Raw genomic sequence first — 72,089 nt, forward strand, 5'->3', positions numbered from 1 at the left:
GTAATTATCTTCACAACAATAAAAATTGATTCCTAAATGTCTTTTGCAACAACATTTTTACTTTTAGAGATCAAATTTTTTAGTATCTAACATTCTTATATGTTATAGTGTATGGATGAGTTATCAATTAATTTTAATAAGGGCAATGTTATACGCACATAAATTAAAAAATGTTATATAAATAACTTGTTTAACAAATTGATGTGACAAGTAATAATACACTTTGATATTTGAATTAATGGGACTATAGAAATTAATTGATGGAGCAAATTTCAATTTATCCCTATATTTTGGGTTGGACGTGGATTATTCTCTTGATATGTGGAAATCATCGCATAACTCTCACGTAGTTTGTGAATTAAAACGCACGCTAACTTCTGTTAACAGAATATGTAAATTGACAATCATAGCCTCATCTTCTTGCTCTTTTATCTTTGAATTAAACTTGCAAATATATATCAACTATATATGTATATCTATATACGTTATGTCTCTATAAATGAGCTAAAAGAATTCGTATTCTTTTTTTTCTTTCTTTGTCAATACCAAATAGTCTGAAATCGATTCCCAAATATCAATGCCGTAGTTTTTGATGGAATTGATCTGCTCAAATGAGGCTACTTCATAGAATTTGATCTTCCGAACCCAAGCTTCTGGAGAGAGAAATTGTAGAGAGAGAATGGGGACAAAGAGGGTTTGAGAACAGAGCTATCGGTGAAGTTAGGGTTTTCGAATCAGCAGTTGCAGATGTGGTTTTGCCACAGTAAAATGAAGGATAGGAAAACCCTAATCTATATAGAGGGTAGTGATGTAAATCACAAATTAAATGCACTAAAGAACTCAATTTTTCTAGAAGTTGAGCGGAAATTCAAGAACTGGAGAAATCAAAACCAATTCCAAAATCAAGAACTTGAGAAAGTAGGTCTTGGTTGGGTTTTGATTAAAGTGAGTGGCCGTAGGTGTAGAAGCCCGATTTTATTAAGGAGGGTTTGGTTTTCTTGTAATTTTTTTTCCCCCCAATGACCTCTTTGTTGATTTAGAGCTTATCTTCTTCCATGGTTGCCATTGCTAACTTCCAACCCACCATAACTATATGTATATGTATATATTATAATTAAATTAAAATTACTTTTATAGTAATAGAGAGAGAAAATGGAGTGACAGGATGATTAGTTAATGGGAATTTGTATGGGCGAGAAATAGTGAGAGAAGGAAAAATGATAGAGATGAGAAAGAAAAAAGACAAGTTTTTATAAATTTAAAGATATATAAAAGATATTTTAGTTTTAAAATATAACTTACGCTCGTCATAAATGTGTAAACCTCACAACTTGCTAATTTAGATGAAAAAGTGAACAATGTATTTTAATTTACAAACCAGGTGAAAATTATATAATAATTTTCCAATGTTAAAAGGATAGAAAAATGCTTGGGAGCACTAATTAGTGCTCCCACTAATTAGGTGGCAGTGAGTCTCGCCATTAATGATGTGATGTTTTGGTCTTGGAGTTGTATTTTTTTTTTTTTTTTTTACTTTTTTAATGTATTAGTGCTATTAGTGGTGATATTTTTAGTGGGATGAATCATTATTGTAAAAGGATAACCTAAAACACATGGGGTGAAATAAAGTGGGCCCTAATTGATATCAAACAATTTAAACGTCACGTCACTTTGTAATATAAATCATTAAATATGTATATGTATGTGTACATCATAACTTTTTTGTTTTTTTTAATTTTATTTTTAGCGGTGATGTACAGCATGACTTAAAACAAATTTATTATCAAAATTTCTTACCATTATAGACATAAAATTAAGAAAATCTATGACTGATGTATCTAGTATATATATATATATAAAAAAAAAAAAAAGTAATCTCTTAAAAAAGAACATTTTTTCTTTTAATAATGCTAAAGACCCCACTTCATTAGTGGACTTTTGATTTAAGTCATAATAATAATCAAGAAGCCACCACAGCTGATAAAGATTACTGCACTGAAAATATTCTTTTTCTTGAGCAGCTAATATAATAACCTGCTTAAGCCTCCCTACATATATACATTCACACACAGTTCTAAATTTGAACCAAAACAACAAAAACTCCAAACCCCCCCTCCAATCTCCTCTCCTTCTCGACCCGATCGATGGAGACCAAGGCAGCTTATGACAGGAGTTTCTCCAAAAACTACATGTTGCTGTCTCAAGAACAAGCAAGTCTCATTGATCTCATTCGAGTCTTGTTCAACAGTGACTTAGCCAAGAGGAAATTCATTGAGTGCCCTGCTGGGACTGAGCAGAGCTTCAAATACAGATGGCTCATAGTTGTGTCCATCTTGGTTCTGAAGATTCTTCAAGCTGTGTCTAAGCCATTGGCATGGTTCGGGTCTGTTGTGGAGATATGGCTCAACCTTCTCTCCAGCAACCGCAATTTTGGTGTGCTGATTTTGAATTTCTTCCGAGGTTTGTTTTGTTTTTTCAGATATATATGCTCTTATTTTAGTCTACTATAATTAACATTTTATGAAATTGGGTGGTTCATTGAATCTGAGAGATCTGATGACTTGACCATAAAACTTCATTGACATTGACTTTATCATGAAGAATAAGAAGTTCATGGTTAGCTGGCTACTTGGCTTTCCATCCAATAGTTTTAAAGAGAGGAAAATTTTATTAAGAAAATATAAGCGTATTATACTTTTTCACATCCAGTTTAAAAAATCAATAAATAAATTTGAGTTAGGCTTTCTTTGGAAGGATCCAGAATTATGCAAAAGTATGTTTTGGATGTGCAAATCCTTATAATTTTAAAATATTATAAAATTTTAATATAATATATGCTATTTTTCAAATTTTTAGGAGTAATCGCCCCTAGATCCATCCTTGTTTGAAAGTTAGCTAAAAATAAAATTATTTGAAAAAAATGAATTTATAAAAAATCTAATTTGTTTGGCTTTTTAATGGCATTTTAGAGTGATAAATTGGGTTTTGTTATGAAAAATGAGTTTTGCGAAATTAATTAAAGTTTATCATGGCAAAATGGGGTTTTTAGCCAATAAAATGTCTTTTAAAATACAGTCAAACAACACCTTATTAATATCACAGTTATATTAGGTTAACTAATATCAATTTGCACCACAATTAAGGTTTATTTTGAGAGATAGGTTAAAAATTAGTTTTTTTTTTTTTTTTACTTTTTTAAAAAAGAATATGTAAAAAAAAGTAGAGTGATATGATCTAAAAAAATTAGCTTTTAATTCAATTGCCAAAATAGGCCAAGAATCATTTTGGTTGTAAATAACACTCCGTTTGTTTGGCTGGAAAACATATTTCATATTTTTTGGTGTTTAGTATAATAGAAAACCAAAATTAACAATAACATTTTCTATGATCAATGAAAAATATGTTTATTTAGGCAAAAAAATATTTTCTACTTTTAAAAAGGAAAAAACATTTTTCAAATTAAAATTTTACCAATGTTATGACTCTACTATCACCAAAACCATCACCACCCATCACAGTCAGTGTGGCCCCACCACCATTCCACCATCTCTACCTCCACTTCTATCTTTATTCCACCTCCACCACCATCACCATTAAACACACACCAAAAAAAAAAAAAATTAAAAATATTTTCTACCTAAATAAATATCGCGTAAAACTACTGACTTGCACAATTTTTTAGCATAACTAAACATCATAATCAGACAGAACGAATTTTGATTCGACAAATTGCTGGCCTTACCAATACAGTGACCCATCACCAAACACCTTGATAATTCGTAATTAACACCAATAAAATTATATTTTATCTACAGCATGCACCAGGAGTGTTATAGCCTATTTTTAAAATAAGGTTAAAAATTAATTTTTTGACTTTCTAATTCTTTTTAAGTCATATTATTTTTTTAATATTTTTTTTTTAAAAATTAAAGAAATCAAAAAATTAACACCAATTAAATTATGTCTTATCTACAGCATGCACGAGGGGTGTTATAGCCTATTTTGGCAATATGGTTAAAAATTAATTTTTTAACTTTTTAATTCTTTTTAAGTCACATTATTTCTTTATTTTTTTTACATTTTCTAAAAAAAATTAAATTTTTTTTTAACTTACATCCTAAAATAAAAGAAAGGAATATATACCTGAAGAGCCATGATTCCGACCCCCAGTACAGAGGCACCCCCAGCACCCCCACCTCCACGTGGAGGGCTGGCAATGGAGGAAAAGAAGAAAAATAAAAAATAAAAAAAAAAATAAAAAACAAATTTTGACCAATAGGAGAAGACCCCAACACCCCCATTGGGGTCCAACTCATTTTCGTATACTTGAAAACAATTTGTGAAAGTGGGCCACTTTACTATTTTATTTCTAATTGTCATAGCACGTGATGTGCACTTGACGTACTATCAACCTCCACCACAGATCAAATATATGGATCAAAAAATGAGTGAAACCTCCACTAGGGTGACCCTCACTACTCTAAGTGAATATCGATTGGTCTAAATTTTTCTTTTTTTTTTTAATCTTCCTCTCGTTGACCCCGCGTATATGTGGGGGGGGGTGGTGGGGGTCTATATCAATTTTGTATATGGATTACTTTAGAGAATCAAACACGCATGGTGTTAATATTAACATAAACCATCTCAAAAACCTAGAATTATGGATATAATCTGTGCAAGTGCTTCTGAGGTGTGTGTGGAGAAGTTATTTAGTGCTTCTGAAATATTGTTTCAATAGTCACTTGTGTCAAAATATTTGTTCTGTAAAAGATAACAACATAAGATTTATTGTTTTATTTAATAAAAATCAACTTTAGACACCATTTATTATATTATTTCTTAAACAAAATATTATAATTTTGTGTGTACAGAGAGTCCAATCAAAATTTCAAGTTAGTGGTTAGTTAGACAAGATGGGAATAATTGATGGCGGGACCCAAGTTTTTTTTTTGGTTTTGAGGTTTTCTTATTTTTTTTTAAGGGTGTCTTGTCTAGATAATTTATCTTTACAGTTCAAAGTGATCCATTAAATTATTAGAGAAAAGTTAGGGATCATGAAATTTTTTTTTATGAAAATGATCATAAAAGATTTATGATCCTTAGATTATCTTAATTAATGTGTGGTGCTTTATTCTAAATGTAATTGAAGAACCACAAAATTTTCATAATTATTTTCATAATTTTTTTTATGATACCTAATATTGCTGAAATTATTATTATTCCTTTCGAGAAAACAACATCATCAAGTTAAGATAGGGACAGGCAGAGCACCATTGCTTGTTTTTGTCCAGGGAAGTGGGGAATATCTACAACATGTGTTTCACGTAAAATTCCATTTTAAGTTTAATGACATACCTTTAAAATCAACTTCTACCTTCTTCGACATAATTTATTGAATGCCATCACTTACTATTCATTAATAGTAATTAAAATAGATACATGGAACATAAAATAAAAGGTAAATTATGCTGCTTTTTTTTTAATAAAAAAAAAAAACTCACAAACTTAGCATAATTATATTAAGTTATCTTAAGATCTTAATTTATACAATATTTAGTCATATTTTTATCCGTGATTTATTAATTACATAAATAAAAAATAATATTGTTATCAATTTTACATTAAAATGTGTATTTTATCTTATTTATTCTAATATTATTCTATCATCTGCATTATTTCTCATATTTTTATTCTCATTAAATGAAAAACCAATATAATTATGTGTAAATTATAAAACTTATATTTTTAAAAATTTTAAAAGCGACAATGCTACGTAGCTCAAATTTTGTGGCTCAAATTTTGTGGCTCAAAAGTGGCTCAAATGGCCAAAACGACGTTGTTTTGAGTACAGAACAACATAAAAATGGCCAAAACGACGTCGTTTTGGTCATTTGAGCCACTTTTGAGCCACAAAATTTAAGTTACGAGACATTTTCCTTTTAAAAGCGATCAAGATAATTTACTTAAAATGAAACAGAATTTTCGATGATTCGATCCAAAGTTGATCTTTCACTTTCATAAAAAAAAAGTTACTTTCATCATGATTTTCCTTTCTCCTTTTTACGTAAAAATGAAAAAAAATAACCAAAAAAAAAAAAAAAAACTCATTTGAATAACAGTTAATTGTAAAAATGCCACTGTTATATTATTCTGCTGCCAGATTATGTACTAGTTTTATGCAAGAATTTTTTTTATTTTTTACTTCATTTATAAAAATAAATATTGTGTTAGTATCAAATACTAATGGAGAGGGGGGTTAATTATTGCAGGGAGGGTGGTGAAGCCGGATAAAGATTCAGCAACGTTCTTGTCATTTATAGGGAATCTAGACACGAGGGTGGAGTTAGATAAAAGCATCAAACATGGTGATTGCAGATACTATGCTGCACTCTCTATGATGGCTTCTAAAGCATCTTATGAGAACAGAGCCTATCTCCAATCTACTGTCACAGATCACTGGAAGGTAATTAAACAATCTTTCAATTAAAGTAGATGCTCATTTTTATCTTTTTTCAAAAACAAATTTAAAATTCAAGACAGTATTTGGAGATTTTGTGAGGAGATGTTGGATATGGATGTGGGTCATGTTTGGATTTTTGGATTTGTGGAGAGGAAAAAGAAAAATGTAAGAAAAGTATATGAAATAATCTTTTCTTATAATTTTCTTTTCTATCCATATATTTTTGTACAAATTCAAATAGAGGCTTTTTGTTGAGTTTATATGATAGAAATTTCTAATATCATTTGTTTGCCCCTGCAGATGGAGTTCTTAGATTGCTTTGATTTTTGGAATGGTGAGTTTGCAAGAGTTGTTTCCATTTTTTCGTATATATTTATCGAAAAGAGAGAGAAAACCATCCATAATTTATAATCTAAGGCTAAGATTTACCCATGAATATTCACCCTATATTTACAATTCTTGGTAGATTTCAAATTTTATTTTATGTATGATGAATGATTGCGCTAGTTGAATAGTCATTAGAGAGGTATTGTTGAGTTTTAGTGAGCTTATGAATCTTTTACTTAACATATCTTACAAGATATATGGTCTCTATTATCAAATTTCATAAACCACTAACGAAACACTGAATCAATAAATTAGATAACAGTGCACAATTTCATTCGACAATCAAGGAATCAATTAAATCCTAATCCAATGTAAATTGGCAGAGTACCAAGACAAAGCAACAACACAAGCCTTCATGCTTCGGGACAAGAACGTCAATCCGGAACTCGTCGTCGTAGCCTTCCGAGGAACCGAAACCTTCGACACAGACGCATGGTGCAGCGACTTCGACATCTCATGGTACGAGCTCTCCGGCATAGGCAAAGTCCACGGCGGCTTCATGAAAGCTCTCGGCCTCCAAAAACACACGGGTTGGCCCAAAGACGTCCAACGAGCTGACAACCAACCCGACTTGGCCTACTACGCCATTCGAGACTTGCTAAGAGAGCTTTTAGGGACAAACAATCAAGCCAAGTATATATTAACCGGTCACAGCTTGGGTGGAGCGTTGGCGATACTGTTTCCAGCAGTTTTGGCATTTCATGAGGAGGAGTGGCTGTTGGAGAGGTTGGAAGGGGTGTATACTTTTGGACAGCCGAGGGTTGGAGATGAGAAATTTGGGGAGTATATGAAAGAGCAGTTGAGAAATTTTAATGTTGGGTATTATAGGTTTGTGTATTGTAATGATATGGTGCCTAGGTTGCCTTACGATGATAACACTCTTATGTTTAAACACTTTGGGACGTGTGTTTACTTCAACAGCTTCTACAAAGGCAAGGTGGTTACAGAAGAACCAAACAAGAACTACTTTTCACCACTGTCAGTGATACCCAAGATCATAAATGCTTTTTGGGAGCTGATTAGAAGCTTCAGTATTAGATACACAAAGGGACCAGAGTACAAAGAAGGGGGTGTTCTTCGTGTTCTCCGGTTAATCGGATTGGTAATTGCAGGTGTTCCAGCGCATTCACCTCAAGATTATGTCAATTGTACCCGTTTGGGATCCTCGGATGTTTATCTTCCTGCAGTTCAGGACCCCTCAAACCATCAACAGAGCATTTGATGTTGATTAAATTAATTGAACTCGTTGTCAATTTCAATTACTTGCAAGAGTGACATTATTTCTTAATTTTGTGTCAAGGGTTGGGCTTTGCAGAAGTTGAAATGTCCCAACATAATGTTTTTGCAGTAGGTTTTTGGTGTTTTGGAGAAGTGAATGCCTCAAGTTTTGAATCTTGCTACTCTGACTAGAAGCCGTTTGATTGAAGAAAGATTGTACCGGGAAGAAAATGTCAGAAAAATATTATGCAATTATACAAAAGTTAATCAATAGAAATGACTTAAAGAGATATTTTTATAACAATTCTAGAAAATATGATGAATTAGCAGTTACATCAGATAATTAGCAAGATAACATAAAAATAAAAAGTTGGTCTCTCATTTAGAGCATCTCTAATGGAGTTTGCTAAAATAGCATAGCTATTGTTATAATTTGACAATGAATAGTGTTATTTTGTCAAAAGACTTTTCTTAAGTGTGCCTTGCATATGGTATGCAAGGCACTTACACCTTTTTATTTTACTTTTACATCCTTTTATGTATTGAGTTATACAAAAATATTTGAAAACTAGCACATTGGTGACTTGCTAAGTAGGTCACTTTCTAAGTAAATGAATAAAAGAATATATTATATGACTAAAAGTATAAATTGTTACAAAATGTGTAAATAATTTCACAAAAGGTGTAAGTAATTTCAGAAAAAGGCATAAGTGATTTGTGAAAACTTACGCCTTTTGTGAAAATTTACACCTTTTGTGAGAACTTACATTTTTTTGTGAAAGTACTTACACTTTTCTGATAACTTACACCTTTTGTAAAATTACTTACCAAATGTGTAACTTTTGACAACTTACACATAATACTTACATCTTTTGTAAAACAAGTTATACATTTTCTGAAAAGTTACACCATATGTGAAAAATTTTATTTTATAAAATTTACACTGAAAACTTACACATTTTTATGAAAATACTTACAACTTTTCTAAAAAGTTACTATTTTTGTGAAATAATTTTTTTGATAAAATTTATACATTTTATTAGAACTTACACCTTTTTTCTGAAAACAGAACTTATACCTTTTGTGAAGCTACTTACATCTTTTGTGAAATAACTTACACTGTTTCTGAAAAATTACACCTTTTGTGAAATAATTTATTTCATAAAATTTACACATTTATGGTGTGTTTGGTAACGTTTACGTTTTCAGTTTATATTTACAAAAATTTTATAAACTGGTTTTTGTTTATTTTTTGTTTATTTTTGGAAAAACATAAACTACAAACGCGTTTGCTAATTGACAAAATGTTTAAAAAAATTTAAAAATATAAAAGAAAGTGAGAAATAGCAAGTAGTGGCATGTGGCGGCGGAAGACGGTGGTGGAAAGTGGTGACGGTGGGCGGTGGGTAGCTGGTGGTGGTGGGTGGTGGCAGGTGAGCGGTGGTGGTGGTGGGTGGGTGGGTAACGATGGCGGGTGGTGGGTTGTAGCGAGTGGGTGGTGGCGGCGAGTGGTGGGTGGTGACGGGTAGGTGGTGAGTGGTGGTGGTGGTGGGTGGGTGGGTGACGGTGGCGAGTGGTAGGTGGTAGCGAGTGGGTGGTGGTGGTGGGTGGTGGTGGCGGGTGGGTGGTGGTAGTGGTGGCAGGTGGGTGGTGACGGGCGGATGGCTGGTGGGTGGTGGTGGCGGTGGCGGTGGTGGCAAGGAGTGGGTGGTGGCGGATGGGTAGGTGACAGTGCCAGGTGGTGGGTGGTAATGAGTGGGTGGTGGTGGCAAGTGGGTAGCGGATGGCTGGTTGTGGTGGGTGGTGGCGGGTAGGTGGCGGATGGTGGTGGTGGCGGTGGGTGACGGTGGCGGGTGGTAGGTGGTAGGTGGTAGCGAGTGTGTGGTGGTGGTGGTGGTGGTGGGTGGTGGCAGGTGGGTGGTGGCGGCAGGTGGGTGGTGGTGGTGGGTGGTGTTGGCAAATAGGTGGCGAGTGGTGGTGGCAAGTAAGTGGTGGATGGTGGTGGTGGTGGTGGTGGTGGGTGGTGGCGAGTGGATGGCAGGTGGGTGGTGGGTGGTGGTGGCGAGGGGTGGGTGGTGGTGACGAGTGGGTGGCAGGTGGCTGGTGCGCGGGTGGTGGCTGGTTGGTGGTGGTGGCGGGTAGTGGATGGTGGGTGGTGAGTGGTGTGGCAAGTGGTGGTGGGGGGTGGGTGGTGGTGGCGGAAGACAATGGTGGAAAATAGTGGCGGGTGGTGGCTAGTGTTGGGTGGTAAAAAAAAAAAACTCAAAACTCAAAACGGAAACACATTTTTTGTGTTTTCATTTTTTGGCTAAATTTATAAACTGAAACCACTGATTTATAAATCAAAAATTTTACCAAACAAGTTTTTATTTGAGTTTTTTAAATTTTTGTAAATATAAACAGAAAACTGAAAACGTAAGTGTTATCAAACAGCACCTTAACATTACACCCCTTCGTGGAAATAGTTACACATTTTTTGAAAAGTTACTCCTTTTATGAAATAATTTTTTTCATAAGATTTACCCATTATATTGGAACTTACACCTTTCGTGAAAACGAAACTTATACCTTTTGTGAAGCTACTTACATATTCTATGAAATAACTTACACTATTTCTGATAAGTTACATCTTTTGTGAAATAATTTCTTTCATAAAATTTATGCCTTAGTACATATTTTTTTGAAAATTTACACCCCTTCGTGGAAATAGTTACACCTTTTTTGAAAAGTTACTCCTTTTATAAAATAATTTTTTTCATAAAAGTTTACAAAAAAGGTGTAAGTTTCACAAAGTTACTCATTTTACTTAAGTTCCACTAAAAGTGTAAATTTTATAAAAAAATTATTTCACAAAAGAAGTAACTTTTCAAAAAATGTTTAAATACTGCCACGAAAAGGTGTAAATTTTCAAAAAAAGTCTAAGTTTAAGCAAAAGGTGTAAATGTTATAAAAGAAATTATTTCACAAAAGACGTAACTTTTCAGAATTAGTGTAAGTTATTTCACAAATGATGTAAGTAACTTCACAAAAGGTGTAAGTTTCATTTTTACAAAAAGTGTAAATTTTTTAGAAAAAATTATTTCACAAAAGGAGTAACTTTTCAGAAACGTTGTAATTATTTTCACGAAAAAATGTAAATTTTCAGAAAAGGTATAAATTTCATTTTCATTAAAGTTTCATTTTGTAAGTTTCATTTTTACAAAAGGTATAAATTTCATTTTTACAAAAGGTATAAATTTTATGAAAAAAATTATTTCATAAAAGAAGTAACTTTTCAAAAAATGTTTAAGTACTTCCACGAAAATGTGTAAATTTTCAAAAAAGGTCTAAGTTTTAGCAAAAGGTGTAAATGTTATAAAAGAAATTATTTCACAAAAAGCGTAACTTTTCAGAATTAGTGTAAATTATTTCACAAAAGATGTAAGTAACTTCACAAAAGGTGTAAGTTTCATTTTTACAAAAAGTGTAAATTTTATGGAAAAATTATTTGACAAAAGGAGTAACTTTTCAGAAACGGTGTAATTATTTCCACGAAAAAATGTAAATTTTCAGAAAAGGTATAAATTTCATTTTCATGAAAGTTTCATTTTGTAAGTTTTATTTTTACAAAAGGTATAAATTTCATTTTTATAAAAGGTATAAATTTTATGAAAAAAATTATTTCACAAAAGAAGTAACATTTCAAAGTGTCCATAAAGACAAAAAGGAGTAACATTTCAAAGTGTTCATTTCAAAGTGTTGATAAACACAAAAGGAGTAACATTTCAAAGTGTTCATAAACAAATTGGGACAACCACTGAACAGTTACCACCAAGGGTTTTTCTGTTCTGTCTCTCATCCACACACACACAGAGAACAGTTACCACCAAACCTCACCCCCGCTCACCACCCAACCATCGCTGGCCACCGTCGTACGCCACCGTCGCAAATCACCACCGCCGCTGTTGCAGGTTTTTTTTTTCTCTCTCTCTCTGTCGATCTCCGTCGATCTTGGTCTCTCTCTGTCGATCTCCGTCGATCTCGGTCTCTCTCTCTGTCGATCTCTCTGTCGATCCGTCTATCTCGGTCTCTCCGTCTCTGTCGATCTCTTTCTTTCTTTCTCTCTCTCTCTCCCTTTCTCTATATTAAAAACAGGTTCTCTTTTACATTGAGATACTTGGTTGGATTTGGACTTGGACTGGTTAATCCAGGCCTGTCTTACTGCCATTACAAACCCCTAAAATCTTATAGCAATTTACCACTAACATTTCGCCAATCCAAATGCTAAAATTCCTGAAAGATCTTTCTGGTGCAGTTATAGGGTTAAATTAACCATGGAGACCTTTTAAAAAGAAAAGAAAAGTTTGTTCCCAGCGCTCAAGGCTCCCACTTATTGTAGGTTTTGGAAGGGGTAGTAGGCAGACAACCTTTCCCCCCCACCTTTTATGATGTATAATTTACTCTCTTAATTATAATAATCTCGAAAATTATCATCTCATCTCAGTTCATGACATGCTTAATTCGGTTAGTTTCTATTTTGAACACAATGTGCATGCATGAGTCAAAGTTTATCCAAATAATTGTTCAGGAGGTTATGAGTAAATTGGATTTTGCGGTCTTAAGTGTTACCCCCTATCAAACTGGAATAGATTCTCACGCAAAAGACATTAATCTGTGGTTCCAAGGTGGGTTGAGATTAACTTGTTAAACAAATTTATGTTTATTTAACAAGTTAACAGACATTAATTTATGTTTATTTAACAGACATTAATCTGTCATTCCGACCTAAATTTATGTTTAAGCTTGAGAGAGGCATGTCCATATGTTCAATTTGCGATATGGTACGAGATTAGATTTTATCATAATTGTGCCTTGGTGATGCCTGCCTAGTAATTTATGTTTAGCCCCTACAAGTAAATTACTCTTCACAGTTTTCTTTTCCTCTATAGGAAGCTTCTGAGGCTGTCACAACTTATAGAACACATGAACAAAGGCTTGTTGATTACATCTCTTTCAGAATACCCGAGGATTCATTCTCAAATATCAGAAATTGCATAGGCATCGCTAGGGGTTTTATGCATGATTTGAATAGTGTAAAGAAGGGAAATGCCTCACTGGAAGCTGTCTTGTTATCCGTTCCTGATGGCTACCACTGCGTAGATCTCTGTCTATATAAAGTAATGATCTTAAGAGTTTCCATGTTTATGCCGTTAATTTTCATAACTGGTTGTCTATATGACCTTTTGTTGTCAAAAACAGGAAAGTCAAATCGTACTATTATTAAACGAATCAACTACCAGTTCTGAAAGCTCCAGTAATGGTTGTATGATGATTGTACAAGCGATTGACCTTCCCTTTGTATCTATTTCAAGATCCACTGGTCTAAACCGTTGGAATCTGCATGAACTGAAGGTATATTCTTGTTGAGTTTGATGGAGCGACCTGATATACATGGGTTTATTGTGCTTGCAAAATCTATCAGTTTTGTTGTGTTGGCATGTCTCTGAAATTCTACTTTCTGTGAAATTGAACTTCTGCTTCTCCTCACATGCAATTTTGTTTGTGTTGTATCTTTAAAACACATCTGATGAATTTATACAGCATAAAAAGTTGTAGGTTAAACTTACCTCCTACAACTGACTGCTCACCTTACTGCATCTCTTTCATTGTTTAAGTTGCTTGTCCAATTTGCCTTCAAGATAAACTTTTAGCTCACAAATATGTTATTTCTGGGACTCTGTCGTGTACCTGCAGATGGAGAATGAAAAGGTTCGGGATATTCCTCACTTTGTGGTTGCTCCCTTGGCGGTCAGTGGTAAGTGCTTCTCACCTCATCTAAGACCTCTATTTTTAAGAAGTTTTATAAAGAACAAGTAACTTTATTTCTGCCATATTAAATTGAACTTCTTTTGTATGGAGTCTTAGTTAGTTTTTAGATGCTTGTGGTATGTTGGATATGTGTCTGACATGCATCCAAATCGGTTATAAAAAAAAAAAAAAAAATAGAGGAACAGCAACAATTGAAGGCCTTAGCCTCAACTTAGAAGATATGCTAACCAAGAGTGCAAGCGGTGCACAATCCCAAAATGAAGATTTTGTTGCAGAACATGCAATGTTTAACGAAGGCAATTCATTGAAGCGACGTCGCCGAGGCTTATTCTCTTTTCTCCGTGTTATTCCTGCCTTCACAGAATCATTTTCAGAATCAGATGAAGATGATTTCAAAACTGATGCATGTTTACAGATGCACCCTTCAAGACTACTTCAGCTTAATAATGTAAGACTCAATGTTCGATTCATTAATATTTATTTGTTTGTATTTATTTGGTTGTCATATTCCATCTACTAGTTATTTATTTGTTTGTTTATTTGGTATGAACACACTACTGTTTAGTTTTTTGTTTATTTTGGTCAACAAGAAAAAGAAATGACAAAGAAAGCATCAGTGTTAAAGTAAAACCAATATTTTGGCAAAAATTTGAATTCAAATAAGTCAGCTGAATTTGAATTGGTCAAAATTTTTATAAAGAGATTTTGCCCATAATCTTGTCCTAGAGAGCATCCGTAAGCTTCAATCTCAGCCCAAGGTTCTAGGGCCTATGCCCTCTAGGCTTTCTAATTAGAGGAAGTGTAACAATCCCATTCCATATTGGAAGTTTGAATAGGTGATCTTGAATATATAAGTAGGATCGATGAATTCAAATAATATCATCATGACTAATTTTTTTAAGTGAGTTTTCTTGTTTGTTACCCGTTGCATGACAATGTGGGTTATTGTAACTAATTGGGATAGTTGGCTTGTTTCTAGTATATTGAGAGGTTTAACTTGGAACTTAGGCTGTTTGTAGTTTTAATTGTATGTGCAGGTGAAAGGTCAGGCTATCTAAATTTTCATATACATTACTTACTGTTCAGAGATGCTTTGACTTTTGGGTGCGGCCCTTTCGAGGTATTGAATGGGTTTAGACTTCTTTAGCAACATATGGTTGTGGTGTGTGAGTTATTATGATTAGAAAAATTGCCCCCTCAAACCACCCCCCAACACACACGCACGCGCACACACACACACAAAATACTAAAATAAATCTTGATATCAGATTTTGAGCCCGAATATACTTCTGTAATATATATATATATCTGTATATATTTTTTTAAAAAATGGATTGTAATGCAATTATAGTTACTAGCTCCATCTATGTTTAGCATGGTTTGGGTGCAGCCAGGGAGTGTTGTGCGTGTACTTCATAGTTGGAGAGGCGGTCGGGTTGGGAAGAGGCATGGAGGGTGTGGTCTGAACATGTCTATTGATCACTGCTTGGGTGTATTTTTAATGATTGTACCCTACTGTATTTGAACTGTCACCTTTTTGTGATTGCAATTATGCAGCCTGATTTGTTGAAAAATGGTTATTGTAGGCTCAAGTATATATGTAACAAAGAAGGACTAAAGGCAAGTTCCATTGCACTTACTGCACTTGCAGAGTATACCGGTGAGTAATAGCTCCTCCAGAAAGGCGTATCAACCTTGTGAATAAATTTTTCTTCCCTCCTTGAAGGTTTTTTGAATAAAAAGGCTAGTAGTTATATAGAAAGATAACAAAAATACGGAAGAAGCATTCAAATGGTAATTGACACTTAAAGAAAGAATACCATTCGGCGAAGATCAAGTCTTTCTCATGAAAAGTTTCTTGGGATTTTTCTTGATACATGTTTATTCTCTTGATTGATCTCCTGCTAATATAATTTGCATGGTTTATTGGTTCTTAGTTGGAGATCAGTTCTCAGATGGTTGGCCGGAAGGACACCTCAAAAAGTGTTTTTGACGTATGGATAGAGGTAAAACAATAATCTGTTAAACTATTTAATTTTCATTTTTGGCATTATCAATTTGCATATAAATTCTCTTTTTATTACTATTACTATTTTTTTTTTCCTGGATAGATTTTTCAAAAGAGAAAAGTAAAATGAGAAAGGAAGACAACTAGTGGTTGTAGCAGCATCTCTAATGAATTTGACTTTCTGCACTCCATGATTTGTAACCAGTAGGTTAAGAACTCCAGTTAAAACTTTCATTTTTTCTTTCATCATTTCTAGTGAAAGGTCATCTATCTTGACTGTTCAATGATTGCCAACTATCCAGCGATGACTACAATTTAATTTTAGATGGGACCCATGAAAATAGTTTGCAACTTCACTATCATGATCCAGTTATGCGAAAGACTGTAAGTCATAATTGCAATAAAAACCTTTTGTGCTATGAAATCTGATACGAACCCATAAACTAGCTTCCCTTTGACAAATAGGACTTGTGACAACTGACGGCATGTAATTCGGACCTATAGGTTTGGAGTTAGAGCCGAATACGCCTTAAACTTGGTTGAAAGAGGGCATTCCAGGGGCAAAAATTGAAAACAACCCCCGAACCACCGTGTGGCTCTCATGGACAGCTTCCCCTTGACAAATAGGACTTGTGACAACTGACGGAATGTAATTAGGACGCGTAGGCTTGGAGTTAGACCCGAAAACGCCTTAAACTTGATTGAAAAAGGGCGTTTTAGGGTCGAAAATTCAAAACAGCCCCTGAACCACCGTGTAGCTCTCACGGACAGCTTCCCCTTGACAAATAGGACTTGTGACAACTGATGGCATGCAATTCGAACCCATAGGTTGGGAGTTAGAGCCGAATACACCTTAAACTTAGTCGAAAGAAGGGCGTTCCGAGGGCAAAAATTCAAAATAGCCCCCAAACCACCATGTGGATCTCACGAATAGTTTCCCCTTGACAAATAGGATTTGTGACAACTATCGGAATGTAATTAGGACGTGTAGGCTTGGAGTTAGACCCGAAAATGACTTAAACTTAGTCGAAAGACGGCGTTTCGGGGGCGAAAATCCAAAATAGCCCCCGAACCACCGTGTGGATCTCATGGACAGCTTCCCCTTGACAAATAGGACTTGTGACGACTGTTAGAATGTAATTAGGACGCGTAGGGTTGGAGCTAAACTCGAAATTGCCTTAAACTTAGTCAAAAAAAGGCGTTTCGGGGTCGAAAATTCAAAATAGTCCCAAAACCATCGTGTGGCTGTCACGGACAGTTTCCCTTTGACAAATAGGACTTGTGACAATTGACGGAATGTAATTAGGATGCGTAGGCTTGGAGTTAGACCCGAAAACGCCTTCAACTTAGTCAAAAAAGGGCGTTTTAGGGTCAAAAATTCAAAACAGCCCCTGAACCACCGTATGGCTCTCACGGACAGTTTCCCCTTGATAAATAGGACTTGTGACAACTGACGGCATGTAATTCGGGCTCATAAGTTAAGAGTTAGAATCGAATACGCCTTAAACTTAGTTAAAAGAGGGCTTTCCAGTGGCGAAAATTCAAAACAGCCCCCGAACCACGATGTGGCTCTCACGAACAGGTTCCCCATGAAAAATAAGACCTGTGACAATAGACGGAATGTAATTCGGACCCATAGGTTGGGAGTTAGAGCCGAAAACGCCTTAAACTTAGACGAAAATGGACGTTTTGAGGGCGAAAATTCAAAATAGCCCCCGGGAGTGGAAAACTTGGGAGTAGCAGACATAGGTTGGGAGTTAAAGTTGGAGACATAGGTTAGGAGTTAAGGTTGAAAATGCCTTAAACTAAACTGAAAAATTGCATTTCGGGAGGGGAAAACTTGGGAGAAACTTGTCCGGACATGCAACATACGATTATGACTATAAATACACAATTTTGAAAACATTATATACATTCTAGTTTTATATAATTTTCTTTTTATAATTTGAAATGATAGTGTTATTCAATCAATACTAATGGTTAATTTTATTTTTACAAATGGTTTTTGGCGTGGAAATGCGAATATTCTTTATTTGTGTGTGGAGGACATTGTTTTTTTTTTTTATAATCTGTTGTTATGTTGTTCTTTGTTTTTTGTGGATTACTATTGTTTGTACAGATAACTATTGGCGTCATACAAATTAGTTTTGGCATAGAACATATTACATTTGGGGTGGTATAGATTACCATTTGACATGGTATTGTGGATATTTCTTTTTTTGTGTACGGAAGACATAGTTTTTGTATAATCCTCTGTTTTGTATAGAATTATTATTTTAAATTAGATTATGCTTGGTTTGTATGGAATTTTTATTATATTTTGAATTTGACATTAAAAGTTAAATTTTCTTAGATTGTTATTATTTTGCTTATATACAGGGTACAGGTTGCATAGAATAAATATAAGGCAAAATTAATATAAAACAAAACTGAAGAAAGTTTTTAGTGACTAAACATTTAGTAGCCAAAAAGAAGTGAAGTTGTTGATGACGAACCAAATTGGTAGTCAAAAGGAAATCAAGGTTTTTTGGCGACTAAATATTTGGTAGCCAAAAGAAATCAAAGATTTTTGGCGACTAAATAATTAGTAGCCAAAAAAAAAAACGAAAAATAAATTTTATAAACGTTACCAATGACTTTGTTTTTATAAATGTGATGTAATTTGGATGGTTTCTTTATAGATGATTTAATGTGAATGTAAATTTGATTTTTGTAATCCATGTATGTGTAGATTATTGATGTGTAAGGTTGTAAATTTGATTTTGGATGTCGATCTATTCGGCATAAAATGCATCCATATTGCAAGAGTACAGAACAATTGATTGCACAAATGATTGTAAGATTGGAACATTGCCTAGTGCCTAATAGATTCACTATAATTTGATTGTATACAATATTTAAGTAGATTATACAAGGATGCCAAAATTTGGCATTTTTTTTTTTTTTTTTTTTTTTTGTTTGTCATGGCCATAGGCTCCAAAATGATTGACTAATTGATTGGTGTTATCACTTTTTTTGCAAGAATTGATTGACTAATGGGTCCCCAATCAATTTTCAAATCTATTGGAAAATTCACTACCTTGATAGAAATCAATTGGCCAATCCATTGGCCATAATCCAAATAAAAGCTAAAACCCAAAATCTTGAGTGTTTAGTCAAGCTATGGGCTTCCAAATTAGATTTTTTTATAATGACAAGGTTTGAAGTTAACAAATTGTATCATTCACAACCTCCTCATAAATTACTATTCAATACATTAAAACATCAAGCAAAATACATCATATTTCAAACATCAAGCACCTTATCCTCATTGACAATTTTCAAAAATTTAGAAGATAAATAAATAAATAAAAAGGCAATATACTACCATATTTCAAACAATAAACAACCTGGTGAGGTCATATTCACCAAAACACCAACCATAAGAATTTTTTTATACACAAAACATATCATACTAAACTCCCAAAAGTAAGCAAAAAGTGTTCATAAACAAATTGGGACAACCACAAAAGCCATAACATATTCAACTATCAATTTAGTCTGCGCATAGTAAAACAATGAAAAGGCCAAGGTCAAGGCTCCTTAGAAAATTCATCTCCATCTTTAACATCTTCTGTTCCCAACTCTTCTTCGTCTCCCTCATCACCATCATCTTCATCTCTTCCCAACTCTTCTTCGTGTCCCTCATCCTCACCTTGTCTTCCATCCTCGTGAGGGATATCTACATTTTTTTTGTCAATTCATTCAATGTCACTTACACACATTTTAGATCATTCTTTTCTTTCTCCTACATCTCTTCTGAGATTCTCAAACTTGAATGTCGTCCTCCTTAAATTTCAAACCAACATGTAACTCTTCCATCTTTGAGTTTAAGCTCTCCATATCCAATCTGGTAGCAGATACAGTTGTTTCCAAATGCTTGATCATAGCATCTGTGTGAAAAACAAAAAGCAAGTCTATTAATAAAAATTTAGATCAGAAGCCAATTGTTGTTATCATGTGATAAGAGTTACAACTCCTACACATTAATCCACTAAAAAACACTTCAAGCACATGAGAATAGAAGTATGCCTCTGTTTCCAATTGGAATAGCTTATGTAAAACTCCAAATGCATTAAAATTCATTAAATAAATCATTAAGTTAAATGTGTGATATCACTACTATCACTAATATAGGAAGAGCGTAGTAGCAGCAGCAACAAACTGGTAATAGAAACCGAGCTCAATTCAACTCACTCAGCACTCCTTATTGTTACAACAACTGTTCAAATTGTCTTCAAATGTTAATGATATTATGACAACCCATATTTTGGTCAAATATATTAATTTCTCAAATAAGGAAAGGTGGTCACGTGAGGCATGGACCTCGGCTGCACCTTACTCTAAGCAAGATGTGAACCATTAGGTATGTTAACCTCAAAGTGTTTTCATGCAGCTTTTTTAGGATGCAAGCTTTAATTTGCTACTCATTAATACATTATTTCAATGAATTGGTCTTGAACCAAAGTAGTTTGAGTCCTGATGGGGTAGCCAGTCCAAAAATAAACCATAAACAGAAGCAATCAATGAAGACGCTACCTTTTTCCTCAATGACATTGGTAGTTTTGCACTGTTCATCTCTGAAATATTTCTCCCTCTCCTCTTTTTCAATGCTGAGTTCTTTTAACTCTCTTTTGCCTACATTCAGAATTCAAACGCATTTCATAACTCTGAAAAGAAGTGAAGCAAATGGAAATACCTGGTTCTTTGCTTACAAATTTATGATAAGCTTCTGTTTGGCAGCATCGACAGTTCTTATTGTTGGAAATTATCTGAAAACTTTTTATGATATAGGAAATGAGGATAACTTACAATTTCCAACAATTTCCTCTGAAGACTCAAATCTCAAGGATGACATCTTCATTTGGTTGTGCAAATTATCAAGAGTTGCTGCACTGGAAGATAGCTTATCTTCAAAAAATTCCTTGTCTTTCTCAACTGGTAAAGCAGATATAGAATACTTACAACTTTGAAAAATATCATAAAGCCAGTTGTTGGAAAGTTGAATAAACTAAAGAATACCTACCATCATGAACCTCATTGTGCCAACACAGTTTTTTTTTAGTCAGGCATTTTTTTCAAACAGTTAAAGGACCCTTAATATCAGATAACATTTACAGACTACCATCTATTACATATATACAGATATACATAGCATGTATATATTGATGAGAAATAAATATATAGGAGAGGCTGAAATGTTCAATTGAAATTAAACTAATTTGAATCAAATTGAATATTTAAAGGACAAAATTAAAATTAGAGGCTGAAAGTGGCATGAACTTATTTTAGGAAGCATAAATGTATTTTATTTGGAAAACAAATTAACCTTTTTTAGGTTCAAGATACTTACATGGTCCAGTATGAGATTTCCTTGCCTTTCTTCCATCTTCCTTACCTGCAACGACAGATAAGAGCAATGATCCAAATCCAAAAACAATTTCAAAATGGGAACAACAAAAAAGTGCTAGAAACAATTGCATGTTCTAAAATTACTATTAGATGATGCACTAACCTACTTCTTGTAAGTCTCTGTCTGAGTTTTCAACACATGGTACTGTTACAAAATTCATGAAGCTTTGGATAGTTAGCTAAATTAATGCAAAAAAATTCCTATGTATTCATTATAGACACAAGAGGAGAGATCATGAGGGAGTAGGAGAAAGCATTGAAGTAGTAGAAAATGGGAAACTCACACAAGGAGAATAGGAAGATTGAAATGACGTTATCTATATAAAAAAAATGCAAAAGAATAATTTAAAACAGAAGGGCAAAAAAGCCCAAAAAGGCTGTTCACACCAACTGCATAAACAAAACAAATCATTAATGAGCCTCTAGGGTGGCCCAGTGTCAGGCCCTTATGCCCAGCTCACCGGAGTTGGGGGTACAATCCCCAGCTCTACCAATTAGTCAAGCTGTATTGTGCAAGATAATTTATTTATAGCTTTCGAAAAAGGTCTCCAATGAAATTTTGATGAAATTGCAACAAATCAATGGAAAAGATATGAAAAGGAGATAAAATGGGGAAAAAAAAATTTGTGGCTTGAATCGGAAACCAATATCTAGATCACAAATAAAGGGTTCTAGATCTTTGAGAAAAGTAAAAAAATGTATGTGCCTGGGAGTTAAGTTCAAACACACTCATCATCATGTGCCAATTGGATCTATAGAATGATGTGGATTTGCAAAAAGAAAAAGTAACACTTTTTCCATGACTTGAGTCAATGAGCAATCAATTGCAGCATTTACTGTTACAAACTTGATGCATTTAGATGCATATGCATTTTTTGACTATGTTAACCACGCAACACTATGTACCATAAATCATAACCGACCTTATAAAAGTCGTATAAAACAAGCTAGATTTCACACTTGGATGCTAACCTTTGCTATAGAGATTAAAAATAAGAAGTGATCTATTTTGCACAAAAAACTGTAAATGTAAAGGTGATAAAAAGAAGCAACGATGAAGAAGAAAAATAATTGAAGAGAAGAGAAGAGGAACAAAATTCTATCTGTGAGCCACACAATACGATAGTTCTCAACCATCTAAGCCCGCAACTCTTACCACATCGCTTCAATCCTATATTTATGAAGACAAAAAAAAAAAAAAAAAAAGGAAGGTAATGTCTCTTTTTCTCATTTCTTTCTACTATCATTATACTATTTAGCTTCTAAATTGAAATTTCAAATTTATTCTGCTCATGTTTAAAAAAATCAAGCATATTCTTAAGTTGAAAAAAAATTCAATTGTAAGTTAAGTAATCTCAATTTTTTTGGGTTAAAAAAGTTGAAAAAATCAAATAATCTAGAATCTAGAATTGTAATCAAACACCATTAATTGACCTTTTTTTAATCAAATAACAAAATATGCTTGCTCTCAGTTTCCAGCTTTGTTTTTGGACTGCTCTTATTTTTGTTGTCCAATTGTCAAACTGTCTAACTCACAATCACACAGACTTCAGACAAAAATTTCAAAAGAGAAAGGGAAATAAAGAATCATTTTCTTCCATAAATGTCTCAAATTCTTAATATGAATAGAACGTAAGGAAGTAGTTTATTTCTTGTACTTGATTTCTGACCTCTGTTCTATTTTGTGGACAAACAATCATATGAAGAGACAAAAAAAGTCACCCAAACAATCCTTCCCCTCCCCTCACCCCTCACTACAACAAATTTGCTAGTCAATAGATATTCAGCTTTTGTTTCACACTATTGTACAATTCCAAGTAATCTCTTGTGGTCAACCATGACAATAATTTGAATTTTGGTTGCACAACACTGCACAAATGCCCAAGTCCTTCAATAAAAAAAAACTGAAACAAATTTAAAATTCAGGGTCTGTTTGTTTGCCCATAGTGTAGGTGGAAAGATAATGAAACATTAATTGATAAACTTATGTACTTGCAATTCTTTAGCATTCAGTAACTAAAACTACTCATCATGAGTTCATTGATAGAGATCAGTAGCATTCTTTTTACACTCCTCTCATTACACTCTCCTATCTCATCAATTCTTAATGACCCTAGAAATTGTCGTCTCTACCTAGACCAAAACGCAATAAAACTCAAACCCTAGCATAATTTTTATCTACAAATTTAAACAATTCTCTTATCACACTTCCAATCATAGTTGACCAAAAAACTAAAATTCACATGCATAAGCAATATATAGGTCAAAATAAAGAGACCCATCTTCCAATTGAAGATAGCCAGAGAGGGGCAAAAAGAACTTCCTTTTTTTTTCCATTAAAGAAAAACAAGAAAATAAAAATTGGATTTAGAGAAGTATATAACCACAGAAAATTAGGAGGTGAAAAAATAAATAAAAAAAACTCATCTAGCTCAGCAGTGCCCAAAATTTATACATTCATTCAAAACACACAAAGTGCAATATCTAAATTCTCAACATAAAGTAGAAATTTTGGTAGTTAAAATATTTGTAAATGTCTTTGCAGTTTTCTCAACATCTAAGTTCTCAACATAAAGTTGAAATTTAGGTATTTAAAATATTTGAAAATGCCCTTGTAGTTTTCTCAACATAAACTTGAAGTTTATGAGGAAAGCATAAATGTCAAGTATTTTGATAAATGGCTCCTCCAACACACATCCAAGCAAATGCTGTAGAAAAAAGGAAAGAATATGCATAGCAGCTTGTATAAAGGACATTGGTTCCAAAAACAACTCAATTATCATTCCACTTGTGATTGTTCAGTCATCATGGATAAGCAAACACAGTTTTTTTTTTTTGAGTTAGGCATTTTTTCAAACAATTAGGGGACCCTTAATATTAGATAACATTTGCAGACTACCATCTATTACATATGTACATATATACATAGCATGTATATAAATAATATGTAGGAGAGGATCTTGACAGGATAATACTACTAGGCTGCTTGTTATATTTGATTCAAGGTTTAAGATATTGTTATTTTAACATGCTTCATAATTTTCCACTTTCAACTCCTTGTGTTGAGTTAAAGCTCAGATGGATAGAGGACATTATAAACTTTGTATTAAGTAGCCCACAACTACATTTCTACTCCCACAAGAACTTATTAAATAAAATAAAAATTAAGGTGAATTTAGGCATTCTAAACAATGCTAATGTTTAAAATTATAGTCAATTTGGTTTGAAATTCATGAAATCACCAAATGATCATAATGTGAATAGCATCAAATTCTATAACTAAATTAAGTGGCCCAGGATTGTACTAAAATGCTTACTCAATGTACTCATCCCACACAGTAACTATCACCATCAAAGATCATGTACTTGTTCTTCCTAGCTCTTGCTTCTCTACAGCCCGTCAATGAAAAAAAAAAAAAAAAACTCATGTTGCTGAAATTGCATCCCATTTTCGTGCAAAAACAAAAACTATTAAATGTGAAATAACCATTACCTATCTTCGAAATCACCCAAACTGCCATTTGGACTCATATCCTATCAGCAATGTCATTTTAGATTACCGCAAAACAACAAAATAAAGAGATTCCCACATTAATTTTCTCTCTCATGAAAAACTAAAGTAATAAAAAAGACAAGTAATTGAAGTACTTGTCTATGTCATTTAGAGTATCCTACTTAATACACCTATGAATACAACAATCATTCCAAAATAGAAAAATGATTCAGTAGAAAAAAATAACTCATTAGAAATCATAATCATAAAGTTCCCTATCCAGAAATGCATACCACAAGTTTTTTTTTCAAGTAATGCTAATTTCCCTTTGACTTTGAAGTATATTCCAACATCCCAACATAATAAATTTTTTTCAGAACTGCCTTTAGGCAAAAGGTAATTCATTGTTACATATCAAAATAATTTTACTCACATCTGTGGTTACCATCGTTTAATTTGCATGTGGTTCAAAAAACAAATTTCCATATATTGAGAAGAACCAAAAAAACAGAAAAAGACCATTTTTTTAACTCATCAAAAATATCTTTGCCTTGTGGACTCTAGAGCTCCTGAGAGTGATAGCTAAGTTTGTTTCCTTTGAGCCAGTTTTTAGTCAATTGGGTAATGTTTGAGCTGTTGGAAAGCGTAATTTGGTGAGCTATAGAGGTGCAACCAACCATTCTGGCTACTACTCTCTTTGTAACATCTATGCTTGTGAGGATTGCCAAATAGGATTGATTCATCAATCTCCTCTCCTCTGAATATCCCTTAGTAACCCAAGCTGGTATGGTGCGTGGATTAAATTTAGACCCAATAGAACCCATGTAAAGGAGTCAGCTTATCAGTTTCACAATTACATGAAACTAAGGCAGAACAAGTTACTTCCCTTTTCATTTTATTTCTCCCGAGGCACTATGAATTACCAAAATGCAGAGAATTCAATAAAAAATTAATAGAGAAATGGCAATCATACAGTTTCAGCTTCAGCTTGCATAGCTTTAAATTCTGCCCCTTTTGTAGTCAATTCTGTCAGCCTCGTCTCCTCTTGCTTTTTCATTACCTCAAACACCTAAACCAGCATCAACACAACACTAGGAGAAGAGAAGGAAAAACAAAAAAAAAAAAAACACAAAAAAAAGACCATTAACAAAATAGAAGCTGAACTTCCAAAACCCACCATGGGTTTTCTTCACAAAACACACTAATAACAGAGGAGCTCAGCTCTAGCTCTAGAGAACAGCCATGAATGGGATTATGGAACTCGACTGTACCAACTGTAAGAATTTCACAGACTAATAAATTATATATTGATTTGATTGATGATATACCTATGGAGAAAGGTATGGTATGTCTTGAAGGAGAAGAAAAGGGTCACACACACACACACGCAAAGATTTTGTAGGGTTTCTCTTAAATGGCTGTTTGTGGCTGCGTTTATATACCGGCCGCTGAAATTTTATAACCAGTTTTACAGTCACAAATAATCCCAGTTGACAAGGCACCATACATGAAAATGAACAAATAGAACAAAGAAGAATCAGAAAGGTAAAAGCCTCTGTTTCACAACAAATAAATTATGCATCCTTATCCACTACTAGCAAAAACAGACAAGCTTCACTATTTAATCAAACAGAAACCCCACTCTTATATCTTCAAACTTCTTACCCCTTTAATAATGAACCAGAAATCATTTTATGCAACTGGCATTCTATGAATAAGATAGAACCACCATAGAATCATGACTTGTTTTCAAGTTTTTAAACACTAAAGAAATACATGTAAACAAAAAACACCACTAAACACTAAATCTAAGCAGATTTTGTAGACAAAACATAAAGCAATTATGAACAACTCTAAAGTTGTTTATTCTTTCTTAGTCAATCTTTAAATTTCTACCAAATCATATATTTTAAGAAATATAAACGCAATCCATGAAATAATTTGGAGCAGTAAACAATCCATGAAATATCCGGTGATTACAAAAAATATAAACGCAAACGTCACACACATAAATCAATTTATATAAATTTTTTGGTAAGAGTGTAAAGGCACACAGATACAAAATGTGAGAAACAGTTATGCACATGTACAAACCGTGAAACAGACTATATGAAATGTGACTAAAATAAAACAAAACAAAGTTGCAACTGTTATACCACAAAGGGGAAATCACTGACTTGAACTAATTTACTGGCTACAAAAGAATAAAAGACAGAATGACGATTGTTCAAAGCCTCCACATCTATAAACATTGTATTAAGTTTATCTTAACCTAGAACAAAACAATGTAAACAAAATTATATTGCAATATTTAATTGATTGGGCTTTTCGGGGCATAACTATATCATGCCAATTTTATGATTCACAAGACCAAAAAGAAAAAGGAGGAGGGGGAGGGAAGGTAATACTTTAACAGATATGAGCTTCAAAGTTGCACCTCAGTCTCTTGTGTGCTTCTGTAAGTTGATCTCGCATCATCCTCAATTGGTTGGATAATTCCTATCCATAACAATTTAAATAAGAGATGTCAAAAAAGTTCACTGGGATTCCAGCAATGAATAAGAACTCAAATTCAAAGCATTACGGTGACAACAGTGACAAAGGGCTAACCCCAATTCATTGAGTGCTGTGAAAGGAGGAAAAAAAAAAGCATTAGTTCTTTCACGAGGGTTAATCCCTTAAGATTTAAAAGATTCATCAAAATAAACACAAACCTTGAACGCAAAAAGTCTTGTATATTTACATCATAGTTCAACTTCTTAAAGGTTTTCTTCAATGCCTATATTCTCAAATAGAACACCAAAAGGCTTGAATGAATATGATATGTTTATCATTTCATATTTAATGAAAATAGAGAAAGAAAGAATGAATTGGTGTACTAGAGAACGGGCAGTATTAATCTTACTTCAAGGCTCTCCAACTTCCTGGTCATTCAAATAAAAATTATTTAGTGACATTGTGACAAATGCAGTTCAAATTTAACCAAAAAAAAAAAAGAAAAGAAAAACAACTCTTCATCCTCATAGATTTAAAGCATATCTGTACTGACCTTTTTGTCCTTTCTTGTGGTGTCAGTTGAGCGAATTTTGTAATAACCTCTTCAATGTTGCTGAACAAAAAAACACATGATTTCACGAAATGATAAATGGTGCACATAAATCCAAGTGAATTTTGTTTAATTTTTCATGTCATACATCAAATTTCACAAACATTTTTATATAGGCACAATTGGAGACTTGAAAATACCTGGGCTCTCTGCGGAATAATGTTGCCTTTCCAGTTGGAGAAAACATGAGAAGGACAATGTCAATGTCACATAATATGGATAATTCTTTAGCTTTCTTCAAGATTCCATTCCTTCTTTTCAAATAGGTCACTTATTGATTGCTAGTGCTCTCTAATCTCTTTATCTTTAACTTAACCCTCCCCATATTGTAAACAAATGAGAAAGACCCATAAAACACCAATGCAACTGATGCATCTGTGTTTGGCCAATCCCAACCTACTTCAATTCTCCAAGCCAAACACTTGTCTAACAATAGAACGAATTAATTCCAAGAAGCTCCAAAATGACCATGGACACAAAGGGCTGAGATAAATTTTTTAGTTAAGAATTAAGAAAAAAATTATTTTGTTCACTTTTGTTAACGCTTTAGAGCTCAACCTTTTTTAAGAAATTTAGTTAATGCTTTAGAGCTCAACCTTTATTGTTAAAACCTCACTTTTGTATAATATAAACTAGCAAAAATGTCAATACTCCTTATTTGCAATCTTCCTAAAAATTTTGCAAGTTAAATTAGATGGGAAAAAAACTTAAATCAAACGACACCAGGGTAACTAAGATGATTTAGTTCTATGGATATAGATAAGATGGTAGCATTAAACGATCCATAGGGAAAAGTTGTTACTAATGGTCCAAAGATACAGAAGTAATTGTGGGGAATTTCATTAAAAGTAATAGTAGTCAGAAAACTATGAATTTGTGGGTGAATGTAAATCATATAACTTTAAATTGTTTGAGGTTTATGTGTCATGCATATTCACAACTACAAGTACTTGAAGAAATTGTTCATACACGAAGGAAGAAATTGAAATTAATATCTGAATGGCTAACAGATGGGAACGATTATAACCAAATGATGTTAAAAAAATGTTCCATTTTGAACTCAAAATTATATATGTGGGGATATATTTTCTGAGTACCAACACGTGGCCAAGGTGACGCCGACGTGTCAGCCGAGGTGCCACGTGTCCTGGTTGTTATGCCGAGGTCATCTCGGATAAGCCGAGGTTACCTCCGAAGATATCGAAATCCGAGATAAGCAGATAAGGGGCAAGAGTCCTAGAATGAGAGAAGACTTCAGTTTATATTAAGATAAGACTCTTAGAGAGTTTATCCTAATCTTACTAGGAGTTCAAGATTAGCAGTAATCCTGAGTCCATAGAAGTTAGGCTTCTATTGGGACTAGGTTTATGTTGGCTATAAAAGAAAGGCACCCCCATGGGTCTAAGGTATGCTTTTGATACTCAAGCTTTTGAGTTTAGCACTTGATTTATCTTTGAGAGATACACTGACTTGATCGTCGGAGTGCTCCCGGATGGACGAACCACCGTCGAAATCTTCTCTTTCTGTTGCAGGTCAGCCAGGTGCCATCTATTCTGTCGGTGCTCTCCAGCTGGTTACTAAGCGGGCAGTGTGGTCAGAAAATCACTCACACAATTTGGCGCCGTCTGTGGAAAAAAAAGGAGAATAGATGGCCATCACTGTACAAGATCAATGTATCGGAAACGACGAGTTTAGCAAAGATGGAGAATGTGTCAACATAACGGAGTGAAGACTCTTCCAGAAGGGACGCAAAGACAGGGGGCATGAGTGCTCCCAAAGAGATGACATTCAAGTATAGAAGAGCTCAGCCCAAGTGAGCAGATCCCGGATTCCAGATCCTGGATCTCGGATCCCAGAAGACAAGATCTCGGCCTGAAAAAGTAGGTCCGAGAAGACAAAAGCTCAGCCTAAGTGAGCAGATCCCGGATTCCAGATCTTGGATCCCGGATCCCAGAAGGCATGATCTCGGCCTAGATGAGTAGGTCCGAGAAAACAAGAGCTTAGCCTAAGTGAGCAGATCCCAGATTCCAGATCCTGGATCCCGGATCCCAGCAGGCATGATCTCGGCCTAGATGAGTAGGTCCGAGAAGAGAAGAGCTCAACCTGAGAGAGCAGATCCAAGATTCCAGCAGACAAGACCTCGGCACTTAAGCCCGAGAAGAGAAGAGCTCAGTGAGCAGATCTCAGATCCCAGAAGATAAAAAGAAAACATACAAAGTCAGACTGCAGTTAGCCAGGTTGAAGACCTTTTATAAGGTCCACAAAAGAGCATGTGAAAGCCATGCAGAGGGCAGAGAGAAGACAAAGATGTTTAACACTTGTTGAAATTTGTAGCAATTTACAAGTTAAAGTTAAACCGAGATTATTGTTTAACACTTGTTGAAATTTGTAGACAATTTACAAGTTGAAGTTAAATCGAGGTCATTGTTTAACACATGTTGAAATTTGTGGACAATTTACAAGTTGAAGTTATACCGAAATCATTGTTTAACACTTGTTGAAATTCTGTGTGAATTTACAAGTTGAAGTTAAACCGAAATCATTGTTTAACACTTGTTGAAATTTGTGGACAATTTACAAGTTGAAGTTAAACCGAGGTCATTGTTTAACACTTGTTGAAATTTGTGGACAATTTACAAGTTGAAGTTAAACCGAAATCATTGTTTAACACTTGTTGAAATTTGTGAACAATTTACAAGTTGAAGTTAAACCGAAATCATTGTTTAACACTTGTTGAAATTCTGTGTGAATTTACAAGTTGAAGTTAAACTGAGATGATGTTTAACACTTGTTCAAATTCTGTGTGAATTTACAAGTTAAAGTTAAACCGAGGTCATATTTAACACTTGTTGAAATTCTATGTGAATTTACAAGTTGAAGTTAAACCGATGTGATATTTAACACTTGTTGAAATTCTGTGTGAATTTACAAGTTAAAGTTAAACCGAGATGATGTTTAACACTTGTTGAAATTCTGTGTGAATTTACAAGTTGAAGTTAAACCGAGGTCATATTTAACACTTGTTGAAATTCTATGTGAATTTACAAGTTGAAGTTAAACCGAGGTCGTATCGGAAGAAGATTGGTTTAAACACTTGTTGAAATTCTATGTGAATTTACAAATTATAGATAAACTGAGGTCGTATCGAAAGGATGATGGTTTAACACTTGTTGAAATTTTGAGAAAAATTTACAAGCTGAAGTTAAACCGAGGTTATGATAAAGGATGATGGTTAAAACACTTGTTGAAATTTTTGAGAAAAATTTACAAGTTAAAGTCAAGCTCAAGCAATATCTGCGTACTTGCCGAGACTACCAGGTTTTCAAAACTTGAAATATGAAAAACTGAAGTCTTGATAGAAAACATTGAGAAAGTGACAAGTCCTAAGCAACACTTGTGAAAATATTTATTACAATATTTTCTTTATTACAATATTTTCAAGTGTTAGGACAAGGCCGAGATGAGCAAGATTAGAAATTGTGATAGAGGTGTTTTATCCGAAGAGATTGCACAGTCAAGGTGTACTTTTGAAGACATGCAAATTATTCTAAGTGTAGAATCATACAAGAGCAAAAAAAAGAAGACATTCATTGAAAGAAGAAATTAGAGAAATGCATTTAAAGAAGAAATAAGGCACTTCGGCCTGAATATTAAAAAATAAATTATTCAGACTACAAAAATGGCACGTCGGCCAGATTAAAAGCATACAAAGAAGGACAAAGAACAAGGTATAAGGAGTAAAAGAAGGAAACAAAATTACTCGACATCAATGGCAGGATATAGAAGATAGTTGGGAAGACTTCTCAACAGCCTTCTCGGCCTCGAGCTCAGCATCGATCTCCCGAAGAGTTTGATCAAAGCTCATCTCGGCAATTAGCACCTCGGAGTTTGAAGGCAAGGATTGAAAGCCTGGAAAAAGACACAGAAAATAGAAAAAAGAATGTAATTCGTAATCAAGAATGGTGATGAAGCTATCAGGAAATCAAGACAAAAAGATTGCACATGTGTGTCAAGCCAAAAACAGTGGCAGAAATCAACAGATGTGTAAACAGTGTGTATTCAAGAAGATGATTTGGAAACAACGGGTAAAACAGCAATGGTGATTAACAATGAAGCAGAGCTTCTTGGAAAGCAACAAGAAATAAAGCCAGGAGGAACAGTGGCTTACTAGAAAGAGGGAAGTCGGAATGAGAATTGCCGAAGTATGACGATGGATGAGAAAATGACAGAATGACGTAAGCTTCACCGGAGGAGAGGAACGAAAACAGTTGCAGAGCTTGAAAGCTTGGAACAATGACGGATTTAAGCAAAAGAGCTAGAAAGAGAAAAAGCCAGAGGATTGAGTGAAAAAAGAGAAAAATCAGAGTCAAGAAGACAACAAAGTTCAAGAATAAAGCCAAAGTGCACAGGCACTAAGTAAGTATGTGAAGAACAAGAAAGTAATGACCCAGACACGATGCTAGGAACAGAAAGCGGATATGGCAAGAACAGTGCCAGGCGTTCAAACAATTCAAAACTTGAAAACAGACGAAAATAGAAGACAACAGAGGGCAAGTAAATGGATTCAAAAGAGTTATGAAAGATTGAGCTTAATAAAAGAGTTTATGAACCTACCAAGAGAAATGAATGCCGATATGAAGATCGCCGGAGTCAAATAGATGACTGGAAGTCGGAAACCCACCAAAGAATGTGAGTGGAGCAGTTGCAAAGCTCTTGGAGTTTACGAATTAATGGAACAAGAACCTCGGCTAGAAGGTGTGATCTCGAGCAGCTTGGAAAGCATGAAGCTTGATACTTGACAGAAGTGGACAGTAAAGTCCGGGGAACATTGAGGTCGGCGAGTTTGATCTCGGGCAGAGGGGCACAGATGAACAAACAGTGTAGGTTCCATCACCTCAGAATGCCGAGGTAATAGAACCTAGGGGGCAGTTGTGGAGATATATTTTCTGAGTACCAACACGTGGCCAAGGTGACGCCGACGTGTCAGCCGAGGTGCCACGTGTCCTGGTTGTTATGCCGAGGTCATCTCAGATAGGCCGAGGTTACCTTCGAAGATATTAGAATCCGAGATAAGCGGATAAGGGGCAAGAGTCCTAGAATGAGAGAAAACTTCAGTTTGTATTAAGATAAGACTCTTAGAGAGTTTATCCTAATCTTATTGGGAGTCCAAGATTAGCAGTAATCCTGAGTCCATAGAAGTTAGGCTTCTATTGGGACTAGGTTTATGTTGGCTATAAAAGAGAGGCACCCCCATGGGTCTAAGGTATGCTTTTGATACTCAAGCTTGTGAGTTTAGCACTTGATTTATCTTTGAAAGATATACTGACTTGATCGTCGGAGTGCCCCCAGGTGGACGAACCACCGCCGGAATCTTCTCTTTCTGTTGCAGGTCAGTCAGGTGCCATCTATTCTGCCGGTGCTCTCCAGCTGGTTACTAAGCGGGCAGTGTGGTCAGAAAATCACTCACACAATATAGATAATGAAAATTACAAAAGGAATAGAGAGGAGGAGCGAAAATGGGGCCTTATAATTACTGGGGTGGAAATGTTAGGAATATCATTATCTAATATCAGCCATGTGCATCCAATTCAATTCAAGTTAAATTCAATAATATGTTCCAAAAGCCTCTCTTGCCTTTAACCAAAACCCAAGTTTTTTTTTTCTCTGTTCGTGTTTTCTATGATTATTATTTATTACTTTTCTAAAGTTTTTAAGTTCCATGCAAATGACTTTTTTTTTTCTTTTCGTATTCATATTGCAAAAGCTTGGAGCATTCTTTGTATCACATAACTAGTATGAAATCTCGTAGGCCTCAAAAACTGGAGAAAAAGGCAAGTTGGGTTCCATGTGAGCAGAACTCATAGGCATGTTCTTTCCAACAAAACAATTACCTTACTAAATAAAATTATAATAATTTTAACAACAATTAAAATAAACAATGTTTTTTTTACGAAGGTAGTTCCGCAGATAATGTGGCCTGTAGTATGTGCTTCTCAAATTCATTGTAATATGCTGAAAATTATTATGCTGCTGCATATGGAGAGGTTATAGTATCTTCGACTATGCTCAAATATTATTGTGCTGCTGCGCATGGTGGTCAACTACTATGCTCAAATATTATTGTGCTGCTGCGCATGGTGGTCAACTAAGAATGCAAAACAAACGTGTAAAGATGTTCTTTTTCCCCTAATTTGATCACAAATCTATGGAACACACCAAAAGATTTTATCAACAAAACAATTTGCAGGGATAATTAATTTTAAGCAGGGATTTCTTGCTAAATATATATTACAATGCATTTAAACCACCATATGACAAATTTTTTTTGTAATTCCAACAAACACACTATTCAGTCAATTAAACAAACACATAAAGTGCACAGTTAAGACTAGTACCAGTAACTTAAGAAACCCACATTGAGGACGACTATATCATACTTACATTTGAGCAGAAATAGAGAGAAAAATTAGGGCAAAGATGAACTGTCCATCTTTTGATTTTGTTTCTGACGCGTTAATGTGCCTCGCCACCTGGTCTTTCTCATCGCAATCAGCCCGTTCGAGATCGCCGTTCTGACGAGTCCGACGATAGTCCTTTGTAGACAAAGGTTCTGAAACAGTTGAGGGGAGTGTAGGGTCTAGATTTGAACATATGGCTTGTGGAGGGATTGCAGAAGATCAGAGGTAGGGTTAGGGTTTTGGATCCGACGACGAGAGTGGAGAAGATGAAGTAGACAACCGATGAAGAGAATAGGAGAAGAGAAAGACGGCGGTGAGGGAGGAGGTGTGGTGGCACCAGAGCCGACGACGTAGGAGGCGAAAGAGATAAAAGAGAGAGGAGAGTGAGAGGGAGTGTTAGGTTAGGGATTGGGAATTTGAGATCGTGAGAAACAGGGGGGGGAGGTTGAGCGGGAAAACGAAAGAAATTTTTTTTGTTAATTTTTAATTTTTTTTTTTTTGTAGTTAATGATTTTTTTTTAAGTTATTAAGGTTGAAAACTTATTTGTTTCGTTTTTATTTTACTGAAAAAAAATTTTTTTTTATTTGGTAGAAGTATGGGTAATATTTTAATTAAAAATATTTTCTATTAAAATAAAGTTAATTTTTTATGAGCGGGAAAATGAAAAGAAATTTTTTTTGTTAATTTTTTTTTTGTAGTTAATGATTTTTTTTTTTTTAGGTTATTAAGGTTGAAAATTTATTTGTTTCATTTTTATTTTACCGAAAAAAATTATTATTTTTTTTTATTTGGTAGAAGTAGGGGTAATATTTTAATTAAAAATATTTTCTGTTAAAATAAAGTTAATTTTGTGGTCAATGGAAAATATTTTTTTGCAGCCCATTTTTTTTTTGTTACTATAAATCATGAACTAATTTTTTGTAGCAGAGGAGAGGGTGCGGTAGTAGTGGTGAAGGTGGTGGATAAGAGGTAATGACGAAGGAGATTAGTGGTGAAGTTGTGGTAGTGGTAGAGGAGATGGAGTGATGGTGGTAGAGGAGAGGTAATGGTAGTAGTAGTGGCAGTAGTAGTGGTGGTGGTAGTGGTGGTGGTAGTGGAGTGGTGGTGATGGTGGTAGTAATGGTAGTCGTAGAGGTAGAGTGGCAACAGTGGTAGTAGTGGCCGTAATGGAATGACATTTGCAGTAGTGGTGAAGGTAGTAAAGGAGATGTGTGGTGAGAGAGAGAGATGAGTGAGAGACAGATAGAGAAGAGAGACAGAGACAGAGTGTTAAGCAAGAGAGAGACAAAGTGGTCGCTAAAAGTGTATTTTTTTATAGTGGATCGATAAGTCCAGAGGGAGCTTGGTAAGTAGAAAAGAGGGAGGGAGAAAGTGATCAAGGCGAACACAGAAAACATATATTTGCAATTGATCAAAGAAACATAAATGTGAAGTACCAACACAAAATACTCTTCGAATTACCAAATCTGGAAATTAACATATGCCCAGAACGAAATATGGTGGCTAAGAGAGAAAGAGGAAGATATTAGGGCACGATGGCAGGAAGCAAGAGAGGATGAAGAGGGACAACAAAAGTAATGGAAAGCAGGCTTACCGGTAGGATTGGCTGGTGGTAGTGATGGGTCGTGCGAATGTAGGGACTATGGTGACGGAATGGGGCTCCGCTGTATTCAGAGAGACGGTGCCAATGGTGGCATGGTGCCGTAGTGATTACAGGGCGATGAAGGTGTGTGAGGTAGAGATTGCTAAGAGAGGGAGTCGATTTGTGAGAAATTAGGGCAAAGAATAAGATCTAGAGAAAGAACAGAAATCAACTTACCTAGTCATAATGAAATACTCTAAGTTCGTGAATCGGCGGTGTCGACTTTGGAATACTTTACTTGGTCACATCCTCTCTTTTATGATAACGATGACAAGGATTATAAAGGTGGTGGTAATAACAATGGTGGCTTAATGGCTACAACTAAATTTGAAGAATCAGGAAAGGAAGACCTACCACATATCTTGGAGCATTGTGTTCTTATACACTATTTGGGCAATCTGGAAAGATAGAAACAATGTGGTCTTCAGACAAGAGGATTGAAATGTCTACGAAATTATTAGATCCATTCAACACCAAGCCACAGAGACATATGAGGCATTCCAAACTGATCACTTTACAGGCCAACCTCTAAATCGCAGAACTAATTGGGTTTTGCCTTTTGCATGGAAAATTAAACTCAACGCTGACGGTTGTTCAAAAGGCAATCCGGGGCCAGCTAGATATGGAGGCCTTTTCAGGAATGAAAGAGGAGCTTGGCTTCATGGATATCATGGAAAATTGGAGGAAGCAACTAGCATGGAGGCTGAGCTCTAGGCAATTTACCGAGGCCTCACCATAATGCTTGAGAGGGGAATGAAGGACATATGCATTAAGACAAACTCATAACAAGTTGTTAAACTCATCAACGATTCACCATCTCAACACTTTCAGTACAGGGCTCTGCTTGAAGATGCTAAGTTTCTAATGCAAAGATGCAACTGCACAATAGCTCATATACGTAGAGAGGGAAACAAGAGTGCGGATGGTTTGGCAAATATGGGTGTAAATCACCAAGCCCCTTTTGTGTTTCTTAATGATCCCCCCACTGAGATTGCAAATCTGCTTGTTGCAAACATCATTGGGGCTTCTTCTTCTCCTTCTACTGTGTAAGGCAGCTTTGCCTATTTATCTGTTTTGTCTGTTATCTCCTTTTCTTATGAATAAAAATAAATAAATAAATAAATAAAAATAACAATGGTGGCTTCATAATGGTGGTGGTGGTAGTGCTAACAGTGACAGTGATGGTGATGATGGTTGCAGTAATATTAGTGATGATTGTGGCAATTGTGAGGTTATAATGATGTATGTTGATGCTTGTGTATAAATATTTACAAATTCAATTAGCATTAAATAATTATGTAATTTTATGTGAGAAATTCGTCATAATTTAAATGACTTTTATCCTACAAACTCAATTATAATTGGATTCAAATGGATTGGACAAAGGATACCGCCTCTTACACCAACACCGCAAAATTATGATAATAAATTTTAAATAATACATATTTTGCAAAAAAAAATATAAAAAATATCATTTAGAATTTTCTTGACACTATGAATTATCTTCAAACTAGTTACACACTATAAGAAATTGCACATTTGAAAACTAAATTTTTAATTGTTAAAAATCATTTTTAGTCGACGAATATAATTCCCAATTAAATTATTTAGTCACCCAATTGGTCGTTGACAAATTGTTGGGAAAAGTATTGGTGATTAAAATTATTTTAGTAGCCAACGAATACCATTCGTCGATTAATAATTTAGTCGCCATAATTTTTTTTATAAATTTAATTTGAACTTTTATCGACTAAATTTTTAGTCGTAGATAAATTTTATCACTACTATGTTTTATTTAGTGATTAAAATATATAGTCGCCAATTCTTTTTTCCATTATCAGCGACAAATTAATTTTGTAGCCAAACATCTAATTGACTCCTTTAGCTAGCAACCAAGCTTTTTTGTAGGCAAAAGATTGTAGCTTTTTTGGTGACTAAATGTTTAGTCGTAAAAAATATTGACTATTTTTTTGACGACTAAATTTTTAGTAGGCAAAAACTTCAAATTTTTTGGGCTACTAAATATTTAGTCACCAAATAAAATTAATTTTTCATCTTTTTTTTTTTTACTACAAATTATTTAGACACCAAAAATATTTTATTTCTTTTGGCTACCAAATATTTAATCGCAAAAAAGCCTTTATTTCCTTTTGGATGCGACTTGGTTAGCCGCCAACAACTTCACTTCTTTTTAGCTACTAAATGTTTATTCATCAAAAACTTTCTTTAGTTTTTTTATTTTTTATTTTTATACACATATATTTATTTCGCCACAACCTGTATTTATTCTGTGTAACCTATACCTTGTATATAAAGAAAATAATAACATTCCAAGAAAATTTAACTTTTAGCGTCAAATTCGAAATATAATAGAAATTCCATACGAATCAAGCATAATCCAACCTAAAATAATAATTTTATGCAAAACAGAGGATTATACAAAAATCATGTCTGCTGTACACACACAAAAAAAAAAATATCCACAATACCATGTCAAATGATAATGTATACCATGCCAAAAGTAATATGTTCTATGCCAAAAGCAATTTGAACCATGCCAATAGTTATCTGTATGAACAATAGTAATCCAAAAAAAAAAAAAAACAAAGGAGAACATAATAACGGATTATAAAAAAAAAAATAATGTCCTCCTCACAAAAATAAAGAACATCCACTTTTCCACGCCAAAAACCATCTGTAAAAATAAAATTAACCATTAGTATTGATTGAATAACATCATCATTTCAAATTATAAAAGAAAATTATATAAAACTCGAATGTATATTATCTTTTCGAAATTGTATAATTATAGTCGTAATCATATGTTGCATGCCCAAACAAGTTTCTCCCAAGTTTCCCCCTCCCGAAATGCAATTTTTCAGTTAAGTTTAAGGCATTTTCAACTCTAACTCCCAACCTATATGTCTTACTCATAGGCCATATGTCCCAACCTATGTCCCCATATGTTCTATTAAGCACGAGGAAGCTGCCCGCGCAATCCCCAAAGTGGTTCGAGATTGTTTTGCATTTTCGGCTAGGCAAATAAATAAGATTATGCTAAAATTATACTCAATCTAGGCAAATAAATAAAACTTAGCACAAGGTCTTTAATCAAAGTATACAATACAATTAAGCCAAGTATTGGTGCACTTTCAATGCCTTTAAGAACTTTGCAGTTGCACTTTGTGCAATAGTTCCAAGACAGTCAATAAGTTCTTGACGAGTCATCCCAATGCTAGAATCCCTGTATAGAGCACATAAAGTCTTGATACTGTAATGGAAACATTAACCACAATAATTTTTAGTGTTCAAAAAGCTTACATAATTGTAATAATCCCATTCTCTTTGTCAGTCTGGATACGGATATCAAGATCGACTCCATCCTTCAAAAGATTGGGGTTTGTGACACTGAGAAATCGCAGCTTGTCCAAAGCATCGCTCGCATTGGTGAGATTTAAAAATCATAATTTGGAGCACATTAACAATAGCATCATTTAATTCACTTGGAACTTGAGACAAACTTGTAATTCTAGTTTGCTTTTTGATTTAACTCAGCTTAAAACAAATACAAGAAACAAACTATCTATTGGCAACACTTGTGGAGGACACTCACTGCAATCGCAAAACCAATAGTCATACAATTGAATCAAAACATTGAATGACAAGACCTCCATCAAAGCAATAAAACCCTCCTTCATATTAAAATATAATTTTCATTCATGTCTAGTTTTTCTAACGTACTGGTGCATTTTTTTCATTCAATTATTTTCTCTATTTATCCAAGGCTTGCTTTAATCAGCATGAACAACTATGTATAATTTCGAGATCAGCACATTTGCATGGGCTTAGAGCATAATTACTATCCCTTCATCTCCAAACTTTATACAGCCTTGATACAGTTCAGCCAGTTATTTTTCTTCACAGGTGTCAATGATTGTTGATCGATGCAGAAATGGCAAAAAAATAAGTGTCCTTTGATGCTCAATGCAAAACCAATATTATAGCGACCCCGGTCTTTTCCCATTTAATTATTGTATCCGGACTGTTCCGTAGATTCTGTCATTTTATAATGGTTGTTGTTGTTATTCCTTATTTTCTCTTTTGGAATTATAGGATGTGTTGGGCAGGGTTGTTTCAGGTTGGTTGGGTTTAGAAACCAAGTGTTGCTGTCCAGGTTTTTGGTTCTTCGCTCGAGCGAGGAGTTGTTCGCTCGAGCGAGAGGTAGTGTTTGTTTTGGACCTGTAGCTGTGCATTCTTGGCTCGAGCGAGCTTTTCTTCGCTCGAGCGAGTTAGTTCATCCTTCGCTCGAGCTATAGTTCCTTCGCTCGAGCGTGTGTCTAGGTTCAGACCTGAGGGTTTGAGTTCTTCGCTCGACCGAGCTTTCTTTCGCTCGAGCGAGCATTTGAGTTGTTGGCTCGAGCAAGGCTTCCTTGGCTCGAGCGTAGTTTCTCTGTGTCTGGTCGCTCGAGCGACCAAGTCTTCGCTCGAGCGAGCCTGTCCAGTTTATATACACAGCAGCGGGATTTGATCAGTCTTTTTCATATTCTTTTGATTCAAAACCCCAGGTTCGACTTCTCTCTCTCCCTACTCACCTTCTCTCTTAGATTTGATCCATTTAAGGAGTGTTTCTACCCTAGATCCTTCATTATAAAGATAGAGTGAGTTGAGGGCTTCCATTTAATCTGAATAGTTGGTGATTTGGAGCACTTTGGTATTTGGGGTATCATCTCTGTCTTCTTCATTTGGGTTGTTCTCTTCGAGGTAGGGATTTCCTACTCCATTTTATAGGTTTTGCTCTAAGTTTTGGTATGTTGATATGTTGGGTTTACTTTGGTAATTTTTGGGAAAACCCTGGTTGTAATATTGAATTAATTTGTATAATTAATTTAAGGGATTTGAGGAAATATGGCTAAATTCATGGTATTGGGGAAATTATTGAGTAAATGGTGTAGTTGGTTAGTTTAATCACTCACCTATGAAAATGTTGGAATTATGTTAGTTGATACATTTATTTCCTGTTTAGAAATAACTGTTTTGGGCTATCGGTGGAGGATAGTCGTGATTGTTGTAGACATTGCATGTGGATTAGGAATAACCGAAACTAATCACATTGGTTAAGTCGTTAATTTTGAATATTGCACTGATACAGAAAATACGTGTATTGATTGAGCATTGCATGTGCATTTGCATTTATATTGTTTTGTGTGGGAGGAGATAGGGGATGTACTCCACGGTTTAGGGGAAGATAGGGGATGGACCTCTAAACCGGATTTTGTTTGGGAGGAGATAGGAGATGGACTCCATTAGCATCACTTTTATGTGTGCTTATTATATAGAAGTGTTTTTATTGATACAGCACTAAAATGTGTATCAATCTGGAAGTATGAAGTGTTGTGAATTGAGCTTGAGTCTCATTTGTTTGTTGATATTGGAAGGATGTGAATATGGTATATGTAATTCACTGTTGTAAGTTTGGCCAGGTTCTGAGCCATGTTGATAAAATTGGAAAGCAAATTGTATTTTAGACAATAGTGTCATGAGACTGTAAAATGAAGTGGTTGATTATCTTGGTTAACCATCTGTCAAATACTATTGCTTTATTCATTTCTTATATGTGGTTTAGTATATTTCTGCTGGGCTGTGGCTCACCCTTTATGGGAACATCATTTTCAGGTTCAGGTGATAAGCTACCTCCAACGACTTAGCTTTGAAGGACTTGGATTCTGAAGACTATTTTTTTTTAGTTGTTTGTTTTTGGTTGTTAGTACATATAAACATTCAAGCCTAGGGCTTTTCTTGTATTGAGTTAGAACTCATATTTTTGTATCCAAGTGTTGGCTTGGAAAGATGTAAGCCTGTAGGGCATTTTATTCGATGTTACATGTAATGCTTTATTTAGTAATACTCTGATGAATGAATTAGTAAATTGTCTTCTTTAATTAATGCATGTCAATGATATTTAATGGGTTAATTTTGAGGGCGTTACAAATATTGCATATTGATGAAGGGCATGCATCAATAGCACATGGTAAAAGTAGCAAGAAATAAGGATGACTAACAAATCAAAACATGCCTGATAAGCTCCCGAAGAAACACCTCCTTATTGCTATATAAGCTGTTAACAATGAGGTCCATGAATCGACTAACCTATCAAAAAACAGAAAATGTTATCAGCTATTTCAATCACAAGCCATAACAACTCAATCAGCTCTACTATTCCAACAATGCACCTCAGCTTGGTATTCATATTTCTCAGCTGGAGTATCTGACAGATGCTGTAGTAATTGACTCATATCTGTTGCCTTGAAACAGCCTATTTCTCAGGTTCAATGACTCCATAGATCCTTTAGTGTTACATCTCCCAGTGATTAACACTGAGTACCATCTGGGTTTAGTATCACTCTGTCCAGCCTGCTCAGGAAAAGTATATCAGATGTGAAAAATAGGGTAATCATAAAAATAAAAAAAGTCAATGAAGACAGCAATTATAATCAATCAAAACAACATGGCTAATCAAGCACTAAAAAGGACATGGAAACCAAATCCCAAAAGTAGAGAAGGCTTGTTTGGATAGAGTGATTTGGTGAGAAATGGTAACAAAAAAAAAATTTGATGCACTGATTTCGCCTATTTCATTTCTTACCTAAAGTGATGAGATTTGGAGAAAAACAATCTAATTGATTATAAAATTTTCATAATACAAAATAAAATAAAAAATTCTCACTCATGTCACTCTCTCACATGCTTTGCTTTCTTACCCATCCAAATAATAGACATGATAATCTCTTTTCTTTTCTCACCTCTCATACCAAAAAGATTACTAACAGTTACCAGGCAGCTAAAAATGGAACCTCAAACACCAAGAACTGAGAATAAATAAATTTAACTCTCATCCAGAAGAAAAAAAAATAGTAATATTTGCAATGAGGACACTATATGTGCATTGTTAAAAATCAAAGCAAGTGCAATCATATTGTTATGGATATACACAACCTTTGTAATTCACATGACACCGGTAAATGTTTAAAGTCCAAATAAAACAGATTAAACTGTGTTTGCTAACCTTGGAGAGAAAAGACAAAAGAAAATAAGATAAAAAAGATTGTAATTTCTATATCTAAAAGATAATTTCTTTTTTCTCCCAATCTCTCCACTTTTGGATAGATTCAAAACGACCACTATGAGAGAAATTTCCCATTTTATCTTCTTTTTTTTTTGGGTTTCAATACAAAATTACATTTCAATGCTTCTTACATCATACATAATTGAGTTAAAACCAACTCAATAACTGTGATTGATACCGAGATTATTTACTTGAATTAATGGTGGAAAGTTTTCTTTTAAGATCAACGCAAATTATTTACTACCAATTTTATAGAGTCTGAAAGAAGCAAGCCAATGACAGCAATAGCTTTTTGTAGACAGTCTTGCAGGTACAGCATTGCAGCAAACATTTAGAAATCTAAATTTTCATCGTTTCATCATGACAGAAACTATAAAATTCCATATAAAGCAAAAGACAAAAATGAAATGCATGCACTTAATGCTTATTTTCATCCTAGAAAATATCATCAAATCTGTTAAGAAAATTGACCAGAAAAATAATGAAAGTCAAAGAAATAAGTCACTACATAGCAAAGGAACAAAATCTAATGTCTATCAAACAATTTAAAGTGAATAAAAATTGCAAGTAGACAAAAATGAACTAGATCAGCAACAAACACATCCAAAAATTCTATTAAATGGATTAGCCTTGCAAGATAAATCTCATACATAGATGTGAACTTTTCTCAACTCACAATAGCAGCAATATAAGAGTCTAATGTGGAACTATTACCACCAATGGAACCACGGCAAGGTAGGGAATAATATATGGAAATGATCATCCTTTATAGGTCTATAACAAATCACTTCATGGTAATCCCGCAAAGTTACAGAGAGAACAACACTTTTGAAATTAAAGATTAACAAATTCTCGCAAAGTAATAGAGAGAACACTTTCAAAGTTAAAGATTAACAAATTTACCAAAGACAGTAGAAACAGCCTAAATAAAAATATAATATCTTCCTATTGCAGATGGTTAGTGAGTTGGGAATAATTGCAAGCATATAACCTGGTGTAGTTCCATTAGTTCTTGGAGACAGTTACTAAGCATAATCTTCTTTATGCATGCCTTTCATGTGAGAAGCAAGAGTTGCTAACCTTGATAACTGTCAAACTATATGCCCGTAGACCTGCAAAATGGAGGCATACAAATTACTGAAAAAGAAACTACACATAAACCTTTATCTAAGGCAATGTGTAACGGCTTAAAAAAAACAAATAGATTGAAATAGAATTAATATGACAGTGTGTAACGACAATGTGTAACGGCAATGTGTAACGGCTTAAAAAACACAAATAGCTTTTTTGGTGACTAAATGTTTAGTCGTAAAAAGATTGAAATAGAATTAATATGATAGTCACGTGCATGAGCATAAACCCTTCTACATCTTGCCATAAGGCTAGTCTCATGGCTAGTTACCTGCAAATTGTAACAATGAATGAATTAAATGAATGTTACTTACATCAACAGCGTACCAAATACCAATGTGTATATTTTTTATCATACATAAATTATATGATACTGACTTCACACGAAAAAAATAGACATATATACAAACACATTAGTGCAAGACAAAACAATGCAATTTTGATAGTCCAAGTTTGAAAAATAAATGAATGGTTGTAGCAAAAATCTCCATCCTGCAGTCTCACTTCTGTTTCATAAACACGCATAAATACATATCTATATGATGATTACTTGTAAAAAAAAAAATATTGTTCTTTAATTAAGTTCATATTGGAAACTCTTGTAGACAGACATAAAGTACATATTAGTTAAAAACAAAACAAAGTAATTTTGATACTCTTAAGTCTGTCAAGTAAAAGGTTGTGCTGTGCCAGGGCAAAGGCTGCAATCTGTAGGTTCCTGATTGTGCACCTTGCATCAATCCTTGTGCCTTGATCTTGATTAAAGATAGGCACCATAGGTGCAACTCACAGAACCTAGCTGCCTCCTTTTTCTTTTTATTTTTTTCCTTTTTCATTTCCTTCATTTTATTTTTCTGAACCTTTTCTATAATTCCCATGTGCTTGTTTCAGAATATGGCCTGGCTAATTTAGAAATTTCTTTTAATAAGTTAATTTGAGAGTGTTCTCAGAGCTTTTCTCTAGTTTGGCACTAAGCTTAAAAAGCATAGTGCTAAAATTGCTTGGGATAAGGTGTGTGTTCCAAAAAATGAGGGTGGCCTGGGCTTTAAGTCTCTAGAGACTTGGAATAGGGCTGCTATTGCTAAGCATATCTGGTTCCTGTTTTCAGGTGGGGAGAAATCAATGTGGTGTCAATGAGTTAAATCCTATTTACTCAAAGGCAACAGTTTTTGGAAACCCTAATGACCCCTTTTGCGTCTGAAGAAAGATTCTATCCCTTAGGAATGTTGTCTCCCCTCTGATAACCCATAGGATTAGGAATGGTGATTCCACTTTCTTATGGTATGATAATTGGCATCCTCTTGGTCCCCTTTGGGACAAGTTTGGGGATAGAATTTTGTAGGACTCTTGTCTCAACAGTGAGACTAAAATCAATCAAATTGTTGATGGTGAGTCTTGGAAGTGGCCTACTCCTAATTCTTGGGAACTTAGGGAACTGATTTCATCTACTCCCTGCAGTTGTAAACCTGATCCATCCAGAAGTGATCAACCTATTTGGAAGTTAAATCATGATGGTAAGTTCACTATCAACTCTGCTTGGAATCATTGGAGGTATAAGTGTGATAAAGTTACTTGGCATAAGCTACTTTGGGGACCCCACATGATCCCTAGAGTTAGTTTTATTGTTTGGATTGCTCTTCATGAAAGATTGAATACTGGTGATAGGTTACAACAATTTGGCCTGACTCTTAATTCAATCTGCCCTTTCTGTCCTGTTGAGAGTCATTCGCACCTCTTCTTTTAATTGCATGTTTTCTGCTAGGGTGTGGAGTGCTCTGAAAACTAAGTGCAATGTGAATTGGCCTGATCTTCATCGGCCTAATTTGATTACTTTGGCTACCAAAGAAACCAAGGGCAGATCTTTGAGATCACATATTCTTCGACTATCTCTGTTGTGCTCTATTTACCATATTTGGCTTGAAAGAATAATAGGATTTTTAATAAGAATTCAAAGCTGAAGAGGTGGTCATTAAATCTATTATTCATATGATAAGAGGGAGACTTTTGTCTATTAACAATCTGCCTAGATCCACAGGTGATGGCTGGTTTCTTGCTCATTGGAACCTACCTGTGACTGTTTTGAAGCCCATATGATCAATAATGGGGACTGTCGAGTGATGTGAGTTTTCTAAATGAGAGTTAAGTGAAAGTCAGCAAAAATGTGTCTTATTCTAATTGTTTGCTAACTTGTGCAGCAGCTTGAGGAGCTCTATAGTAGATTTTGAGGGTTGTGTTATGAGAAACATACTTAAAATGAAATATCTCCAAAGATTAGAGTGTATATTCTGTGGGTTAAGTGCAGTCAGCCAATATATGAGTGGTTCACTAATCCCTATTTATCTAGTACATCTTTATTTGCAGGTTAAGGAAGCTATCACAAGAGTACTGAGATTCTAAAGTGTGGGTTGAGTGTTGTGAGACCATATATTGTGTGTTGTAGCCTAATGATGTTATGTAATCTGTACTACCCCATTTTTGGTAATACTTATTTCATACTTCATTACTGGCAGGTTATGTTGATTGATTCCATATTACATATGCATCCAAGAGATGGGTACTTCTTCCCTGTAATCCTGCAGCTGTGTTTTGCTAGTTATATGGAGACCTTTTGGATAACTGAAGTCCTGGTCTGGTGGATTGGAGGTGGCTGCAATTTGCGCCTATCCAAAGGAACTAAAGCTTGGTGGTGGCAGCAGCTTGCGCCTAGTCATGCTTTTAGTTTTAGTTTATTCTACAGTTGTAATTATGTTTTATATAAACCTTTGTTGATTGGTATAGAGCATCATATTTTGAGGTTTGTGGCCTACTCCCATGGGTTGTGTAGGAGACTTATTATATTTTGGGATTTGGCTAGTAGCTTGTGTGCGCTGAATGTATTTACATTATGGTTAAAGTGCTGCCATCTTGGTATAGTCTTACTAGATGAAGCTACTGTGACTACTATGGAGCTCTCCATGCCTAATCACTACAGCTTTTGTTTTCAGGGGGGGATTTCTTTATATCCCATATGATGCTGCCCATTTTTCGTCTAAAGATGTACAGGACCCCTATTCTATTGGGATATGGTTGTTGTTGAACATCTTAGATATTTATGAACTTTGTATGGCTGTAGGCACGTCTGTTTTTTTTTAGGGCTTTAAGTGAGGAGTAGCTCCTTGATGTGTGGCTTTGTACAGTTATGGTAGGGCCTGGGGCATACCCCTTGTAAATTTGTATGGTTTCTAGTTTTATTTATGTCTTATTCACCCCAAAAAATATATATTGAAATGACGGCATAATCTAAGATACTGATACTACATTATTTATTTTGAAAACTATTATTACTGCAGGAAAATAACCAAAAAAAGATGAGTACAACTACCGCAGGTAAATGTAGCGATGAAATGCCCCTAATGGGAATAAGAAGTCATTGCTCAAAGAATGGTAAGATTTATCTGCGTTTCCTCCATTTGCAAGATATGGTCCAAGGCTAGAAGAGCCACTTGAACTGACAACACCGCCATTTCCAACAGCCTTAAAAGGGTCAATGTTCATGTCAGAAAATTTTTCACTTTCTTCTCTTGCACCTGTTGAGCTCAAGAAATAAGCATATGAGCCATTGAGTGAGAGGCATAACCATCAAAGACATACAAAACTGTCTAATTCAGATATCTACTACATATTTGAGATACTAATCAGAGTGAAATATGTCAAATAAATGTAACAACCATTTGCTGAGTGTTGTACACATTCTCTAATATAGACTGTTGTATAAAACTAGGGGGTGGTGGAGCTGGCTTTAAAGTTTTTGCCCAAAACCTCATCTTTTATTCAACAGATCAACTTTGGTCAACAGAAAATTGGCATTCCTCATCTTTTACTTTTCTGAAATTTTGTAATAGGCTTAAAAAAATATTCACAACTCAATTAAAGCTATATGATAAATTTAAGAAGGGAATCTATGATGAAAATTGATTTTCATCAATTGTATGAATCTAAAGCAATAGAAGGGAAAAAATAGACATCAAAAAGAAGTATTTTGAGTCATATATATCAAAAAAACTCAAAACTTCGTAGCAAATGAAAAAATAATTAACAGCAATGGAGCCATCACAATTGATCTGATTATCCGCTACTATTTATTGCAATGAGTGGTTTAAATTCAGCCTCCAAAAAATGAGGCTTGGGGCTGATACCTTGGGTTGCCTCAAACAAGGATTTCTAGATTCTGGAGCATAGTTAATCTACAATTGTATACTCCCTCGTGATTACTTTCAGATATGATTGTCAGTTTTTCAAGATTCATAGCGGTTATACTTTCTTACAGGTAAATCAACAAGTATCATTGGTTCACTACTAGCATGAATCCCTTCTTATCTAAAGCTTCTAATACAATAGAAACAAAACACGAATACGATACATGCATACTTGTCTTAGGAAATTTCAACAAAAAGCAGTTATGAACCTAACTATTTGAAGGTACAAGACAAGAGAGTAATAAAGGAATGCAACCACGATAAGTTCATTAAAAAACAAAAGAAATGAATGGAAATAAATAAAACTTTGGTCATCTTCCATAAAAAAAAAATAAAAAAAAATAAAAAAAATAAAAAAAAAATCATACTGGGGTGGAATTGGCAGGACAAGTATATCCAGCTGGAGTAGTGTGTGGAGGAAAACCCTTAATATGTGAATCCAAGCAGCTTGTATGTATAATATCTAATATGAACCCAAAAAAATGTAAGTAATTTGGTATAATTCATCCAGTTTTCATTCAAGATAAAAATTGCATGCATGAGGTTTAACAATGTGCAGGATCACATACGCAAGCAACCCAATCAAGTAGTTTGAGGATTGGTCCCCTCTTCAATCGCAGCATGACATAGGCAGCATTTAGGAGGTCAATCATACTCGCCATCTATTACCCATTATGAGTAAGTTTGGACCTAGATAGTGACAACAAATACAACATAAGCCCTAGCGTAGCTGTAAATCCTACCACGCAAACAAGAACTCTTGATTAAGCAAACAACTCCAAGAAAATAAATCATACAACTGAAAGAGAAACTTGCAGTGCATAGGACAGAATAAGTAAAGTAGGTATGGAGCTACCAATTTTCTCTATATGTTCAGTAGCTTTACAATGTTGCTAATTTACCAGTTTCTCAATTTTCTTCGTAACTTTTTTTTGTAGGTATGAAGCTACTGATTTTCTCTCTATTGGATTTTCTTTGACTAATTTGCTCCATTTTCTTTTTGATTTAGGGCACAAGGTCTATACGCACATACTTTTATGGAGGCTGGACTATAAAGGACAAGGAAACAATTGAAATATTTCATGATGGGGTTAAATTATGTGGACAGGATTTTGGTGTCACTGAAATTGTTACTCATCCCAGGCACAAAAAGCAAATGAAACCCCATCAAGTTAAGGGCTTCAATTTTCTATTAAGTAACTTGGTTACAGAGAATCCAGGTGGCTGCATCATGGCCCACGCTCCAGGCTCTGGAAAAACTTTTATGATAATTAGTTTTATGCAGAGTTTTCTGGCCAAGTATTCCCATGCTAGACCACTAGGGGTGCTGCCAAGAGGCATTCTGGCTACATGGAAGAAAGAGTTTTTGAGATGGCAAGTTGAGGACATTCCGCTATATGATTTCTACTCTGTAAAAGCAGATAATCAAGCATAACAGCTTGAGGTGAGGTTTGGTGGTGACTGTTTGATGCGTGTGTAAGAGAGAACAGATAAGAAAGTGTTTGTGTGAAAGAGAGAAGAGGGGCACGCGGTAATAAAATTTCTCACCCTTTAACGACTAAATTATTATTTGTCAGCAAATATTAATCAATAATGACTAATCTTTTGTAGTCAAAAAGTATAATTTCGCTACTAATTTTTTTTGCCGTTGGCAAAAATTGAACATAAAATGACTAAATTTTTTTAGTCACCAAAAGTTTACACCTTCTATGAAATACTTTCTTTGGACAAATTCTCCACTCAAGTTTTGATGCATTTATCTTCCATATGCCCAAAGACTTTACATTTTGAGCACTTGGATGGAGTCCACAGGTATTCAACCCCAATCTCAACACTCTGATCTTCACATTTGATTAGAAAATTAGTAGGAAGAGAAGAATCCAATCCTATTTCCACACATATTTTAGCAAATGAAATTCTAGCACTAGCAATCCTATTAAGCCCATCATCATCCCAATATTCTAAAGGAATGTTAAACAACTTAATCCAAATTAGAATTCTATCAAGCCTCTCCTTAGATAATTTCATCATATTGTGCCACTTTTTCAATATAAGAAAGTGCCCCCAAAAAAAACCAAGGTCCATCCTTAATAACATTAGTACTACTTTCCACACAATCAAATAAGAAAAATATAAAACCGGTGGTGGTAGACAGTACCTCCCTCAATCCCTTGTTGTTCCAAAGATTAAAAGCATAGTTCCTCACATGGTTAAAAATAACTAACTACGTCCATGTAACTGAGGCATAGAGATAAATTGCAAATGGTCAGAAATAGGATTATACCACATGTAACTAATCCATCAGGCTTCAATCAGAATTCCTTGTGAAGAAAGACAAGAAGACTAAACTTCTAGGATCTTTGATTACAGAAAAAACAAACAAAAATCTTAAAAGTTATAGTACATTCATCAGTTGACATATATACTTAATGTGGGAATTGAAAATATCCTACGACATATAGGTTGTACAATACATTCATCAATTGCACCACATGCACACATGAATGGATTTGTTGAATGACAATTTAGTTAACAAACACTTGGACTAAGTTTCCAACATAAAAAAGAAAAACACTAAAAAAAATCTAATAATAAGCAAAAAATTGATACCCTAGCTGCGTAGGTCGCATTACCTTAATAAACAGACTAAAGTTTGAGTCTCTCTACCTTACCTAACAAAAACATGACAAATGAAAAGAAAATACAATCAAAACATTTTATAAAAGAAGAAAACAAAAAAAAGAAAAAAGAAAAAAGAAAAAATGAAGCAAGAGAATAGAGACAGAGGACAGTATATCATGCAACACTAAACTCAGGCTGCTATCTAGTTCAATTTCCCCAAGGTTTAGTTTGGAAAGCAAAGAGCATGCAGGTCGGGCCTCCACCAAGGAAACACAGCCAATTTATCTATCCTAATAGATGTACTTATCAAAAAATTAAACAAAATTGAATTTCATTAACGCAATGCCATCTTACTATGTGAACAACCTCAACCTCATCATAGGGCACAATCAATGCTAGAAACTATCAAGTTGTGCTAGATACAGTTTAATTTATGAATTCAATTTTACCTTTCATTTTGGAATGGCTTCCCAAAAATAAAAGTAGAGGTGGAGATTATAAAATGCTAGTGGATGAAGTCAAAGCAACCCAACATAGTGTGAAAACCCACATGCACTAGCTTAGGGCTTTATTTTTCCAGTCAAAAAGTCTTATTCAAACTCGAAAACTAAAGCCATAGTTGTGTAAGTATCAATGCACCTTCCCTATTAACATCCACCCAACCCTAGCTTCATCAAATTAACCTCATAAACCCTAGCTTCATCAATTAACAGCTTTCAAAACTCAAAATTATACAAAATTAAAAAACCAAAATCAAAACCCTAGAAACTTTTGTGTTCTATACCAAACACTTGAAAAAACATACACACAAAATCAACTTACAAAACCTAAAAAAATAGAACAAGAACACTCCAGATTTATAGATTAATACAAAATAAGCATCAATCGAACAAAATATGAATTAAAATTACACTCTTAACGGCAATCAAAATGATAAAAATCGAACAAATTTGAATGAACCAACGAGAACTCACCTCGCGCACAGAGAATTAGTGTGATCTTGAAAGCATCTTCAATGACATTGAAAATGTACAATAATAGAGATTGGGAACATAGCTCTGTTCGTTGTGTGTGTGTGTGTGTGTGTGTGTGTGTGTGTGAGAGAGAGAGAGAGAGAGAGAGAGATTTGCAATTTGCACCTCCAGAAGATGTCGACTGTCGATTGAGAACAACTTGAAGGAACTTGATTCAAAACAACTTGAATTGCCTATTTACCATTGCTCCATGAGCATTGAATAATTTCACCTATTTACCAACTGAATGAAAATCAAAATCAAGTTACACAGACAATTTAATCAATTAAAGATATAATAAGTTAACTATAATGGATACAAAAATAATCAATTAAAAATATAATAAGTTAACTACAATCAAGTTGTGCGAGTACCAGTTTGATTCATGGAATTGTCTATTTATCGAGAAATAGAGCTTTAGCGATTTCAAGCCATCCCTCTTCAATGAGAACTCTTTTGAACCAATAAGCTACTGGAGAAGACAGAGATCTTCAAGAAGCCTTCGAAAGCAAGAGATGAGAGTGACAGAAGATAACGAGCAAGAGAACGGACAAAGAAATCAGACAGAGGGGGAGAAACCATAGATTCGAAGCAAGGGAGAGAAATTTTTAGGGATTTTAGAGCCAGCTCTACCTCTTCAATCCTTGCACAGCCTGTGACTTCGATCTCCATTCATAGAAGACGACCAGAGAAGAGAAAGGGGAGTCATGTTTAGCCAAACGAGAGAGAGAGAGAGAGAGAGAGAGAGAGAGATGACTGATGAAAGTGGAGAGAAGGGCTGGGAAAGTTTCAACCGGCTTAGCAGGTGAATGGTATAAACTGTATAAAATATTGAAGGGTTTAGATTAATTTAATCAAATCTAATGGCTGAGAATTAACTTGCATATGGTGTGCAAGTTTCAAGCCTTGCACACTACAACAGCTCCCTTTGCCAAATTATAGCAATGATGTACCAATGGTCACTTGCTATTTTGACAAATCTTAACTAACTTTCTCTCCAAGTTTATAGGTGTTGTTTGAATATAGATTTTCTAATGATTTTTTATTATTTTTTTTATTTTTTGTCTTTTGTGACCTTTTTTAACTATTTATAAAAAAAATTATATAATTGCATTATTCCCGACTAGACAAATATAAAAAACGAAAAACAAAATTGAAAAAAAATAAATAAATATAATTCACCCCACCAAATTTCATACCACTACCAAAAAAAATAAAGAATAAAAAATTTGGCAAACATAGCACAACGACTCTTTTCATTTCCAAGGTAGCTCACTACTGTCCAACAGTGGAGATGATTTCTCTAGAATCATCTCAACCCATTCGCAGACCTTCATGAGTCTTTCTTCCCACTCCCTGTCAATCTAACTCTGCCTCTCATCTTCCTCTTTTCTCCTCTATCATCGAAACCTCTCTCTCTCTCTTTCTCTCTCTCTGTCTTCTGCAACCAATTCGAGTAATCTTCGAGCCTATACTCCTTATACCCTTTCCCAGAGATCACCTCTCCAGCTCCCTTGTTTGTGACCATGAATTCGAAGACGGTGAAGCAGAAGAGAATGACAATGAGGAGGAACATAGCTAAGAAGTAGACCTAGAGAAGCCATGAGACGCGACAACACACGCCAATGAGTCCAGCCAGAGAGATCACCATGAGAAAGACACCAAAAATGATGATTGGCTTTGTTAAGAACTTCTCGCACTCACTTGCACCATGGTGGCCCAACCATACTCCAACCCATTGCGTCAAACCGATCACCGATCTCCAAAACTAATATTCTCTCTCTCTCTGTCCTCAAACCAGTCAGCTGAAGAAAAAGCCCTAGAGGTCGATCTAGGTATTTATCATCTTCGTTTATGAAATTTATATAAATTTGTGAAATTGATGATGAAATTTGCTGTGTGATTCTGAAATTGATTCTAAAATTTGTGATCTCAAATTTATTATGAAATTTGTGAAATTTATTCTGAAATTGGGTTTAATTCTAAAATTTGGGAGGTTTTATACTATTTCAATTTGTTTTTCCAACTAAATTTGGAGCCAAAAATCTGTTGATATTTGTTGATGTGGCATGTTTGCCAGCTACTATTCAACCTGCCAAATTTGATAATAGAAATGACATCTGCCATCTATGGCAAGTAGAATAGTAGGCCATTGGAGAACCCATTTTGGCCCAAGCTGCTATATTTTAACAGTAACAGGTGTTTTAGCAATCCATTGGAGATGCTTTTACTATCTTAAAATCATTGTTCCTTGCCACAAGAAGGTTCCAAGAGAGTGCAATGATGGGTATGGGGTAATTGTTGTGAGATGAAACGATGTCGTTTCATCATCTATATGCATATTCAATAAATTAAAAAAAAATGGTTGTTAAGAGGGCTTGAACCCAGACAACTTGGAGAGAAAAAAGGTCATGAACCACAATGCTACTTAGTACACTCATTAATATTTTGGACATATATTATATTTATTACAATTTATAGCGATCCCGGTTGTCCCTTTACTGTTCTGTTGTGTTCCGGACTCGGTTCCGTGAAGTTGGTAGTGGTATCTATCTTGTTGCCGTCCTTTAATTCCACTTGATTGAGTTTTAGGATGTTTTGAGCGGGTTGTTACAGGTTGGTTAGGCCTTGGTTTCAATTCCATGTTGTCCAGTTTTTAGGCGATCCGCTCGAGCGGGTCTTCTTGCGCTCGAGCGGGGATTGCACACCTCCAGTATTTCGTGTTCCTGCAAAACTTCTGCAGATGTGATTTCTACGCTCGAGCGGGTTTGTTTACGCTTGAGCGGTAGCGCTCGAGCGGGTTTGGTGGCGCCTGAGCGGGTAGTACTTTCTGGGTATAAGTTCTGGGAGGGGGAAATCTACGCTCGAGCGGACTGGTTTTCGCGCTCGAGTGGAAGTGCTTTATTCTTGTGTCTTGGTGCTCGAGCGGGCCTTATTGCGCTCGAGCGTGTTCAGATTTTTGTTCTTGGCGCTCGAGCGTTGTGTTCTCCGCTCGAGCGGGTCATGCGTATATGAGTTATCCACTGGGTGATTTTAAATCACTTTTTCACTTCTCTTCTCTCTCTTACTTTTCCAAAAACACCATTGTTGAGCTTCTCACTCTAGAGCTCTACCTTCTCTCTAGGTATTGATTTAGTAGGAGTGATTTCCTCACCTTTGACCTTTACAAAAAAGTTGTTGATCGTCGAGGGCTATCTTTTGATCCGAGAAATTCGTGGTTTGGAGCATTTTCGCTTTCTTCATCTTCTTGGTTGGGTGTCATTCTTTGAGGTAGGGATAACCTACTCCTCACTATGGGCTTTGTCTTTAAATTTTAGTATTTTGAGATGTTGGGGATGGTTTGGTAATTTTGTGAAAGTTTGGGGCTTTTGTATAAATTTACAAAAGTTGGGGTTTTAGCTATATAAAACCTAGATGCATGTTTGGCATGGAAAAGTGAAATTAATGTTAAAACATTAAAGAAAATGGAACCTAAGGGTTGATATGTTAATTATGGAATATGCCCTAATTACATTGGTTAATTAATTTGTATAATTAATTATGAGAAATGAGGAATTGATTTGGAAAGGCATGGGATTAAAGGGTGTAGTTGGATTATTTATCACTCACCTAGTTGAAATGTTGATTATATATCCATTATTGCATTTATTTTCTATATAGAAATAACTGCTTTGGGCTATCGGTGGAGGATAGTCTTGATTGTTGTAGACAATGCATGATGATTAGGCAAACTAAAACTAGTCACTGGAATGTGTCATTGAGTATGATGATTGAAAGAATACATTAAATTTATGTGTTGTGTGATGATGTGTATAATTATTGTTTATATGCATTGTGTTGTGTTGGAGGAGATAGGGGATGTACTCCACGGTTTAGGGGAAGATAGGGGATGGACCTCTAAACCGGATGTTATTGGGAGGAGATAGGGGATGGACTCCATAGATAGAGTTCATATGCTTATCTAGTAATGTGTTGACAGAGCTCATATGCTTGTCTTTGGAAGTGTGATAGTGCTCTTATGCATATCTATGGGAGTGATGATATAGCTTGTATACTTATCTGTTGGTGTGTGATATAGCTAGTATGCTTATCTATTATGAAATGGGAAAGTGCTTAATATGAGTTACTGTCTCATATAAGTTGTCTGGCCAGGTTCTGAGCCATGGTTGTAAATTGAGAATTTAAAAGAATTGAAAAAAAATGGATTGTAATATGGACTTGTATGTCATAAAACCGTAAAGTGTGATAAGGGAAAGTATCAGTGTTGGCCATCTATCAACTGCTAATCTTTTAGTCATTGTTCATATTTGGTTTAGTATATTTCTACTGGGCTGTGGCTCACCCTATATGGGAATATCATTTTCAGGTACAGGTAGCATGCCACCTCCAAGGACGTAGCTTGGGAGGCTAGAGGCAGGCGGACTTTTGTTGTTTTATTTCTTTGATGTAATACATGTATATCCAAGCCAAGGGCTTAATGTGTAAATGAGTTAGCACTCTTTTGTTGTAACCAAGTGTTAACTTGGAAAGCTGTAAGCCTTTAGGGCATTTGCTTTTGTTGTTAACATGTAATACTTTTGGTAATGGAACTCTGATGAATAGAAGAAAGTGGAGCTTTTATATATATCAATGCATGTCTCTATTGATGGGTTTAATGTTATTATTTTGAGGACATGACACGATTTGTATTCCAACATAAAAAATTTTAAAAAAAATCTATAATCTGCAGCCACAATAAATCTTATAAAATTAAAAAAAAATTCATTTCCATCTTCAAAAAAGAAATTCCAATCTGCACAATTTGATGCTCTGTTATGTATCAAACACAAATAAAATCAAACACAATAACAATGGCTTCTCCTTAAATAAACCTTGAATCCATATCCAATATGCACAATTTGATATTCTATTATGTATCAAACACAAATAAAATAAAACACAATAACAGTGGCTAGGTTGCCAACAACTTTTGTTCTCTTAGTAGTTTTCTCATGCCAAGGTTTCAATCTACTCCTACCCTTGTGTCCGCTCTCTTTCTTTTTTAAGCCCTTAGCTTGTGAAAAGTTTGGATCAACTACAAAATCTTTGATACCCACTTCAATATTGACTCTAGCCGTCTAGTGAAGTCATCACATTGTCTACTGTTGCACACAAATCCCTAAGAGTTTCATCAACTAATTGATAGGCATGTTTGCATTCAGATGATTGAGCTGCTAATTTTACCATTCTAGGACAAAGATCTCTGTAGCGTGCTGTTATCACCAACTTAGGGTCATTCTCAACCACTACAACTGTTTCCTCAATTGCACAATCCTTCGCATCTAGTCTCCATCAACCTAATATATACCTTTTAAGAATTTCCATAATATTCATTCTATCAAGCGCCTTAATTGTATGACCACATAAAATTTCAAAGTTCTCAAATTTTTAACAAGTGCAACGAATTTCTCGACAATTATTGCCTCCTCCTGACTCATTAACTTCCACATTACCTTTCACAATATACTTTATATCCTCTCTATATAAGTCAATCACATACGTTGCTTCTCTTCCTAACTCAGGGCACCGCTTCACTTGAGAACAAAAGGATGGGTCTAACTCATTATGAAACAAGTCAAAGATAGGAGGGGTATACAAATTAGCAACTTAAATTAACATGGGAGACATTTTCAACTTTATTCTCGGCAAGTTTTCTAGAATCGTATATAGCTTTTACTTCTTCATACCGCTTATCCATAATAACTAGATTGAAGTGTGTAAAAAATTGAACAATGTTATGGTCAACTTTTAAATGCTTCTTCAATTTTGCATTCAAGCTTTCACTAAGTTGAGTGCTTCGCATTCCTGTAGTATATACCAACTTCATATACACATGCGCCCACTTCTCTCTAAGTTCCCAAGTCTTTTTTATCCATAAGTTCTCTTGCAAGTTATATTTATAAATCAAAGAATCCCAAGCTTTAACCAACTCATGTTCATCCTCATACCCAAAAATGCAAGTTTTGAAATCGTAACCAAATTTTAAACCACCCTTTAACAAGTAGCCTAAATGCTTCAAAGCATTTTGCATTAGGTGAAAAGTGCATAATTCATGAAATACCTCAGGCATGATTTTAGAAATTACCTTAGCCATTGCCTGATCTTGATATATGAAAAAACTAACAGACTTTTTCCCTGACATTACATGCAAGAAAGTTTCAAATAACCACTCAAATGATGTTGTAGTTTCATCATATAATAATACAGCACCAAAAATCACAGTCATTCTAAAGTGGTTAAAGCTAGTAAATAAAGCAAGTGGACAGTACTCTTTGTTTGTTTGGAATGTTTTGTCAAATGACACAACATCACCGAAAATGCCATAATCTGTAATCATTTGATGATCAGCTCAAAAAATGTTAGTAATCATCTCATCGACATCCAACTGAAATGCAAAGTAAAAATATGGATTTTCAGCGGCTTGTTGCTGGAAATATCTCAACAAACTTTTTGCTTCACCATATTGCAAGTTTCGTTGCATTTTTGCACGCAAGAAGGTTTTTGGTCCTCTCACGTGAACCCTATAATTTCCTTCCCCCCTGCTAAGGCACTAATAAGATCATGTGATACCTTAAGTGATATACCAGTATCATCAGCTACATCGACATTTATACCCTGAGCATTACACAACTTTCTCTAAGATGGCATCATATGCGTATATTGAGGAATATGCAAAAGATGGTTGTGATTATCATCAAACTTCATCAGAACCCATTTTGACAAGTCCCGTCTAAAACATATATAGATGAATGTATTACATTTTGTTCTTCTCTCATGTTGAGAATGTTTTACTATTATGTACCATTTATCTTTTTCCTTTTCTCCCTCCTTACAACAAACAAACTTTCTATTAATCATGATAACATCTTTCTTACTTTTTGTATGGTAATCTCTTCTAATACTAAATCTCACAATCCTTCCATATTCATTGTAGAATTAATATGCAGCTTCTTCCAAATCAAATTTCATTCCAACACATGGCATGGAATTCTTAGCCAACTTCTCAAGTGCACCATCTTCCATTTCGACACTATTGAATATAAAGTCTAATAACAATAAGAATAGCACAAAAATAACATCAACAATAAGATAAATTACTGCATAATCTAAAAAATTGCCTACTTTCTTGATGTGGTTTATTATACACGAGACAAATCAATTATATTACTAAAAGAGTACACATGTAAAAAAGATCATAAAATTTTATAACTTACATTATGTAAAGACATAATTTTTCTCGCCACAAAATATAACTTTTACTCTAAATTCTCCATTCTTGACTTTTACCACAAATTTAAAAGAAAACTGAATCTATTTTTTTTTTCATTAATATTGAGTACAGTGCTTATACATATTTATAGAGAAAATGAATATGTAACTACTATTGAACTACAGTTTACATGTAACTGAAATATAACCTAACTCTGATTAATTCATAACCATCTAACTAATCTAACTAATTTTGTTTGGAGCTTGACACGTGACTCTTCTCTGCTGTGTGACTCTCCTCTGCTGTGACCCTGCTTTGATGATGTGCTGCTGCTGTTTGGCTTTGGCTGAGCTCCTTAACATGCCCCCGCAAGCTAATGGGAGAGTGATAACCCAGAAGCTTGGTCTGAAGATAAAGGAAATGAGAGGAGGCAAGAGGTTTAGTAAACAAATCAGCAAGCTGATCCATGGATGAGATGTGATGGATGTGCAACTTCTTGGTTGCAACTCGTTCACGAACATAATGATAATCTACTTCAATATGCTTGGATATTGTATGAAAGACAGGATTGTTAGACAAGGAGATAGCAGACATGTTGTCACACCAAAGGGTGGGAGCTGACACAAAGATGGACAAATCAGAGAGTAGCATACCAATCCAGCTAAGTTCAGCAGCCGTTTGAGCAAGGGCTCTGTATTCAGCCTCAGTAGAAGACCTGGAGACAGTGGGCTGTTTCTTTGCTGACCAAGAGATGAGATTTGGACCTAAAAATACACAGTAACCAGTGGTAGATCGTCGATCAAGAGAACAACCAGCCCAATCCGAGTCAGAAAAGGCATGTAAAATGAGAGGACCAGGACTAAATTGGAGACCAAGATGAAGAGTTCCCTTAAGATACCTCAGTAGTCTCTTAACGAAAGCAAAATGACTGGTGAGAGGGGTTTGAAGAAACTGACAGGCATGGTTGACAGCAAAAGCTAAGTCAGGACGGGTTATAGTCAGATATTGCAAGGCACCAACAAGACTTCGATAGAGGGAAGGCTGAGAGAAAGGCAAGTCTGCTGCTGGATCAGAAGAAGATGTAATGGTCATAGGTGAAGGAGAAGACTTGCAGTTGGTCATACCAGCCTTGACTAAAATTTCAATAGCATATTTCTTTTGGGATAAAAAGTAACCTGAGGAGGAAGAGGTAACAGCAATACCCAGAAAATAGTGAAGAAGCCCCAATTCTTTCATTGAAAAAGTAGAGTGCATGTGGGTAATGAGAGAAGAAATATAAGAGGAGTCACTCCCTGTGAGAAGTATATCATCAACATAGATTAAAAGAATGGTGATGGAGTGAGAAGTCTTGCTAACAAATAAAGAAGAATCACAATGACTAGCTTTAAAACCTTGAGTGAGAAAAAAGGAAGAAAAGGTGGAGAACCAAGCTCGAGGAGCTTGTTTGAGGCCATACAAGGCTTTATTGAGTTTGCAAACCATGGAAGGATGTGTGGTGTCAACAAAACCAATGGGCTGATGCATGTAGACCTCTTCCTCTAATACACCATGAAGGAAGGCATTTGAAATGTCCAGTTGTTTGATAGACCATTGAAAGTGAAGAGCCAAGCAGAGAAGAATGCGAATAGTAGGCTGCTTGGCTACTGGACTAAATGTCTCAAAATAATCAATACCTTCAGTTTGAAGAAAACCTTTGGCAACTAACCTGGCTTTATGCCGAGCAATAGTGCCATCAGAATTTTTCTTTAGACGAAACACCCATTTACAACCAATAGCCTTTTTGGTGTGTGGCAGAGAGACTAAAGTCCAAGTCCCTTGTCGGATTAAAGCATCATATTCATCTTTCATAGTAGCAGTCCAGGCACTTGATTGAGAAGCCTCTTGATAGGATTGTGGTTCAGTAAGATCTGTGGTGGTAAGTAAACAATGTAGCTGAGATTTGGATCGAGTAATCATAGAGTGAGTAGTAGTAGAAGGAAGTGAAGGTAGAAAAACAGATAAAGAAGAAATGGGAATAGAAAAAGGAGCCTGCAAAGGAGGAGACTGAATTGGGACAGAAGACAGATGAGGAGAAACAGACTGGTGAACAGATTGGAGTGCAGGTGGCTGAACAGACTGAGGCTGGACAGATTGTAGTGCAGGGGACTGAACAAGCTGAGTTTGAACTGAATTAAATTGACCAAACACAAAAGGAACAGATGGAAAAGAATTTGTGGAAGGCAGAATTGCAGGTGTAGCACTTGTAGAAGGTATAGCTGCAGATGCTGCAGGTGTAGAACTGTTCGAAGACAGAGCTGCAGGTGTAGATCCAGCAAGTGTAGAGGAAATGACAGCAGAAGCAAGTTGTGAAGACCAGAAAAATGAGTTGAGCTGGGACAAAGAAGAAAAAACAGATGGGACTGTAGAGGAAGAAGCGAAAGGAAAATTATGTTTATCAAAAACAACATGTCTGGAGATATACACCTTGCCAGTGGAAGGATCAAGACACCTATAGCCCTTAGTGGATGGAACATAGCCGAGAAACACACAAGGCACAGATCTCGGTTGTAGTTTATGAGTGGTATAAGGTTTGAGCCATGGATAACATCGGCAACCGAAGGTCTTAAGAAATGTATAATCAGGAGACTGCTGGAACAAGGCTTCAAAAGGTGTGAGAAAATTAAGCTTAGCAGTAGGAAGCCTATTAATCAGAAAAACAGAAGTGGCTAAGGCATCAAACCAATAAGCAAGAGGTAAAGAAGAGTGATGCATAAGTGCAATAGTAGTCTCAATGAGATGTATGTGCTTCCTTTCAGCTACACCATTTTGCACAGGAGTATGAGGGCAACTTAATTGATGCTGAATACCTTTACTTTTTAAAAATTCAAGAAATTTGTTACTAAGATATTCACCCCCGTTATCACTGCGTAAAACTTGTAAGTGAGTAGAGAACTGATTTTCAACAAAAACCTTGAACTCCAAGAACTTAGAGAATACCTCACTTTTGTAATAAAGGGGAAATAACCAGGTAAATTTGCTGTAATCATCAATGAAAATTACATAATACGTGTAGGAAGCAACAGTGGAAGTGAATGGGCCCCACATATCAGTGTGAATGAGAGCCAAAGGTTTATTGACAGTAGAATTTGACAAACTAAATGGTAGTCTATGACTTTTGGAAACACAACAATGACAACACATTTTATTAATATCAACAGATGGAGGAGACACCATGTGATGTTTAACAAGATACTGAAGTTTTCTGGATGATGGATGTCCTAATCTAAAATGCCAATTAGGAGAAGTAGAGCTATTAACACTATTAACAGCACAATGAAAACATGTTGCTGGTGAATATGATGCAGTAAATGGAGTAGCAGAGGCAGGGATAGAACTACTAGGAAGGTGATAGAGACCATGGGAATGAAAGCCTTTATAGAGCACCTTCTTGGTACTCTTGTCCTATATAAGAAACACATCTTTATCAAAAGTAATAGTGCAATTATTATCAGAAATAAGCTGATGAACTGAAAGTAAATTGGAAGAGATGGAAGGAACATAAAGCATTTGGGATAGATGAAAAGGAAAGGAAGGTGTAGGAAGGAGACCTTGACCAGTGTGATGTATAGGCAATGTTTTACCATTTCCAACAATGACCTGATCAGAACCATGATATGGTTGATATGAGGCCAGATTGTTCAAACCATTTGTAATATGGCTGGTAACAGCAGAATCCAGAAACCAGTTGGTGTTAGTGTTGATATGAGAACTGTCACCAATGAGAGAACCAGGCTGAGAGGATCTGGAGGCAACATATGCTTGAGAAGGGGTAGATCTGGCAGGCTGAAAGGAAGTATCCAACCGATGCCAGCACTCTAATGCTGAGTGATTTGGTTTGCCACAAATCTGACAAAGTACTGGTGAAGAAACATGTTGGGCAGTCGAAGAATGAGTAGAAGAATGAGGTAAGTGATATCCTTGATATCCTCCTTGAGAAGCACCTTGATGTGAAATCTGTCCATAAGATCTACCTCCTCTACCTCGAGAACTAGAAGAATTACCTTTGAAAAATCTGCTACTATCTCTTCCTCGACCTCTATAAGAACCACCTTTATAACCACCTCGAGAAGAAGTTCTTGAGGTATGATAAGCGAATGGAATTTCTGCAATATGACTTTGCTTGGATGAGGACTCAACTGAATAGACTCAGAGTTCAGTAAAGAACATAACTCTCCAATAGAAATGGATTCAGATCTAGTTCGGATGGAAGGTTTAAATGCATTGTACTCATCAGGCAATCCATTAAGAATCAGTAAAACCAAATCCTCATCATCTACAGGTGAGACAGCTAAAGCTAGCTGGTCAGCAAAGGATTTGATATGCGTTAAGTATTCATCCATGGTATGGCCTTTTTTGACAACTTGATTCAGTTTGTTTTTCAACTGGTGAATATACGACCTTGATAGGGATGTGAAACGTTTGAGAAGAGCATGCCACACCTCATGACTTGTAGAACAATGAAGAACAGAAGTGAAAATAGGTAGAGAGAGAGTTGCAGTCAAACAACTGAGCAGATGAGAGTCAATAATCATCCATTATGTATACTCTGGATTCAGAATCACATTGTTGTGTTCATCAGTGACAGTAGATGATGGACAGATCTGTGTGCCATCAACAAATTGGAAAAGCTGTGTAGCTTTCAAGATATTTTGAATTTGATTTTTCCAAATGATGAAATTTGTAGAATCGAGTTTGACATTTACAAATGAATTCAGATTTGTGATGAGAAGAGCAAGATTTGGAGGAATGGAAGATGATGTTGAAGATGGAGTTGGCAGTGAAGATGCTATTGATGGATCTTTCAAGAACAGTACTCGTAAGAGCTTGAATATAGCTCTGATACCATAAAAGAAAACTGAATCTATTTCTTATTTCATTAATATTGAGTACAGTGCTTATACATATTTATAAAGAAAATGAATATGTAACTACTATTGAACTACAGTTTACATGTAACTGAAATATAACCTAACTCTGATTAATTCATAACCATCTAACTAATCTAACTAATTTTGTTTGGAGCTTGACACGTGACTCTTCTCTGCTGTGTGACTCTCCTCTCCTGTGACCCTACTTTGATGATGTGCTGCTACTGTTTGGCTTTGGCTGAGCTCCTTAACAAAATTATCATAACACAACAAACATTCTTAACTTTCATCACAAAAAAAAAAAAAAAAAAAAAAAACGTGTATTGATAAGAGCACTTGCCTTATTATATAACTTTGTGAAAAGATAATGAAAAAGCCAAGAGTTAAATCACCATATACAATAACAGATTCCTATACATATCAAATTGTGAAGTTAATTTAACAGAGTATCAATCCCTAATCCAAAACACAATAATAGATTCCTATAACAGATAACAAAATCCAATCTGCACAATTTGATACAAATCACCATATACATACACATAACAGAATCCTATAATATTATATTAAAATCTCCAATCCAAAACACAATCTCTATTTGATATTAAAATAAATGACCATATATATATACATAACAGATTCTCATAATATTATATTGTAAACATATAAAAAATATATGTATATATATATATATATTTTTTTTCAAACCTGAATAAAGATTCTTAGAAGGCAAATAAGCAACCTCAATGACAATGGTGATAGTGGAGCTACAGTACAGCAATGGCAGAGGAACGTCAGAGCAAACGGTGGAGGGACGACGGAGCAATGGTGGAGAGATGGCAGAGAACCCAAACCCTCCCCCCTCCTAACAGACCTAGCATTTTGTAGGGTTTTCATTGTTTTGTATTTTAATTATAGCAGATTCTAATTTTTTTTTTAATGCTGGAAGGCCTACAAATTGTAATAAATACAATATATGTTTGAAATATTAATGAGTAGAATAAGTAGCACCGTGGTTCAAGACTCTTTTTCTCTCCAGGTTGTCTGGATTCAAGCTGTCTTAACAACCAAATTTTTTTTTTATATTAAATATGCATATAGATGATGAAACGACGTCGTTTCATCTCACAACAGTACCCCTGTTTCCTTCAATGACTCCAAAATAAACTCACATCGAGTTACGAACCAAAGTCACCCACAAAATATAATAAAATAATATAAAACTACTTTTCCAAAGAATAGCATTTATGTGTGTGTCATAGTAAAAAATAGCACTAAGAATATAGTAATTCTATTTACTTCGAAAAAAAATGTAAAGACTTTTATCTACAATGTGATTGTGATTAAAATTAAATTATTATAATGTGAGATCTTTGTATAAATAAATTTAAATTACATATTGATGATTCTAAATAAAATTGTAGGTATATAGGATTACTACTAAGATTATATTACAAACAACCATTAGGATACCAATTTGCAGCTTCCGGCCAATGAATTGGCTCAAAGGCTAGTGACCAAGCCAATGCTCGGGCTTGTCTAACTCAATCACTCTGTTTGTTTTCAGTTTTCAGAATTTATTTTTTCAAAAAATTCTATTTTTTCATTTCCCGTATTTTTTGTTTTCACTAATTTTTTAAATTTTTAGAAACACCTAACATAAATATACTTAGAAAATATAATATTTGTGAAAAAAATCTTTAAAAAATTCACTAAATATCAAAAATATTATATATATATATATATATATGAGAATTCAGTACGTTTTTAGTATTTTTGTGTGTATATTAATTTTTTATGATATTTTTTCACAAATAATTTGCTATTTAGATACATCTAAGTAAGGTACAACTAAAAAAGTAAAAAAAAAAATCTTAAAATTTAAAAAATATTCACCAAAAATAAAAAAATAAAAAACACAAAAAATAAAAAAAAAAATCAATTTTCCGAAAACTGAAACCCAATACTAAGCCTGTTTGGTAACCATTTCGTTTTCAGTTTTCAATTTATATTTACAAAAAATTTAAAAACTGTCATAAAAAATTGTTTGATATTTTTTTTGGTTTATAAATGATTGTCTCAATTTGTAAATTTGAGGAAAAAACGTAAACTCAAAAAATGAGTTTATATTGGTTTTTAAACAGAAATTTAAAAATTTGACTAACAAATTTTTTTTTTCAATTATCTTTGTTTCAAATAATTTTTTTTCAATTAATTTTTTTTCCAATTAATTTTTTTTGTCAATTAATTTTTTTAATCAATTTTTTTTCCCAATTATAATGTATATGATCCCATTGTCATAAAATAATAAAAAATAAATATAAATATTTTAAGCATGAACAAACATATTTTTTAGTTTATGTTTTTAAAATTTTTCAAATATTTTGTTCAAATCAAACGCGATTGTAATTTATGTTTTTCTAAAAATAAACAAAAATCAGTTTATAAAATTGTTATAAACATAAACAAAAAAACGTAAACGTTATCAAACGCTACCTAAAAAATTATTTTTTACCCAATTTAAGCTACTATATAGCAGGGTCGTTTGACCCAAATAAGGCTTAGATTGATCTTAGGCCTAGGGTTAAAGTTCGGTCGGTTGCCCAAGCTCATTGGTGTGTGAGAGACAGACCTACTAGGTAAGATCGAGGGTCCATCAAAAAATTATTAAAAAACAAATTAAAAATTAATTTTAAGTCTCAACCTGTTGGGCTAAACTTGTATCCTTGTGAGAGGCAATCTAGCCAGCAAGCCCCGTTTGAGCCTAGGCCATAGTAAAACTTTAACTTAAAATTTTGGTCCACAGATTGGCCCAACAAGCCTGCGAGAAAAAACAAATGCTCACACCAATGCATGCATGTCCTAAGTCCTTCGTTCTTTTCAATGCGGATAGTTTCAAAAGCATCGTACAAGAACTATTTTTCTGCTATGTCATTTGCTCCAAAGATTAATGCGGTTTGAAAGATGTTAAGAAGCTTTGTCAATCAGCCATAAATGAAATTAGGTAGACATGTATGCCCTGTCTCTAATTAATTTCATAAATTATATTTTTTATCGCAAAGTTGGATTATCTATTGATTAGTAATAATATTACTATTATATCAATATTTAAATACTATAAAAAAGTTTGCTACTTAAAATAGTTATTAAAAAATATAATATCATAATATAATGTTATATTAATAATTTTATAATAAATAATGTTCTCACCATCTAAAAATAATAATAAGTATAAGTTTATGAATTCACTCTTATCTACCTCGAATGATGATTTGTAATTGGGATTGAATTTGTATGTATATATTCATATGTAAAATAAATTTGAATCATAAGATAATAATTCTGAGTAATTTTTAAGTAATCAAATCTAAACATAAAAAAGAATAAATTATAATTTACTTAAAATCTTAATATTAAGAATTTGAAAATAAAAACTCTTTTAAAAAAATTGTTTCTCAAACGAGCCATTAATAACAGGAATTTCTATTTCTACACACCTACGTACATCAGTGCACATCTTTTCTCAGTACACACTTTGATTATTAATTTTTGTTCTCATTCCACACACCAATTATTACAATCACACCCTTAACTTATATCTTGTATGCAATCACTAGTTCTATCATCACCTCTGTGTACATCAATCTCAGACAAACTCAGACGACCTCTGCGTTCGTGAATAACTGAACCACTTTCCCCTAAACCTCCTAACAACAAATCTCTTCGCCTCTTCGGTAAACCGACAGACTTAGTCCGTGTCAAAATCGGAATGGCCTTCGTTGGAGGACAATGCCAAACATCAACATTTTCATTAGTATATTTTTTAGATAACACAACAATAGATGGGGCCCTCATTTATGAATTTTCTGGCATATCACTCGTAAAATACTTCAGATACCCCTTCATTTTACAATACGTAATCCCCCTTTTAATATTCGAATTTTCAAGTTGATACTTCACCATCCAGGGCACCTATTTGTCATTAATTGAACAATAACCATTCCCATAATAGACTAACTCGCATTGACAATCCATAGGGAAAAAAAACCACGCCTGGTAATGAGATTACCATCTAACCTCCGATGATAAACATTCACTCTAACCAACCCACTGGCATTGGGTGTGCAAAGGGGGGGAATATTTTATCAACCTTAATACTCTTTTGTTTGTATCTTAACCTCAACTGCGAAAATAAATTAGGCAATGCAAGTTCAATACAACTGACATCACTTGCTGAAACACCTTCAACAACACCAGTTTTTATATCGTCCACCTCCATTCAAAACCTGAACATTACAAATAAAAATACATAAATTATAATTCCAAACAGTCTTAAAGTACATTTGACTCCTTAAAGTAATTTTGCATTCTTTTCCACTAACAGTAGCAGCCATTAAATATATGGCACTCTTTTGAATACTTCCAACATTTCCCAACAGCGTATCTTTGTAGTCTGTCCAAACATCAACTGGGAAAAACCAGTCCACAACTTCTATATCTTGACGAACGTACTCTTTGTCCCTACCACCAACAACCTTGAATCTCATTTTCTTTAGCATCCGAAATCGGTCAGACAAGTCAGGACCAAAAATTCAGGTCTCTGGATTACACTCGCTAACTCCATTAAATATTTTGTCAGGTGTGTGGATGGAATCAGACGGACTATTATCACTTATGACGAAAAACAAAACGTGGTGGACCACAGCTTCGTCTTTAGCATCTTGTCCCATTTGAACATTCTTAATTAATTTTATACCCTTAACCACGATCTTGTCTAATTGACGGTCACATCTCTTATTACCCAACCCAATACCATTCAGCAATCTCGCCACACCTTTATTATCAAATTTAGCATCCCTTAATTGTTCATCGTACAATTATAACTTTCTTACTCCCCTCTTAGTCTTCTTAATATATCGGGAAATATTTTGTACGTACCGTCTGCGTACATACGCCGCCTTAAAAGATGCACGACCACAGTAACTACGCTTATAACCACTGGCCACCAGTGTCCTTAACCGGTGGTACACAAAAGGAGTCTGATACTGGCTGCTCATTACTCCTTCCATTTTTGAAAAAACACTCCAAATCTTTTATCCTACAAATTCTGCAAATTCTCTTACCTCTGCTATCCCTTCTGTTCAAACACCTTAGCTTTGATATTTTTTCCCTCTACTTCTCGTACCCACGAACAAACTTCGCCGGAGTTGACCGTCGCCTCTCTTCCCACATTCATATTTGCCACATCAAAAAAAAATCTACACACATTTGAGTGAACTGCCCGTAATTCTCGAGATACTCCTCTAAGGAGTACAACATTGTATACCAAAACAATCAACAAAAAAAAAAGATTGAAAATGAGGGACGAAACAAGGTACTAGAAAACAACTTCACCACAATTGCTATCCCACTGCAAAAGCATATTCCTCTATACCATCAAATGTGTTCTGGTACCAAATAAATAACAAAACTACCCAGTGATTAAGTACGAAGATTTCCCATTTAAAATAATTCAAACACATTTATTTTTCCGCCTTTGCATTATGTCTATCATTTTGCAAGAATATTTTCTTTACAACCACGCAAACCACCAGAAACACGAGACGTGTATCACACTATCCGACAAAAGAATCAAAAGTACTCACATCTGGGCTCAGGTGTGACTTCCTTTTAACCCCATCCATACACATGTTTATAAGTACAATAATAGACGGCCTAGATCAGCGGGAGGGGGGCACTGGTAATATTAATGCAGTGCCACCCTAGTCATACCACTCACACCATTCACACCGGATTTTTTAACTAATAGAGAAGCCTTGTACGGCTGGTGTGAGTTCACTGTTTACCACTACAAAATGCCTCGCCAAACCTCTTTCCGTTTTTATGCCAAAAATGTTTTCCTCACCTACCCACAATGCCCATGCCCAAAAGAACAACTCTTGGAACTCCTTCAATCCTTAGTCCAACTAGTCTGTAAGTCATATTACATACTTGTCGCAAGGGAGCTCCATGAAGATGGAAACCCTCACCTTCATGCCATGGTTCAATGCACAAAGAAGATCCAAACTACCAACCTGAGATTTTTTGATCTCACTGGAACCAATGGCAGAATCTATCATCCAAATATAGAAAAACTCCACTCTTTAACAGCAAGTCGACAGTATATACAGAAAGGAGGCGACATCATAGAATTGAGAGAATTTTATCAAAAGGGAAAAGTCCTTCAAAGAACAGAGACGAACTCTGGAGGGGTATACTTGTAGAAGCAGAAACGAAGGAAGAATTCTTTGCATTGTGCAAAGAAAGATATCCTACCGATTACATCACAAAATACCCCCCAATTAAAAACATTTTCGAGGGAGCAATACAAAAGAGAGAGGCCCCCATATACTAGCACCTTTAATTCATTTCCTTTCTTAAATGAAGAAGCAAAAAAATGGGCAGAAAATAATATTTTGTTTGTAAGTCGAAATTTTGTACAATACAAGTTATGTCAAAATTGTTATCTCTCCGTTTAGTGGAAAGACGACTGGATTAGATTAGGGATACGCAAAAATAATATCAACAATTTATATATTGACGAATAACTCTCCTCCTCCTCTGATAACAGGAACCAAAACAGCGGCCCATCCACCCAATCTCCTTCTACCTCGAAGGACCCTCAAGAACAGGAAAAACAGCCTGGGCCAGAAGTCTCGAACGACACAATTACTTCTCCGACAGAATAAGCTTCAAGAACTACGATCAAGACACCGTTTACAACGTCATAGACGATATCAAATACTCGACAGTCCCTACCGAATTAATGAAAAATTTAGTAGGTTGCCAGAGAGATTTCCACGTATTTGTTAAATTCCAACCAAATCTCACTATTAGAGGAGGAATTGCTTGTATTATACTAACTAATGGGGATAGTAGTTGGTTAGATGCAATGTCCCAAAAAATGAGAGAATGATTTGATGTTAATGTAACCACTGTCAAGATTAATGAAAAAATTTATTAGTTTTATTTATGAAACCACTCAAACTTTTATTTACTTACTACATTTCCCTTATCATCAACTATTACATCTTGAGTCACATCACTATTTTTTACACTCATTATTACATTTCGTAAAACATCAGAAAATTTTGCTCAATCCATAACAACTGATACTCTAAGATCAAATTCTTTTTTGCTAATACCAACCTCCGAAATCGACGGACCAAGATCAATATCACTAGTTCTATCACCACCTCTGCGTACATCAATCTCAGACAAACTCAGACGACCTCTGCATTCAGGAATAACTAAACCACTTTCCCCCAAGCCTCCTTACAACAAATCTCTTCACCTCTTCGGTAAACCCACAGACTTAGTCTGTGCCAGAATCGGAATTGCCTTCGTTGGAGGACAATGCCAAACATCAAAATTTTCATTAGTATATTTTTTAGATAACACAACAATAGATGGGGTCCTCATTTGTGAATTTTCTGTCATGTCACTCGTAGAACACTTCAGATACCCCTTCATTTTACAATACGTAATCCCCCTTTTAATATTCAAATTTTCAAGTTGATACTTCACCATTCATGGCACTTGTATGTCGTTAATTGAACAATAACCATTCCCATAATAGACTAACTCGCATTGAAAATCCACACGGAAAAGAAACCACGCCTGGTAATGAGATTACCATCTAACCTCCGATGATAAACATTTACTCTAACCAACCTACTGGCATTAGGTGCGCAAAGGGAGGGGAATATTTTATCAACCTTAATACTCTTTTGTTTGT

General features: G+C 34.8%; 2 protein-coding genes and 1 long non-coding RNA gene across 3 annotated transcripts; 1 reads left to right on the forward strand and 2 right to left on the reverse strand.

Annotated features, from left to right (window-relative positions):
• Positions 1-1,843: 1,843 nt before the first annotated feature.
• LOC114260528 (triacylglycerol lipase OBL1) lies at positions 1,844-8,336 on the forward strand. The gene is made up of 4 exons (XM_028200672.2): positions 1,844-2,460; positions 6,270-6,463; positions 6,761-6,794; positions 7,171-8,336. Exons 1-4 carry the CDS (start codon positions 2,145-2,147, stop codon positions 8,067-8,069), a joined length of 1,443 nt encoding a protein of 480 aa, XP_028056473.2. The 5' UTR covers positions 1,844-2,144; the 3' UTR covers positions 8,070-8,336.
• A 10,889-nt stretch (positions 8,337-19,225) lies between these two features.
• LOC114260531 (synaptonemal complex protein 1-like) lies at positions 19,226-21,696 on the reverse strand. The gene is made up of 4 exons (XM_082868759.1): positions 21,274-21,696; positions 20,733-20,858; positions 20,460-20,558; positions 19,226-19,813 (listed from the first exon to the last, which is right to left on the reverse strand). Exons 1-4 carry the CDS (start codon positions 21,401-21,403, stop codon positions 19,689-19,691), a joined length of 480 nt encoding a protein of 159 aa, XP_082724885.1. The 5' UTR covers positions 21,404-21,696; the 3' UTR covers positions 19,226-19,688.
• A 5,781-nt stretch (positions 21,697-27,477) lies between these two features.
• On the reverse strand, positions 27,478-35,040 carry LOC114258322 (uncharacterized). The gene is made up of 4 exons (XR_014329463.1): positions 34,373-35,040; positions 27,875-27,934; positions 27,731-27,749; positions 27,478-27,604 (listed from the first exon to the last, which is right to left on the reverse strand). It is a non-coding gene; the product is annotated as an uncharacterized LOC114258322 (long non-coding RNA).
• Between the last annotated feature and the right edge of the window lie 37,049 nt (positions 35,041-72,089).

This window comes from Camellia sinensis, chromosome 1 (genome assembly GCF_055761805.1).
Source record: "Camellia sinensis isolate YWXY chromosome 1, ASM5576180v1, whole genome shotgun sequence".
NCBI lineage: Eukaryota > Viridiplantae > Streptophyta > Magnoliopsida > Ericales > Theaceae > Camellia > Camellia sinensis.

Excerpts from the sequence above, each read along its gene's own strand:
- LOC114260528 (XM_028200672.2), top strand. The coding sequence starts at position 2,145 with ATGGAGACCAAGGCAGCTTATGACAGGAGTTTCTCCAAAAACTACATG. Across the intron at positions 2,461-6,269 it reads GATTTTGAATTTCTTCCGAG|GGAGGGTGGTGAAGCCGGAT; the intron begins GTTTGTTTTGTT and ends TAATTATTGCAG. Across the intron at positions 6,795-7,170 it reads TTGCTTTGATTTTTGGAATG|AGTACCAAGACAAAGCAACA; the intron begins GTGAGTTTGCAA and ends GTAAATTGGCAG.
- LOC114260531 (XM_082868759.1), bottom strand. The coding sequence starts at position 21,403 with ATGCAATTGTTTCTAGCACTTTTTTGTTGTTCCCATTTTGAAATTGTT. Across the intron at positions 20,859-21,273 it reads GAAATCTCATACTGGACCAT|TTGAGAAAGACAAGGAATTT; the intron begins GTAAGTATCTTG and ends CTGCTTTACCAG. Across the intron at positions 19,814-20,459 it reads CAATGTCATTGAGGAAAAAG|ATGCTATGATCAAGCATTTG; the intron begins GTAGCGTCTTCA and ends TTTTTCACACAG.